A 67,888-nucleotide genomic window follows, 5' to 3' on the forward strand; every position below is an offset into this window, starting at 1 on the left:
TACAACTGAATACTGCACAGATTACTTCAGACGTGACCTCACCATGGACCTGTACAACTGAATACTGCACAGATTACCCCAAACGTGACCTCACCACTGACCTGTACAACTGAATGATGCACAGATTACTGCAGACGTGATCTCACCACGGACCTGTACAACTGAATACTGCACAGATTACTGCAGACGTGACCCCACCACTGACCTGTGCAACTGAATACTGCACAGATTACTGCAAACGTGATCTCACCACGGACCTGTACAACAGAATACTGCACAAATTACTGCAGACGTGGCCTCGCCACTGACCTGTACAACTGAATACTGCACAGATTACTGCAGACGTGACCTCGCCACTGACCTGTACAACTCAATACTGCACAAATTACTGCAGACGTGACCTCGCCACTGACCTGTACAACTGAATACTGCACAGATTACTGCAGACGTGACCTCGCCACTGACCTGTACAACTGAATACTGCACAAATTACTGCAGACGTGACCTCACCACTGACCTGTACAACTGAATACTGCGCAGATTACTGCTGATGTGACCTCACCATGGACCTGTACAACTGAATACTGCACTGATCACTGCAGACTGATCTCACCACTGACCTGTGCAACTGAATACTGCAAAGATTACGGCAAACGTGATCTCAACACTGATCTGTACAACTGAATACTGCACAGATTACTTCAGACGTGACCTCACCATGGACCTGTACAACTGAATACTGTACAGATTACTTCAGACGTGACCTCTCCACTGACCTGTACAACTGAATACTGCACAGATTACTGCAGACGTGATCTCACTACTGACCTGTACAACTGAATACTGCACAGATTACCCCAAACGTGACCTCACCACTGACCTGTACAACTGAATGATGCACAGATTACTGCAGACGTGATCTCACCACGGACCTGTACAACTGAATACTGCACAGATTACTGCAGACGTGACCCCACCACTGACCTGTGCAACTGAATACTGCAACGATTACTGCAGACGTGATCTCACCACGGACCTGTACAACTGAATACTGCACAGATTACTGCAGACGTGACCTCGCCACTGACCTGTACAACTGAATACTGCACAAATTACTGCAGACGTGACCTCGCCACTGACCTGTACAACTTAATACTGCACAGATTACTGCTGATGTGACCTCAACACTGACCTGAACAAGTGAATACTGCACAGATTACATGCAGACGTGATCTCACCACTGACCTGCACAACTGAATACTGCACAGATTACTGCAGACGTGATCTCACCACTGATCTGTACAACTGAATACTGCACAGATTACTGCAGACGTGATCTCACCACGGACCTGTATAACTGAATACTGCACAGATTACTGCAGATGTGACCTCAACACTGACCTCAACAAGTGAATACTGCAAAGATTACTGCAGACGTGACCTCAACACAGACCTGTACAACTGAATACTGCACAGATTACTGCAGATGTGTCGTCACCACTGACCTGTACAACTGAATACTGCACAGATTACTGCAGACGTGACCACACCACAGACCTGTACAACTGAATACTGCACAGATTACTGTAGATATGATCTCAGCACTGACCTGTAGAACTGAATACTGCATAGATTACTGCAGACGTGATCTCACCACTGACCTGTACAACTGAATACTGCACAGATTACTGCAGACGTGATCTCACGACAGACCTGTACAACTGAATACCGCACAGATTACTGCAGATGTGACCTCGCACTGACCTGTAGAACTGAATACTGCACAGAATACCCCAGACATGACCTCACCACGGACCTGCACAACTGAATACTGCATAGATTACTGCAGACGTGATCTCACCACTGACCTGTACAACTGAATACTGCACAGATTACTGCAGACGTGATCTCACAACAGACCTGTACAACTGAATACAGCACAGATCACTGCAGACGTGACCTCACCACGGACCTGCACAACTGAATACTGCACAGATAACTGCAGACGTGACCTCACCACGGACCTGCACAACTGAATACTGCACAGATTACTGCAGATGTGACCTCAACACTGACCTGTACAACTGAATACTGCGCAGAATACCCCAGACGTGACCTCACCACTGACCTGTAAAACTGAATACTGCACAGATTACTGCAGACGTGACCTCGCCACTGACCTGTACAACTGAATACTGTGCAGATTACTGCTGATGTGACCTCAACACTGACCTGAACAAGTGAATACTGCACAGATTACATGCAGACGTGATCTCACCACTGACCTGCACAACTGAATACTGCACAGATTACTGCAGATGTGATCTCACCACTGACCTGTACAACTGAATACTGCACAGATCACTGCAGACTGATCTCACCACTGACCTGTGCAACTGACTACTGCACAGATTACTGCAGACGTGATCTCACCACTGATCTGTACAACTGAATACTGCACAGATTACTGCAGACGTGATCTCACCACGGACCTGTATAACTGAATACTGCACAGATTACTGCAGATGTGACCTCAACACTGACCTCAACAAGTGAATACTGCACAGATTACTGCAGACGTGACCTCAACACAGACCTGTACAACTGAATACTGCACAGATTACTGCAGATGTGTCGTCACCACTGACCTGTACAACTGAATACTGCACAGATTACTGCAGACGTGACCACACCACAGACCTGTACAACTGAATACTGCACAGATTACTGCAGATGTGACCTCAACACTGACCTGAACAAGTGAATACTGCACAGATTACTGCAGACGTGATCTCACCACTGACCTGCACAACTGAATACTGCACAGATTACTGCAGACGTGATCTCACCACTGACCTGCACAACTGAATACTGCACAGATTACTGCAGACGTGATCTCACCACTGACTTGTACAACTGAATACTGCACAGATCACTGCAGACTGATCTCACCACTGACCTGTGCAACTGAATACTGCAAAGATTACGGCAAACGTGATCTCACCACTGATCTGTACAACTGAATACTGCACAGATTACCCCAGACGTGACCTCACCATGGACCTGTACAACTGAATACTGTACAGATTACTTCAGACGTGACCTCACCATGGACCTGTACAACTGAATACTGCACAGATTACTGCAGACGTGATCTCACCACTGACCTGTACAACTGAATACTGCACAGATTACCCCAAACGTGACCTCACCACTGACCTGAACAACTGAATGATGCACAGATTACTGCAGACGTGATCTCACCACTGACCTGAACAAGTGAATACTGCACAGATTACTGCAGACGTGATCTCACCACTGACCTGCACAACTGAATACTGCACAGATTACTGCAGACGTGATCTCACCACTGACCTGCACAACTGAATACTGCACAGATTACTGCAGACGTGATCTCACCACTGACTTGTACAACTGAATACTGCACAGATCACTGCAGACTGATCTCACCACTGACCTGTGCAACTGAATACTGCAAAGATTACGGCAAACGTGATCTCAACACTGATCTGTACAACTGAATACTGCACAGATTACCCCAGATGTGACCTCACCATGGACCTGTACAACTGAATACTGTACAGATTACTTCAGACGTGACCTCACCATGGACCTGTACAACTGAATACTGCACAGATTACTGCAGACGTGATCTCACCACTGACCTGTACAACTGAATACTGCACAGATTACCCCAAACGTGACCTCACCACTGACCTGAACAACTGAATGATGCACAGATTGCTGCAGACGTGATCTCACCACGGACCTGTACAACTGAATACTGCACAGATTACTGCAGACGTGACCCCACCACTGACCTGTGCAACTGAATACTGCAACGATTACTGCAAACGTGATCTCACCACGGACCTGTACAACTGAATACTGCACAGATGACTGCAGACGTGACCTCGCCACTGACCTGTACAACTGAATACTGCGCAGATTACTGCTGATGTGACCTCAACACTGACCTGAACAAGTGAATACTGCACAGATTACATGCAGACGTGATCTCACCACTGACCTGCACAACTGAATACTGCACAGATTACTGCAGATGTGATCTCACCACTGACCTGTACAACTGAATACTGCACAGATCACTGCAGACTGATCTCACCACTGACCTGTGCAACTGAATACTGCACAGATTACTTCAGATGTGACCTCACCATGGACCTGTACAACTGAATACTGTACAGATTACTTCAGACGTGATCTCACCACGGACCTGTATAACTGAATGCTGCATAGATTACCTCAGACGAGACCTAAGCACTGACCTGCACAACTGAATACTGCACAGATTACTGCAGACGTGATCTGCATATCTAACATATGAGGAATGGCTGAGGATACTGGGATTGTATTCGTTGGAGTTTAGAAGATTGAGGGGAGACTTAATAGAGACGTACAAGATAATACATGGCTTGGAAAAGGTGGACGCTTGGAAATTGTTTCCGTTAGGCGAGGAGACTAGGACCCTTGGACACAGCCTTAGAATTAGAGGGGGTCAATTCAGAACAGAAATGCGGAGACATTTCTTCAGCCAGAGAGTGGTGGGCCTGTGAAATTCGTTGCCGCAGAGTGCAGTGGAGGCCGGGACGCTAAATGTCTTCAAGGCCGAGATTGATAGATTCTTGTTGTCTCGAGGAATTAAGGGCTACGGGGAGAACGCTGGTAAGTGGAGTTCAAATGCCCATCAGACATGATTGAATGGCGGAGTGGACTCGATGGGCCGAATGGCCTTACTTCCACTCCTATGTCTTATGGTCTTATGGTCTCACCACAGACCTGCACAACTGAATACTGCACAGATTACAGCAGACATGATCTCACCACTGACCTGTACAACTGAATATTACACAGATTACTGCAGACGTGACCTCGCCACTGACCTGTACAACTGAATACTGCACAGATTACTGCAGACGTGACCTCAGCAAAGACCTCTACAACTGAATTCAGGACAGATTCCAACAGACGAGACCTCAGCACTGACCGGTGCAACTGAATACAGGACAGATTCCAACAGACGTGACCTCGCCACTGACCTGTGCAACTGAATACTACACAAATTACTGCAGACGTGACCTTAACACTGACCTATACAACTGAATACTACACATATTACTGTAGACATGACCTCAACACTGACCTGTACAACTGAATACTGCACAGATTACTGCAGAAGTGACCTCACCACTGACCTGTACAACTGAATACTGCACAGATTACTGCAGAAGTGACCTCAGCACTGGCCTGTACAACTGAATACTGCACAGATTACCCCAGAGGTGACCTCAACACAGACTTGTACAACTGAATACAGCACAGATTACTGCAGACGTGACCTCACCACTGACCTGCACAACTGAATACTGCACAGATTACTGCAGATGTGACCTCACCACAGACCTGTACAACTGAATACTGCACAGATTACTGCAGAAGTGACCTCAGCACTGGCCTGTACAACTGAATACTGCACAGATTACCCCAGAGGTGACCTCAACACAGACCTGTCCAACTGAATACAGCACAGATTACTGCAGACGTGACCTCACCACTGACCTGCACAACTGAATACTGCACAGATTACTGCAGATGTGACCTCACCACAGACCTGTACAACTGAATACTGCACAGATTACTGCAGAAGTGACCTCAGCACTGGCCTGTACAACTGAATACTGCACAGATTACTGCAGATGTGACCTCACCACAGACCTGTACAACTGAATACTGCACAAATTACTGCAGACGTGACCTTAACACTGACCTGTACAACTGAATACTACACATATTACTGCAGACGTGACCTCACCACTGACCTGTACAACTGAATACTGCACAGATTACTGCAGACGTGACCTTAACACTGACCTATACAACTGAATACTGCACAGATTACCCCAGAGGTGAACTCACCACTGACCTGTACAACTGAATACTGCACAGATTACTGCAGACGTGAACTCACCACTGACCTGTCCAACTGAATACTGCACAGATTACTGCAGATGTCACCTCAGCACTGACCTGTACAACTGAATACTGCACAGATTACTGCAGATGTCACCTCAGCACTGACCTGTAAAACTGAATACTGCACAGATTACTGCAGACGTGATCTCAGCACTGACCTGTACAGCTCAATACAGAACAGATTACAGCAGATGTGATCTCAACACTGACCTGTACAACTGAATACTGTACAGATTACTGCAGATGTGATGTCACCACTGGCCTGTACAACTAATCTGTGCAGTATTCAGTTGTACAGGTCTGTAGTGAGGCCCCGTCTGCAGTAACCAGTGCAGTGTTCAGTTGTACAGAGCATGGTGGATTTAGCTTGGTTTTGGTTTGGCGGCCGATTCGTCCTGTTTCTGGGCTGTAAACTTGCTTTGTTCTTTTGTTCTGTGTTCTATTGCGTGAAATACTTGACGTTGGTATTTATGTTCGGACAACAATTCAAATGTTGTGTTTGCACCTATCATTACCCATGGACCCAGAATGTCAAACACTGGCTACATCAGAGGTGAATTAGTGTGGCTATCAATGCGGGATGAAAAAGCTTTCTCCTATTATTCCATGAGTTCTGTCCTAAATATCTGGGCATCATCTTCTTGTAGCGGGGCAGCTCTTTGGAAATTGCCCTCAAGTGCTGACACTGCAATTATGAGCAACTTCTTCCTGGAAGCACACAAACGTCATCCAAATTGTCAAAATTAGCAGAGCACCCAACCCTGAGCTGTGGCCAGTTGACAGTGGTTCATGTGGGGAGAAATATTCTGTCTACATCTGTCTGTGGCTGCAATGATTCAAATCAAATGTTCCAACATTGGCTGAAGAGCAAATCATTCAAATTACTGGAATGCACTTTATATAAATCTCATTATGGAGCTGAATCAGCAAAAGGAGGGAACCCTGCCCGCCAGAAACTGGTGAAAAGGTATGAAGTGACCAGTAAGGAAATGAAAACTCTTCAGCACTAAAATGCAGCATGTAATTGTTTCCACCTGGATCATCGTAAGATGTGCTCGGAGGGAATGGTCAGCTGGACACAACATTGTCATTCCTTTTTGGCAGCTGCTTTTGAAAGTTGTTGCTACTTTATCTGCAACTGAATGTCTTCAGGCCAGCAGTGCGCAGTGCCATCATGCTGACCTGGAGTTCACGGGGAAGGTAAGGGTCAGACTACAAAAAGTCAACACTGTTAAAGTGTTCATTGGGCAGGGGATAAAACAGCAACAATTATGTAGCAGACACCAGTTAAACCTGCCAAAAGAAAGCCATTCATTGTCTGTTCCGGTGTAGGTACGTCTTGAAAGACCTTGAGTCATCCAACAAAGAAACAGACCCTTCGGCCCAACTTGTCCATGCCGACCTTAATCCCAAACTAAGCTACTCTCACCTGCCTGCTCCTGACCCATATTGCTCCAGACCCTTCCTATTCATGTTCTTCTCCAAATATCTTTTAAATTTTGTATCAGTGCCCATCTACCACATCCTCAGGAAGTTCGTTCCACATGTGAACCATACTCTATGGAAGCAAGTTAGCCCTCATATCCTTCTCAAATCTCTCTCCTCACACGTTAAAATTTACATCCTCTCGTCTTGAAATAGTCCACCCTAGGGAAAAGACACCCACCATTAACCCTTACCTACCTTCTCTTGATTTTGTAAACCTCTACAAGGTCACCTTTCAACCTCCTACGCTCCAGTGAAAAATGTCCCAGCCTCTCCAACCTTTGTTTATAACTCAAACCTTCCAAACCTGCAGCATCCTGGTCAATCTCTTCGGCTTAAAATACCTCTTCAGAGCTGGAAGGATTGTCTGTTGGATTTTTGAATACCACATTATCCATGACATTTTTAGAAACACTATGAGAGAGGGAGACCTTGTAGTGACAATTGAAACATATTTTCATTGGGAGGGGTAATGGGTGTGCTGAATGAACATTGAGAAGAGTTACTTTGCTTTCAGTTTAAAGGGAACACAATATTATTTTCTCTTTTGCTTAGGGGATATACTTATAGTTTAGAAAGCTTTAATTTCCACTTCATGGTCCTCCTGGTGAAAGTTTAGTGTGTAAAGTAGTTTCTCTTGAAGAAAGGGGATGGTTTTGAACTGTTAGTAAATGCTTAGCTCAGTGAAAGGGTTTAGTTTAAAAGGTCCCCAACAAAATGCTTCATTAGAAACTTGAAGGGGGTTTTGAAGCTCGGAAAGTTATAAGTTCAGTCGTATGATTGATCAAGGAAGAGTCTGACAAGTTTTCAGGTTTGGAAAGTATCACTTGGGGAGGCGATGGCCTGGAGCTGTGAATCCACACGAACCAGATTGTGTTCTGGAGCCCCAGGTTCCAATCCCATCACTGCAACTGGTGGGATTTGAATTCAATAAAAATCTGGAATTAAAAAACTAACGATGACTATGAATTGGTTGTTGGAAAAACCCCATCTGGGTCACTAATGCCCTTTCGGGAAGGAAACTGCCATCCTTACCCAGTCAGGTCTACATGTGACTCCAGACCCATAGTGATATGGTTGACTTTCAGCTGCCCTCTGGGCAATTAGGGATGGGCAATAAATGCTGGCCTGGCCAGTAACACTCACATCCCAGGAATGAATAAGAAAATGAATCTATAGATGTGAAAGAGCAGTGAACTCTCCTTGGTGTTGGAGTGCTGTAAAATGATGTTCCTTGGACAGATGGAATGTTTCAAACTCTTTCAAATTGTGCTATATATAAATAGTTTGATTTATTCTATTTAATTTGGTTTAATTTTCCTTTGCATAATAAATTTCTCATTCATTGTTAAACTAAGTCTTCACCATTAATTGTTTGCGTTTTAGTGAGACACCATCTGATTAAATAAAACAAATCTATTCAGCCGGATTTCAGCCTGGGATCTGTGTTGTCTGTTAACACCAGCTGGATCACAGCACTATCGCTCTGTATGAACTCAGAGCAGGAGTAGGTCACCTATCCCTTTGATTCTGGATCAGTGGTGCTGGAAGAGCACAGCAGTTCAGGTAGCATCTGCTCGTTGGATGCTGCCTGAACTGCTGCGCTCTTCCAGCACCACTGATCCAGAATCTGGTTTCCAGCATCTGCAGTCATTGTTTTTACCCACTTATCCCTTTGAGCCTGTTCCGGCATTTAATAAAACCACAGCTGATCTGATTGTTATCTCAAATCGAGATTCCCATGCTCCTGATAATCATCCAATCCCTTGCTTACCAAGAGTCTGTTCATCTCTGCCCAGAAAATATTCAAAGACTTTGCTTTCAGTAACTTTTCAGGAAGATTAGATTAGACTTACAGTGTGGAAACAGGCCCTTCGGCCCAACAAGTCCACACCGACCCGCCGAAGCGAAACCCACCCATACCCCTAACCTAACACTACGGGCAATTTAGCATGGCCAATTCACCTGACCCGCACATCTTTGGACTGTGGGAGGAAACCGGAGCACCCGGAGGAAACCCACGCAGACACGGGGAGAACGTGCAAACTCCACACACAGTCAGTCGCCTGAGTCGGGAATTGAACCCGGGTCTTCAGGCGCTGTGAGGCAGCAGTGCTAACCACTGTGCCACCGTGCCGCCCACGGTGGCACGGTGGCACAGACTTCCAAGGATTTGTGATACTCAGAGACATGTTTTGCTTCACTGAATCATAGAAGCCCTAGAGTATGGAAAGAGGCTATTTCGCCCATGCAGTCTGCACCAACCCTCCAAAGTGCATCCCACCCAGACTCAGACCCCATTCTATCCCTGTAATCCCACATTTCCCATGACCAATCCACCAAACCTGCACATCCCTGGACATTACAGGACAAGTTAACTGATGATCATGTTAAATACACCTGGTGGATGATGGTCTTCATGCTGGTGAATGCTGTGGAGCATTGCAAGGTTAAGCTGGGGCATTAGATGCGGTGCAGAAGTTGAGAATGTCTCCACTGGTCTCAGTCAGCGTTATAGCCTGACTGCCATCTCTATTCCTGAGATGCTGCCTGGCCTGCTGTGCTTTGACCCTCACCGCCCTCCTAACCTGCAATCCTCTTCCTGACCTCTCCGTCCCCACCCCACTCCGGCCTATCACCCTCACCTTGACCTCCTTCCACCTATCCCACCTCCATCGCCCCTCCCCCTAGTCCCTCCTCCCTACCTTTTATCTTAGCCTGCATGGCTCTCTCTCTCTCTTATTCCTGATGAAGGGCTTATGCTCGAAACGTCGAATTCTCTATTCCTGAGATGCTGCCTGGCCTGCTGTGCTTTGACCGCAGCTGTGATCTCCAGCATCTGCAGACCTCATTTTTTACTACCTGACTGCCATCACAACCTACTCTCACTGCACACCTCACAATGTCTGCAATAATGACATAAAAAACCCACCCCCTGTGTGTGTGGTGAGAATGTCCTCCTGCTAAAATGACACTCGAAGTATAAAGAAAGGAGGTATGCACCCAGATTTTGCAGCGATGGCGTTGAAACGTGTGAGAAAAGTGCAGACAACTGTAGAAGCGATGTCAAGGGGATTCTACACAAATGGGGAGAAAAAGCATCCGAGTCCACTTCAGCTGCTGCATCTGCTGTTTGACTGTGGAATGTTGTTTGCTTGAGTTTGGTTTAGGAGGTAAGTTTCAGAGAAATTAAACTGAACTCTTGAACCCATTTGTTAGTTGTGGTTGTTTATGTAACTAACATAGAAAAAGGGAGAGCAGCTGGCTACCAGGAAACAGACAAAAGACATGAATGGACCATTTCCAGTTGGCAAAATGTAATGAGTGGCGTCCCTCAGGTGCCAGTGTTATTTACAATTCATACCAGTTACTTAGATTAACAGATCATAAATTTGCAGATGACATAATGATAGGAAAGAAGGTACATTTTTGAAAAGGATGTTCAGAGTTTATAAAGAGATATAGATGGGCTAAGTGAGTTGGCAACATTTGGCAAATTGAGTATAATATTGGAAAATATGACCTTTGGCAGGAAGAATAGCAAAACAGCATCTGTTTCAATGGAAAGAGCATGCAGAACTCTGAAGTACAGAGGTATCTGGGTGTCTTATTACCTGAATCACGAGATGTTAGTGAGGAGCTGCAGCAGTGATTAGGAAGGCAAATGGAATATTGTCACTTATTGCATGGGGAATGGATTTTGCTGAGACCATCACTATTTTTTAAATGTTTTCTCCCATTTGGTTTGGACTATGAATTGCAGTTCAGAATAAAACTTCGACCAGCATCTTGTTTCAAAAACAAAGAGAGGAGAGATCAAAGACAAATATTTGCTGTTGGGAGTTGCCCTGGAAAGAGAATGCAGGTTACTTGCTGCTCTAAGAGCACTGCAGATGTTTCAACACCGAGATGTTGCTCTGCTCTGGGACTGGCAGCTGGTTAGATGTTGAATTGGTCAATCAAAGGAGAACCGATACTTTCTAGCCAACCATAGAGAAAGTCGAAAAAGAGAAAACAAGAAGTAACCTGGCTATGATCAGGTTTTTGGGCAGGATGTAGTTTTGATTTAGAAGCTTCTGGGACTAGGGTGCCATTTTGGTTTTGTTCTCTCTCATTGTTCTCCAGTTAGTGACTTGTTGAAAGTTCTGAGAAAATAAATCCAGTCTGGAAGAAATAAGTAAAAGTCTCTTGATGTCTGTGGAAACAGGATATCCAGTTCTGTGTACCTAAAATAGGAGACACCATTCAAGGATTTCATGAAGGCTTGGTATTGATCATTGAAATGGTTACTAAATTGGAAACTTACAAATTCTTTTCTTTAATAATTTATCCCTTAACTGCATCTATTTGTCTGTCAATATGTGAATGTGGTTTTATATTCAAAGAAAATTAGGCTTATGGATATTAATTAGGTCATGGATATTAATTAGATTGCCTTGTTGTTTACCTGTGTTCTGCTAAAGTTACATTCATAATTAAATAATTGTTAATTTTTGTTTAAGCTATAAAGTTGATGTTCAAGATCTGTTGTTCATAAAGTCTGTTTAGGAACAACTGAGCAATTTTGATTTGGTGGTTTGGAAGGAAACTTAGTGATGAATTTGATTTGGTAAGAAAACACTAGTAACTGAATTCAGTGAAGGAGTTGAAATGTATTTTGTATTTTATTGTTTGTGAAAATTGATGCCAAAGCCCACCGGCTGAGAAAAACTCAGATGATCTCATTGAAATGTGTGCTTATGGAGGCAGCATTGAGAATTTACTTAAAAGATGAAATCATTGCAGCCCTGGCAAACATGGCAATAGTCCACTTTGAACCTGCCAACTGTGGAATCCTGTAAATGTCTGCAGGGAAACCCTAGAAGGATTCTGATCAAAGGTATTGAGGGTGATTGGGACTCAGCCATTGTAAAGCATGGCCTCCAGTCATCTTACTGCTGCTGCAAACATCCACCCCAATTTGACATGAAAGTCAAAGCCTCATAAGACACAGGCTTTGCCAGAGGAAGGTGATTGTCTGCTGATCCATTCTGCATTATGTATATTACCTACTGCAAACTGCAGTTCTTCACTCACCCTGTCACTGTTATGGAGGACAGATCGGTGAGGAACATCAGTACATTGCTGTCCTACACTCTGGACAGATGTCAGGACACAACAGACCATGGAAGCCAGTGGGTGATTTTGGCACCTACAGGACTTTTCACCTGTCTTTGTTTTGTCTCCCCCAAGTGTAACCTTGCTTTCGCTGGTGAGCTTCAGGGGATCTGGGAACCATATTAAAGTCCAAATTGTAGGGCATAGGTTTAAAATTGTACAGAATAAGGGAACAGCTGCTTCTGCAAAAACTTGCATTTTAAAATGAGGCTGCGCATGCAAATACTAAACAGTGAGGAGCAAAAACAGGTAGAATTATCTCTGACTAATAAGGCAGGGCAATTGTGGAGCAGGATGTACCAGGCGTAGGGGAATAGGAGAAGCGGAAACAGGTAGAAATATCTAGGATTAATAGGGCAGAGTGACCGTGTAGTGGGATGTGCCAGTAACAGGAGAATAGTGTGCCAGTCTCAGGAGGGATGGGGCCAACAGATGGAATTTAGTTTGGCAGGATGATCGCACGAAGACAGCAAATGATGCCAGGATAGTCACATATAAGGAATGAGATAAATAAGAGTAAGGGGCGACAGGCTTAGAGTAATGGGAGAAGTAAACAGAGGCGGAGAGAAACTAGACAAAAACGGAGTGAAGCTAGAGCTTGTGATAGGCTACGCGCTACAGAAAAAGTAACCAATGGGGTGAAAGGGGAGGACCGAGAGACGCAGCTGAACTGGATAAATCAGAATGTAACCCTCAGATCGAGGTGCTTATGTTAGGCACCTGTTCTTGCAAGTACGTATCAATAAAATTCCCTGCTTCAGAATTTGACTCAGACTGAAATTTATTAATATGTGAGTTTTGCTTCCCACAATCTGGGGGCTCGTCCAGGATGTCCATCATCACCAGCAGGGTAGGCACCGTCTACGGCTGGGAAGACGCATCCAGTTCCTTTTAGAACGGTCCTGTATTCCTCAGCGGTGGGTTCCCCCTTCTGGTTGACTAATTGAGATCCGATGAGAGTCTAACTGAACTAGGTGAAAGGTTGTAAGTAGGCACAGGGAGCCAGGCAAGTCTGTGCATGGACCAAGGTAGGAAAATTGACTTTTAAGTACTGCCTTTGGTAGCTGGGATTGAGTTCTAGTAGTTAATAAGGGACTAACGAAGGAACTCAATATGGGCTGTGCCGAGGGTAAGGAAAAAGCCTCCGGGAAAATGGAAAAGGAGGCGGGGTCCCTGACAACATACCTGCAGAAAGTCCGTTGGGAAGGATGTTATGGAATTGGAAAATTAATACTTGCACAAGGGGAAAAGATAGGAAAAAGATGATTAAATATTGTTGCTTTGTATGGACTAAGGAATCCATTCATCGTCCCGCCGTCTCCTGACCAAAGTACGGGTCGGGCGGAGACTGTGTTTGTAAATATTTGTATTTATATGTCAAAGGAAAACAGCCTTACAGTCAGGAGGGATCAGATTATGCTTTGTGGTGGAAGGGTTCATAGCTGAAGGGCTACTGAGGGTACACTTAGTAACTAAATCATGGCCAGACATCCAGAAAAAATTCAAATGATAGAGGGGTAGAGCGAGAAGCCTCTAGAGGAGTCTTTGCAGCAAGCTCAGAAAGTATCTGTGAGATACGGTGTGTGTGTGTGTGAGAGAGAGAGAGAGAAAAGAGCTGAACAGCTAATAAAAAGTTTAACCCTTTGTGATTCGGTTTGTTAGTGATTGAATGTTTGTGCTTTGTTCCCTGGAGCTTGAGATCCGGGACTGTTTTGAATCTGATTTCTCTTATGGAAATTTAACATGAAATAAAATGTTAACTCCTGTTCCTTTAACAGGTCGTGACTGCCTTACTATCAGTTTCTAACTAATCTCTTTTATCCTTACATAAAAGCGATTTCAAATCAGCTTAATAGGTAGGAAAACAACATGATAACCTTTTTTTATGTTTCAGACTCAGTTGTTTTCACTTAATTTTAAGCCGTAGCTTTATTTAGAAAGTTCCCTCCCTCAATGACAGTTGAAGTTTCAGTTCAACATTAGATTGTAATAAATCAATCCCAGGGTTAATATCTGTGACCTTGGATTCGGCCATTATTCATGCATTAGAAGTTTTTTTTAACTTGAATAGACAAATCCTTTTAAGGCAGCTCCAGTTATTTCACGGCCTATAGCATTGTAATTGAGCAATAACTGGTCAGGGCTACTTAAGAAAACTAATTTTGGATTTAAATTAAGGGACTAAAACCGGGTAATTATAGTGGATTTCAAAGTTGGGAACTGTATGCATTTTATATTTTAAATATTAAATACTGAATAAATGAATTTATAAGATATAAAAATATATTTACAAGTAAGATTCCAAAATGTATAGTTAGGAACATGCTTTAAAGTTAGACAAGCATAAATTGATAAATTGTATTTGAGATTACAGCGAGCAGAGGCTCCTGGTATTTGAGGTTACAGGGAGCAAGAAATATCACAATATTTCTTTAAAAAGTCAAGGTCTAAACAAAGCATTGGGTGATGAGGATTGGCCATGAGGTGGCCGGAAAGCTGTGCAATTGGTTAAATCAGCTCAGCAATTGATTTGGCAACTTAACATGGGAAACAGAAACAAAAAAGGCAAAAATAATGACCGCCACGGTTGATGAGGTAATAAAGAAAAGGACAAACTTAAGAGGAGAAGGAAACTGGAATGGCGGCGGGCAGCATGGTGAAAATAAAGGGAGGAGAAGAGATCGGGGAGGAGCTGTGAAGGGGTCTGGGATCAAAGGGGAAATCCCCACAGGCAGGGTGTTACTACTGTGGAAAGACAGGGCACTTTAAGAGAGAGTGTCCAGATCTGAAAAAGGACGTAAAGGCAGTGCTGTTTATGAATCTTGATGAAAAATAGGGGTGTCAGGGGTTCCTGCCCCTGGGGACCCTCCAGGAACCCTTGATAAATTTAAAGGTGGGACCTTACAAAGAGGATGTAGTTTTCCTAGTCGATACGGGGACAACAAGGTCATCCTTAAAATTTAAGCTGAAAATGTGTTGCTGGGAGGGGGATGGGAGGGGAATGAGAGGGGGATGGGAGGGGGATGGGAGGGGGATAGGAGGGGGACAGGAGGGGGAAGGGAGGGGATGGGAGGGGGATGGGAGGGGAATGGGAGAGGGCTGGGAGGGGGATGGGAGAGGGATGGGAGGGGGATGGGAGAGGGATGGGAGAGGGATGGGGGAGGGGGATGGGAGTGGGATTGGAGGGGAATGGGAGGGGAATGGGAGAGGGTTGGGAGGGGGATGGGAGAGGGATGGGAGGGGGATGGGAGAGGGATGGGAGGGGGATGGGAGAGGGATGGGAGAGGGATGGGGGAGGGGGATGGGAGCGGGATTGGAGGGGAATGGGAGGGGAATGGGAGAGGGTTGGGAGTGGGATGGGAGGGAGATGAGAGAGGGTTGGGAGGGGAATGGGAGGGGGATGGGAGAAGGTTGGGAGAGCGTTGGGAGGGGAATGGGAGGGGGATGGGAGGGGGATGGGAGGGGGATGGGAGAGCTTAGGGAGGGGGATGGGAGAGGGTTGGGAGGGGGTGGGAGAGGAATGGGAGGGGGAATGGGAGGGGGATATGAGAGAGGGTTGGGAGGGGGATCGGAGGGGGTTGGGAGAGAGATGGGAGAGGGTTGGGAGGGGGATGGGAGCTGGTTTCCTGAGGAGCTGACCATTTCAATGTTTTTCACCTCCATCTAATCACAAGCCCACTCATTCTAACTGAAACCATTCCTCCTCTTCATTTAGCAGAGAAGTTCAGGTAAATAACTCCTTGAAGTTTGCATCATATGTAGATACGAGCTGAAAATGTGTTGCTGGAAAAGCGCAGCAGGTCAGGCAGTATCCAAGGAACAAGAAATTCGATGTTTCAGGCATAAGCCCTTCATCAGGAATGATTGATGAAGGGCTCATGCCCGAAACGTCGAATCTCCTGCTCCTTGGATGCTGCCTGACCTGCTGCACTTTTCCAGCAACACATTTTCAGCTCTGATCTCCAGCATCTGCAGACCTCACTTTCTCCTCGAAGATCATATGTAGACAGGCTGGTTAAGAAGGTGGTGAACACACTTGCCCTCATTGCTCATACCTTTGAGTGCGCAAGTTGGGAAATCATGTTGAGGTTGTATTGCATATTGGTGAGACCTATTCTGGAATATCATGTACAGTTCTGGTAATCCCTGCGATAGGAAGGATATTATTAAGCTAGGGAGGGTTCAGAAGAAATTTACCAGGATGTGGAGAATTTTCTTCCTTTCGAATGTTATTTGACTTCAGAATTCTATTGTGTAATAGAATTACTGCTTCACTCCCTTAGTAAAAAATTATCTTGTCATACCCAGTAAGCATAACTTTAAATCATGAACTGTAATGTTTGGAATCTTCCAGAAATAACTTTCTTCTAAAATGAAACCTGAATGTCTGCGAAGATTTCTGGTTAGGGTCGGGTGCAATTTCTACATAGACTCGGAATGATCTCAAATCTCCAGAAAATTCTTCATTAGTTGAGTGTGGGTGGGGCACCTTCACTCAAGAGGAACCCCAAGAATGAAAGCATCTTTGAAATTCATAGCTGTTTTTACTTGTAGACTTACTCAAAAACTGAAGTACAGAATTTATGACTCCAACTTTGAAATCCCAGATATCAGTTCATCATAAGGTGGTGTGAGTTACCTATCAATTTCCCCATTTTATTGCAATGACTCCAGATTTCTAAATCATTACAGGTGGACAATCAAAGTATTAATCAGAGTGGGTCACCTGACCAAAAGAGTCTTCAAATGTTATACTGCAAGAACCCAGGAGAAGCAAATGTTTGCAGAGTCAGCACCAAACAGGATAACAACGCACGCTCCTTTTAAAAGCAGGAGACTCTAACATCTCCAGATCTGTCAGTCTGTTCCCCTTTAGGTCCGACAGCGCAGAAACCTGTGAGACTACAAGCATTGAATTTTATGACCTGCTGAAAACCCATCTCCTGCCTGACACCACCCTTACATTCACTCCTTTCTTTACAAAACAGGAATTGGATTCCTGAAAGGGAAATCATGTTTGACAAATTTGATCAAAGTTTTTGAAAATTTTACTTGTAGCATAGACAAGGGAGAGCCAGTGGATGCAGTGTATTTGGATTATCAATAAGCTTCAGGAAATTAGTATTAAATGACTGACAAGGTAGATTGCCAATTGGTTATGTCATGAATATGTGGGTGCATTGTATCTTTAAGAGAGTTAAAAGCAACAGAACAGCACCAAAAGATATAATGTAACCTTTTGGTCCAGCAGTTAGTGTAGCTGGTTGCCTGGAGACAAAAACAGTTTCAAATTAGGCCAATCAGTTTACATTATACCCAAAGAAAAAACAAACTGCAATTAAGTTTGAATTTAATATATTGACAATCTTAAACGCCAATGACACAATCTGATGCTTTGGGGTATAAGACCAGAGAAAGTTGAACAATTGGGAGGAGAAGTGCCAAGCCAAAGACATCTGCAAACTGCTGAGAAAATAGCACTCTTAAAGGTACCTTTATCGATCAGTGACCTGTGAAGCAGAAATCCCTAAGAAGAAGAAAGGAACATTCAACATCTGGCTGGTTTTTTTGAAAAGTTGAATTTTGGTAAATCTTAGTCAGGGGTTTTATCGGACTAGTATTATAGAAAGGAAAGTAAAAGATAGGTGAGAGAAAAGAGTTGTAAATAGTTGTTAGTTAATCATTCTCTGTTATACTTGAAGAAATAAAGTTGTTACTTTTACTTTAACTAGCTCTTGGCCTTTAGAATTTTCACAGATTACTGCACAGGATAAATCTTTTCTGCGTTGCTGGGTTAAGTTAAGTAGGAGGGTTTATCCTGTGTCATAACAGTTAATACATAGGAGATACAGAGTTGGAGTAAGTGGGCCATTCTCTGGTTGGCGGGATATCACTAACGGGGTCCGCCAAAGGTCAGGCTGAGGTCCCCAACTTTTCACAATCTACAGAAATAGTTTGAATGCAGATACATATTCTCATCTTACCAAATTTGTTGGTGGCATCAAACTGGGTGGGAAAATACATTTTGAATAGGGACGAGGAAGCTTTAAGGGGATTTGGACAAGCTGAACAAATAGATAACCCCATTCTCCTGCTTTCTCCCTGTAACCTTTCATCCCCTCGACAACCAAGAACCTATCTATCTCAGTCTTAAATATACTCAATGACTTGGCCTGCACAGCTTTCTGTGGTAATGCATTCCACAGATTCACCACTCTCTGGCTGAAGAAGTCTCTCCTCATCTCTGTTCTAAAACATCTTCCTTTAGCTCTAAAGCCATCCCGTGCGTCCTTGTCTCTCCTACCAATGGAAGCATCTTCACAACAGCCAATTGATCCAGGCTGTTCTGTATTCTACAAATTTTGATTAAATTCCCTCCCATCCTTCTAAACTCAACTGAGTACTGGTCCAGAGTTCTCAAACATTCCTCATATGCTAAGCTTTCATTCCTGTGAACCTGCTCTGGATCTACTCCAGGCCAGAGATATGGGGCCCAAAACTGTTCACAATATTCTAAATGTGGTCTGGCCAGAGCCTTATATTCTCGCCCCTTCAAAACAAATGTCATTATTGTCTATGCCTTCCTAAGTACTGACTCAATCTGCAAGTTTATCTGAAGAGAATCCAGGACTGGGACTCCCAAGTTTCTTTGCACTTAACATTTCTGAATTTTCTCCCCATTTAGAAAATGCCTCTATTCTTCCTCCCAAGGCACATGACCTCACACTTTCCCACTTGGTATTCCAACCATTTGTTCTTTGCCTTATCCAGATCCTTCTGCAGCTTCCCCGCCTCCTCAATCCTACCTAACCCTCTACCTATCTTTGTATCATCTGCAAACCTAGCCAGAATGTTCTCAGTTCCTTGCTTTGATTGCTAATATATAAAGTGAGAAGTTGTGGTCCCAACACTGAGCTTTGCGGAACACCACTTGTCACTGACTGCCATCCTGAGAAGGACCCTTTTATCCCCGCTCTCTGCTTTCTGCCTGATAGCCAAGCTTTTATCCATGCTAGTACCTTCCCTCTAACACCATGGGCCCTTATCTTACTCAGCAGCCTCCTGTGGAGCACATTATCAAAGGCTTTCTGGAAGTCCAGGCAGATTACATCCATTGACTCTCACTGGTCTAACCTGCTCAAATAATTCCAGCAGATTTGTCAGGCATGACCTCCCCTGGATGAAGCCAAGCTGACTTTGTCCTATTTTATCAGGCCCTTCCAAATATTCAGAAATCTCATCCTTCACAATGGATTCCAGGATCTTGCCCACGGCTGAGCTGAGGCTGAGGTGAGGCTGAGCTGAGGCTGAGCTGAGGCTAATCGGCCTGTAATTTCCTGCTTTTTGCCTCACTCCCTTTTTAAATGGGGGGAGGATTACATAAAAAATGAGGTCTGCAGATGCTGGAGATCACAGTTGAAAATGTGTTGCTGGTTAAAGCACAGCAGGTCAGGCAGCATCCAAGGAACAGGAAATTCGACGTTTCGGGCATAAGCCCTTCATCAGGATTCCTGATGAAGGGCTTATGCCCGAAACGTCGAATTTCCTATTCCTTGGATGCTGCCTGACCTGCTGTGCTTTAACCAGCAACACATTTTCAACGGAGGATTACGTAAGCAATGTTCCAGTCCTCTGGGACTCTGCCTGACTCCAGTGATTCCTGAATGATCACCACTAACACTATCTCTTTCAGATAGCGTGTAGTCCATCTGATCCGAGTGATTTATCCATCTTCAAACCTTTCCATTTTTCTAGCACCTTCTCCTCGGTGATGGCCACCACACTCACCTCTGCCCCCCAACTGTCTTGAATTTTTGAGACGTTACTGATTTATTTTAAGGAGATTTGAATTCAGAAGGAAAACAATCATGTTGATGTTGTATAAAGCCTTGTTTACACTTCACTTGGAACACTACGTACAGTTTCTGTCTCCTTAATGAAGGACAGATGTACTTGCCACCCGATTAATCTCTGAAATAGCCAACTTGCCATACGAGGAGACACTGAAGAATCTGGGCTGGTATTCCCTTGAGTTTTGAAGACCACAAGGTGACCTCACTGAAATTTACAAATTTCTTAGAGTCCATGGTCCATGAGGGAAGGATATTTCCGTTGGCTGGTGATCCAACAACCAGGGAACATCATTTCAACATAATGGAGGAAATTTAAGACAGAGGCAGAGAGGAATATGTCTCACCTCAGAGGATGGTGAAACATTGGCATTCCCTCCCCAGCAGGCTTGTGACAATTCAATCATTGAGCATGTTCAACTCAGAAATCGATAGGATCCTCGAAACTAGTGACTGAGCAAATTTTCCTTAGTTAGAGAGACTGAAATTGTACACAGTGTTCCAAGTGAGATGTAGCCAAAGCTTTATACAACTTCCACAGGATATATTGTTAAGGAACCTGGAGATAGTGAGGAAAAGTGGTGTTCCAATAGAACAGCCATGAGCTAAATGAACGGCAGTGCAGTCTCGAAGGATAAACCAGCCCACACTTGATGCTGTGTTTCTCTGTCTCTCATTGGTTATTTTATGAAGCCCATCCCCCCTGCACACAGCATAAGACATAAGCAAATGTCCAATCTCAAAAACAAGTTATCATTTCCAAAGCAGGTTCTCCCAAATTTCAGTCTAGAAACACATGTTTTAAAATGTAAAGGTATTTCAGTTCTAGGAAACTTTTGTCCTTCTTCAGTGCTGCTTCCAATTCTACATCCTCACAGAATCCAACTCTTTCTTATTAAAGAAAAGTAACATATTCAACCTCTCATCACAACCAGGAAATCTCTCTCTAGATTTCAATCCCTAGAGCTACCTCTGGCCAGGATGGTCTGATTAAAGTGAATTGAACCTCAGGCATTTGTGGATGTTCCCTCGAGAAAAAACAGTAATAACTGACAGGATTTGTTAGGATTAATTAAAAGTAACCACTGATGTGTATTCTCAGCATTAATCCCTGCTGTAAGTGTTATTATAATTAGATATTCTGTGACACAACCTTGTAAATCATTTTCCAAGTAATGCATTTTTATAATTACATCACAGGCCCTCTCTCAGCCTTCTCTGCTCTAAAAGAAACAGCCCAAACTTATCCAGCCTCTTTTCCTGGCTAAAGCACCCCATCCCAGGAAATATCCCGATGAATCTCCTTTGTACCTTCTCCAGTGTAATCACAGCCTCCCGCTTGTTGGCAGCAAGAACTGCACACAGTACTGCAGCTGTGGCTCAGCCTAACATCTCCAACCACCTCCCTGCGCCTATAATCTATGCCGTTACCAGTAAAGGCAAGCATTCCATATACTGCCTTATCTACAGGTTAACCTGCTCTGCCATCTTCAGGGATAAGCTCCCCAAGATCTCTCTGCTCCTCTGATCTTACCATTCATTGAGTACTCCCTTGTCTTGTTCCTTTTTCCAAAGTGCATCACCTCCCTATTAGTCAGAGTTCTTGGTTGAAGTCCTTTGAAGATAACTGCTGACAATATGCGTGCCTCGCAATAGAGGTCACATGACTACAGTCAAGATTAGAGTGGTGCTGGAAAAGCACAGCAGGTCAGGCAGCATCCGAGGAGCAGGAGAGTCAATGTTTCGCGCAGGAACCCTTCATCAGGACAGCCAGAAGGACATTTGTACACCATTGCATTTGCCTCCTTTTAAAGCAAGTTCACATCAGAGGTAGAGAGAAAACACAAGCAGAGGAAATTCGAGTCAGTAACACATCCAAACCTTACATCAATAGTATCATGTCCTACTTGCTGCAGGACATTCAGAACCCAAAACAGCCTTAGCAGACACCTACACACCCAGCACAATCCTGCAAACTACTATAGCTAACAATCTTGGCCACCTCTACCTCAAAGAATCAACAAGACTGTATCAGTGTCAATTCAGGGGACTTACGCTATCTGAGAAATACAACAGCAATGTGTCAGAGGTATTTAGCAAAACCCATATCAAAGGAAGGACGTGGTGGCATTGGAAGGGGTCCAGAGAATGATTACAAGAATGTTCCCAGGGGTAAAGGACTTGTCATGTGAGGAGCAGTTGAAGACTCTGGGTCTATACTCCGTGGGGTTTAGAAGGATACGGGAGGATCTGATTGAAACTTATAGAATAATGAGAGGCCTGGAATGAGTGGACATGGAGAAGATGTTCCCATGAGTAGGAGAGGCTAGGACCTGAGGGCACTGCCTCAGAGTGAAGGCACGATCCTTTAGGACTGAGAAGAGGAGGAATTCCTTCAGCCAAAGGGTGAGGAATCTGAAAAACTCATTGCTAAGTCATTGAATGTATTTAAGACAGAGAGTTGGACAGGTTCTTAATGGGTACGGATGAAGGCAGGAGAATGGGGTTGAGAAGCACATCAGCTGTGATTGAGTGGTACAGTGGGCTCTATGAACCAACTGGTCTAATTCAGCTCCTCTACATTATCTTCTTATGCTATTAGACCTAGGGCCCCAAGGTGAGTCTAAACATTTGAACAGGAGGTTGAACATATTCTGAAATAGTTCCACATTTTATTTACTTATAAAACATCGTCATGCATAAAGCTGAGGTGTGTTGTGACACAAACCAAACAGGAGGCATCAGCAAATGAATTTCACGTCATTTAATTTTGTTTACAACATATTTGAAGAAAATGACAGGGCTCGGTTTACAATATTCTGACACTTCATTTACTCATGAACCATTTATCGTTACAAAGCCCTGCATGTAATTCAAGAATATGCAGGATGACATAATTAGATATTGAATAAAAATACTTCTGTCACATGACCATGGATGCTCTGCACATACATCAGGACTGCAGTATAAATATCAAAACATAAAATATTTAAAAATATTTTGTAAATTAAATCTGTTCTATAGAAATATAATAAATAACATGTATAAGTGACTAACATTGAACATTAGAAATAAATTACTTCAAACAGTACATCTGTTTATAATAATTGGAATTGTTCTTCAAAACAGCATTGTCTAGAATCATTAAAAAATACTTTGAGGTTTTTCTTATATTTGTTGAATATGGTTTTGAGGTTAATGCAAGTCCAGCAAATAATTGCTTTTGTTGATGTGGTAGAGGATCAGTTAAAGGCAGGGAAGATCATCTTGAATACGTCTCCCTCTAACAGCCCACCCAATGGTTGATACTGTGCACCTGAAGAACTCGCTGCTCCCTGATGTTGAACAGAAACTGAGTAGATCCATGGAAGAAATAAATATATCCTGCAAAATGGAATAGCTCTTAGTTCTATCCATACACTGAAACAAACATGAGGAATAATATAAATGGCTCTAGTCTAGAGTTCAGAATTTCAGTTCAACTCAAACCGATTGAATAAAATTCTTTCCTCTTCAGAAAGCCCATAAAATTACACAATCAAATTAACATACTCTTTGCATCATCTCAGATGGATGCGCGGCACAATCATTGGCATAAAATCCAATTTGGTCCCACTTGACAACCAACAGTCAAAAAAAACTCAAGCAAAGATGCAAATTCACACTCTCCAGCAGGGGTCACTGTACAGCAACTCACAGCTGCGGCTATACCAAAACCATTTGGCCGAATTGCAGAGCCAAATAGTATTGTGCAAACTAAGATCCCATGTCTACACAGACAGAATCAACAGGAGCTTTTCTGCTCTGTATGATTCCTGTATTTATTGGGTCAATTAAATGAACATTAAAAAACTTTGTACGGTTATTACTCTACTCAAGAAAATTGCATTTTTTCATTGCAAAGTCAGTTAAAGTTTATCTTTGCATTTAACTGAAAAACAGAGGGCAAATACTTTGACAATCTCAATAGTTTATTGATTATTTGCTTTTAACTTTACCATCTTGTGCAAATGCTGCATCCACTCTCCCGGGGATTCCTGGCCAGTCATCTGCTATCAGGCGTGGGGAATCTTCATCCATCACTCGTTTCCTTTCATCATAACTGGAAAGAGATGCACATTCTTTATGTAAACAGTGACGTGTTGGTGATAAGAAACATTGATGAATATTTCGGTTCGGAATGAACCGTTACCTCCAATACCGGTCTCCTGCAAAGAATAGAGTCTTTGATGTCTCCGCAATATGTACAGCTGCATCGATTTTCCTGACGGATTTCGGAATACCAAATCGGTAGATGTACTTTGGATAACGTGGCATGATATCATAGCCATTGATGGCCCAGTATCTGTTCCCTGTGGGATTACAGGAAATCGATTAGCATCTGCACATTAATAAACGTTGTTCATTGTTCAAACCTACAATCTTCATATGTGCACATCACATCTCAACTGAGAAACCAGAGAACCTTCCAGGTGAAGGGCTCTTACCCGAAACGTCGGTTTTCCTGCTCCTCAGATGCTGACTGACCTGCTGTGCTTTTCCAGCACCACTCTGATCTAACTCTGATCTCCAGCATCTCCTGAGAAACTTGACACCTAATCCTCTTCTGATAATGCGCTCACATTAATTTCTTTTTGTAAGACATACAATTTGAGGAAAGTGCTTCTATTGACTGACGAAGCTCAGCCCCCTGCATATGGTATGATACATTGCCACAGACCCAATCCTCAAGGAGATTATCATTTCAAAATCAGGTTCTCCTGGATTCTAATCTCAAAACATGTACGCTAAAGATATAGAACGTAGAAAAATACAGCGCAGTACAGGCCCTTTGGCCCTTGATGTTGCGCCGATCCAAGCCTACCTAACCTACACTAGCCCACTTTCCTCCATATGCCTATCCAATGCCCGTTTAAATGCCCATAAAGGGGAGAGTCCACCACTGCTACTGGCAGGGCATTCCATGAACTCACGACTCGCTGAGTAAAGAATCTACCACTAACGTCTGTCCTATATCTATCACCCCTTAATTTAAAGCTATGCCCCCTCATAATATCTGACTCCATACATGGAAAAAGGTTCTCATGGTCAACCCTATCTAAACCCCTAATCATCTTGTACACCTCTATCAAGTCACCCCTAAACCTTCTTTTCTCCAATGAAAACAGCCCCAAGTGCCTCAGCCTTTCCTCATACGATCTTCCTACCATGCCAGGCAGCATCCTGGTAAACCACCTCTGCACTCGTTCCAGTGCCTCCACGTCCTTCCTATAGTATGGCGACCAAAACTGCACACAATACTCCAGATGCGGCCGCACCAGAGTCTTATACAACTGCAACATGATATGACATGAATTCAAGCTTCAGCCTCTGGCATTATATCCTCACAGAATCCTATTCCTATGTTCTTTAGCAAAGAAAAGTAACAGTATCCAACCTTTAATAACAACCAGGAAGTCCCTCTCCTGGTTTTCATAGGCTGCATCGATCCGTGCAGGTAACTTGGGCCAGAATGACCGAATTAAAGTCAATTCAACCTCAGGCAGTTGTACATTTCTTCTCCAGAAAAACCTAATAAATAATAAGGATTTATTCGAATATTTCAAAAATTAGACAACAATGAGAGAAATTCTCTGCATTTAACATGACCTTTGTCCCATTTGTTTTCTTTTGTTTATGGTGAGGTCACCTCCACGCCTGAGAACATCACCCATTTCCCACCAAACAACACAAACACAGCTGGCACAGGAGGGAGGGTGAGGTCCTTCCTCAGCCTGGGCATGGGTGACCTGGGTTGTCAGAAGCTGGGGGCCCCTCAGATACAATCATCTTCTGAGTCCAAACCGATTTCTTGGTGGGATTCAGGAGTGTGAAATCTTCATGTGAAGTGTGGTGTTATTGAAAAACAAGGGCAAGGGAGGGTATGAGGTTCCAGACCTCACCCTGCCTCTCCCCAACTGCCTCCAGACTCTGACAAGTGACAGCCCCCAGCAATTCACTGCATTGATTGCCATGGTTATCCAGTTTGGAAACGAGCCAGCCTTTTGAGGAAAGAAAGACAATTTGAGGAGGTGACAAATCGAGGCCTTTAAATGATAATGAATCAATCACTTGTTTTATCCAACGATGTATTTTGATTTGAATTGTCATAATTTCTCTAGATCTCAACAGAGCAGAAACCTAAGGTTTGCAAAACCATACTGAAGACTGAGGTCAAAAGACAGGAATGATCACCAAATAATTTGCAAATACCTTTGGTAAAACATTTCCAACAAGAAAAATCAATATTATATCAATATAAACATCAATAAAAATATTGTGGTATATTCAAAACCTTGTAATACCTGTCTTTGAAAAACATCATTTCTCCCCGAAGCCCAGCAACTGCATCAAAGGATAGGTTTGGATTACATTTCTCTGGTGTCTGTGGTGGTGGTGGTCTGGGTTTTGGATTGACTTTGTTTGATTTACCTAATTTAAAGTAACCACACATATTACTAAACAATGCAACACAAGTATTCAAGGCAGTGTTAGCAATTACACACTAAAGCAGATTAATACTCACATTGAATTCTCATTAAATGACAACTCTACTGTATATGGTTTACAACAATGTAATGATTGGAGGTTACAGATAATATCAGTCTAGAGTGGAATTTATCCTGGAGAGAAAAGCCAGCGTACTAAACAGGTAGGAAGAAGAAAACTTCTTCAAAATTATTTGTAAGGCGTCAGGAAAACTGCAGTATGTGGGGCAAAAGGAGGAATTAAATTTATATCATTTCTCTTGAGTTTCCAAATGTTGTCCACTGAACATTTCATAGATGATTGCCAAATGACCTATCTTTCATAGTGTTATGGTCTAGCTCATTGTGAATAAATTACTGTTATAAAAATAATTCATTTTTACAATGCAATAATATCTTAAGATGTTATCGCAGTGATAGAGGATCAGCTCCTTAATAATCCATATTATTTCGGAAACAATATTTCTGTGTATATTTGAGACGTGAACCTACCATACAGAGCCTGGATTCCCTTGACATCATCCCAAGAAAGGCGAAACTCATCCATATTTGTATAAGTGTAGGTCGGGTACATTAATGCACCTGGATCCCGAGAGTGAGCCAGTCCGAGTGCATGGCCAAATTCATGGGCAGCCACAAGGAACAAGTTATAACCTAAATGAAACAATCACAAAGCAGCCTGTTTAAAATCAATTCCAACACATTTATCTCTGCTGCTCTTTAACAATACCATAAATAAACAGCTGAATGTTATTTGAATGGAAAATGACCAGAATATTAATTTAAATCCTGAAATCCATGTAAGCATCCTACACTTCCGCTTACATAGGAGTGGTTCAGATGTCCCAATACTTTAAAGCATTTATAACACTTGTAGAAAATTTAATATTAGCAATTGTAACTGGACAAATATTTAGAAATAGATATCAGTCAAACTGAAAAGCTTTAGTAAATTTCTAATCGAATAACATTTCTTGGTGACAAAAAATTAAGGTTGCATGTATATGGGCATAAGTTAAAGCAAGGGGAAAATACTCCTAACATTAATATCACCAGCTACCAACTTATATAAATGGCTCTTCAAATAGAAACATCCAATTAATTTTTTCACATTTTCTCTACTGAATCACTTTAATAACTCTGGTCAGTTTATGTACCATTTGACCCCATTGTCCAGGTCTCATCTTCATCGAAGTGTGTGTCACCTCCAATGCCTGCTGCAGGGGGGAAAGCATGGGCCAATAATCCATCAGCTCCATCAAAGGGATAACTATCACCGTGTTCTGGAAATAATGGAACAAAGAATCATCAGAGTTAATCCCGAGCCTGTGACTAGCTGGTAACATGCCAATTACAATATATTTTAAGATAAATAAACTTGAAATGCCAACATTTCAATGTTCTTCAGTTTTCTCTTCACACACCTATCAGGTGAACAATTTGTGAACTTCATGACCCACGCTGTAGGAGAATGCCAATCCATTTATCTACTTTCAGGATACCTGCCTCTGTGTGAATGCCCCATTGCACCTCACTGGCCACAATGCAACCTTCCGAACCTAGGCACTGCAACTGGTTAGTCCTCCCCTTCAGAATGTTCCACAAAGCGTAGACTAATCTGCAAGCTAATTCCACATGTCAGTATCATGGAGTCATAGAGATGTACAGCACGGAAACAGACCCTTGGTCCAACAAGTCCATGCCTACCAGATATCCCAACCTAATGTAGATCCACCTCCCAGCACCCAGCCCATGTTCATATACCTATCCAGAAACCTTTTAAATGTTATAATTGTACCAGCCTCCACCACATCCTCTGGCAGTTCATTCCATACACGTACCACCCTCTGCATGAAAACATTGCCTCTTAGGTCTCTTTTATATATCTTTTCCCTCTCACCCTAAACCAATGTCTTCTAGTTCTGGACTTCCCCACCCCAGGGAAAAGACTTTGTCTATTTATCCTATCCTTGCCTCTCATGATTTTATAAATCTCTAGAAGGTCACCCCTCATTCTCCAACACTCCAGGGTAAACAGCCCTAGTCTATTCAACAGTCAGTATGCCTACATACCCATAATACAATTGCTGTAATTTGGATATTACGGGAGGGTATAACAGTCTCATAGTCGAGAGTGGGGTGCTGGAAAAGCACAGCAGGTCAGGCAGCATCCGAGGAGCAGGAGAATCGATGTTTCAGGTGCTAGCCCTTCATCGGGGACTTTTCCTGATAAAGCACTTATCCCCGAAACATCGATTTTCCTGCTGCTCGGATGCTGCCTGACCTGCTGTGCTTTTCCAGCACTATCCTCTATGATCACCAGTATCTGCAGTCCTCACTTTCTCCTATAACAATCTCATATTCCATCTCACCTTGCTTGAAGCATGATCCTCTGTTGGAACCTAAGAGCTTACTGTCATCCCTGAGCAGTGTAATGTTTTCGCATTATTCTCAGGTGTGATCAATTTCTCTTCGATTCTTCAGTAGCCTGACATTCACACCCAGTTTCTTATGAGAGACTACATAACCATCACTGCATCAGGTGCAGTGCATTCTGCTGGAGGTAAACTCACTAACTCATTGCAAGTTTCCCTCATCTCTAGATTTATACTTTGTTTTCTCCATGTTGCTGCTCCTATAAGATGCATACAACATTTCAACACTTTCCTGATTATTAATTCAGCCCATAAAGTCTCCATTATCTGCTTATCTTTTACTATATCCTGACTTACCATTGAGACAACTTCTTTCACACTATTCCTGCCCAGCTACAATGTCCCCTAACTTTCTTAGAGATGTGTCAATTCATTCATTTAATTCCCAGTCTTGCCACCCTTGCAGCCATTTAGTAGTGATTGCTATTACATTATAATTCCCCGCACTGATTATTAAATCATTACTGTTCATTTTGATGTCTATCTAAAACACACTAACTTGGCCTATGCCCCAAATTTGCCCATTTGTTTCACTCACGTACATTTCTTAAATCTCTCTCCTGCGTTAATTATTCACACCTAATAACACCCCATGTATGTGCTGGGCACAGTACAATTTCTGACTGTAACTCCCACTCTCTTCACTTTTCCCCATTTTCAGCCTCTTATTTATGTGACCTTTTATACTGGAGTCCTTCCTCCACTTCAAGTTCTCTTGTAACCGTTCTATTTATCCTTTCCTCTCCGACTTACTGGCAGCTTGCTTCCAGACTGGGCCAGGTAGGGCTAGTCCCAAAGATACAAAGATTTTTCATTTTAACATAAGTGCCAGTGTCTCAAGAAACAGAATCCCCTTTCCCACATCTCTCTGCCAGTCAGATATTTACACGCATAAAGTGCTTCTCCATTTGTATTTTTAATGCATGCATTTATTCACAGAAATTTAAATCATGGTAAGTGTGTGTCTTATTTGTCTTGAGTTATACAAAATAATTGAGGTCTTTATTTCCAAACTTAACCAAAAGTAAATTAATCTTTTGATACCTTGAGCTCCGAAAGCGATCATAATATCAGCTTCTCCTTCGTAAATTTTTGTGAAATTTAAAGGTGTGACATCACTCCAAATCTTAAATGCATTCTTAATTGCTTTATCCACATCCACGGATGAAATGTCTGGAGTATAGTTTAGGATTCTGTATTGAAAAGAATAGGAAGTGATATATTGTGTTTAATATTCTGAAGTAAAGCCTGATACAGCAAGGCATTGTAAAGTATATAATCAGATAGACACGCCCTGCTTTAACTCAAAACGATCATGTGTTGTTGAAAATGATAACGTCACGCCAATGGCAGTGAGAGCCTGGTACACCAGTGAACAGCCAGGACCAACTTCCTCTTTCACCCATAGGGCTTAGAACTGAGAAAGGATGAGAGGAACAATGGAAGACATAGAGTCGAACCAGGTACAGAAAAGGCCAATAAAGAAATGGAAAGATTGGACCAAGCAGGTAAGGGGAAAGATACAAAATGGAATCATAAGAGTTTTAAGAAATAGAATCAAACTTAGCAATTCTTTGATAAGAAGAATTTACTGCATGAATGAATGAGCCTGAACAGATGTAATTGTTCCTGTCAATTAACACTGAAATTGAGCAGTAATTCCTTAACATTATCCCAGAATTATTGGGATACTTATGAATTATCAGCTTTAATTTTTGACAGTGAGTTTGATCAATACATCACATACAAATCCAGAAAATTCTTTAAAAAACAATAATGCTATTTCCATAAAACAGATGATAATGTAGCACGATCTGAGCATCCACAATTAACCTGTCAATGTATTTGTCCATTACAAATAATGTATGTTAATAATGCTGTTTACACTCTCATTTTTTTTGAGCAAGTTCTGACCCAATCACTCACAGAAATAATGCCATGAAATATTATAAAAACTGTTACCTGTATGTGATATTGTTTTTCTTCCATTTAATCTTTCTTGGAAAGAGATTGTATTCAGCAACATCGGGGACTCCACATCGAGGCTTTTCCATGACTTCCATTGTTGCCGAATCCAGATTCCCAGTTACCTGAAGACCAAAGAATTCTTGCATTTTCTTAATCTTATCTGATAGGGACCTCTTTGATACATAGTTCTCCAGCTTTCTTGCAAACTTTGGTGAACTGTCTTCAAGCTTGTAAAATCTGTTCAAATATGTCTTCAAGAAAAATAAATATTCACATTATTAAACTTGATATTAGCTGTGAAGGAAGAAAATGTTTAGACTTAAAGGGATCACAAATTTTATTTTGCTAATTGCACTCCACGCCATACCTCTGCAAATTGCCAGTCCTGCTCATTTTTCTCCACTTCTGAAAGTAGTGGAATAGTGGAGGAAAATTTAACATAAAGTACAATAAATAAAACTGAAAACCAAAGGCAATTCATCATTCTGTTCTCAACTGAAGATTGAGAGAGGAAACTGTATCTCTGGCTTTCTCCCTGTGGCTTTTATAGTGTTTTATCACCGATGGTCTGTTAATTGCAGGATGATTCAGATGTGACTAACAGCTAAAACCACAATCGTCTCATAATTGGTTAAGCGTAGCCAGGAAGTCCATTAAAGGATATTCTTTCCTCCCCTCACCCAGTCAGTTATGCTGAAAACTATATACTTACTTTGCAGCAATTTCAAACAATGTTGAAATTATCCATTATTGATAAATCACTGCAAAGTGCCATGCTATCACCACACAATGATAAGCTTCTAGACTCTGCATTATTTTCTAACTACACTGGAAATAGAATGTTTTTTCTTTCCTGAATTATTACACTGGGGTGGACTGGGATACAACCAAATCTCTTCTCCTCATTTTCCCAATAATGATGAAGCGCTCTGGCCCGAAATGTCGAATTTCCTGTTCCTTGGATGCTGCCTGACCTGCTGCGCTTTAACCAGCAACACATTTTCAGCTCTGATCTCCAGCATCTGCAGACCTCACTTTCTGCTCCAGGACACAATGGTGTCCAACAGAAAAATATCAAGGCTATTTTCACCCTTTCAAGTCAAAGACAGATAATCTATCCAGTTCCTGTCAGTGTCCTGGTGAAGCTGGTTAATAACAGGTTGCATTTTGTCATATTATTTACTCACCCATGAAGTATTTGAACTAATTTATGAAAAGGATTGTTAAAAAAAAGTCGGTCAAACTCCTTACCCCAAAAGCTGTAAGTGAAAATGATTTTACAATGAAACATGATTTTACTAAAGCCGTTCCACACAGATTATACAAAGTTGCTGAAGAACTCAGCAAGGCCTTGCAACTATGTAATTCATATAATAAGCGAGAATAAAATAGAACAGGAGAAAACTGGGCCCAGGTAATTTCTGATTTGTCTTTGGTCTTCGTTTATTCATAATGTTCAGAATCAGACAAGGATACAAGGTGGGAGAAGGCAACTGCATTCTGTGGAAAGGCTGCAGACACTGAAGGTGTTTCTGCTGGACACGTGAGGGTTGGGGTGACCATAAGGAACTATTCACCAAGCGTTCCTCATCAGGTTCCAAAAGTGTGGCACAAAAAGCACAGCAGGTCAGGCAGCTTCCAAGCAGCAGAAGCCACGACGTTTCAAGCATAAGCTCTTCTTTTGAGCTAAAACCTGAAACATTGACTCTCCTCCTCCCCAGATTCTCCCTGACCCGCTGTGACCCTCCTGCTCCCTGGATTCTCCCTGACCCGCTGTGACTCTCCTCCTCCCCAGATTCTCCCTGACCCGCTGTGACCCTCCTGCTCCCCGGATTCTCCCTGACCCACTGTGACCCTCCTGCTCCCCGGATTCTCCCTGACCCGCTGTGACCCTCCTGCTCCCCGGATTCTCCCTGACCCGCTGTGACCCTCCTGCTCCCCGGATTCTCCCTGACCCGCTGTGACCCTCCTGCTCCCCGGATTCTCCCTGACCCGCTGTGACCCTCCTGCTCCCCGGATTCTCCCTGACCCGCTGTGACCCTCCTGCTCCCCGGATTCTCCCTGACCCGCTGTGACTCTCCTCCTCCCCGGATTCTCCCTGACCCGCTGTGACCCTCCTGCTCCCCGGAATCTCCCTGACCCGCTGTGACCCTCCTGCTCCCCGGATTCTCCCTGACCCGCTGTGACTCTCCTCCTCCCCGGATTCTCCCTGACCCGCTGTGACCCTCCTGCTCCCCGGATTCTCCCTGACCCGCTGTGACCCTCCTGCTCCCCGGATTCTCCCTGACCCGCTGTGACTCTCCTCCTCCCCGGATTCTCCCTGACCCGCTGTGACTCTCCTCCTCCCCGGATTCTCCCTGACCCGCTGTGACCCTCCTGCTCCCCGGATTCTCCCTGACCCGCTGTGACCCTCCTGCTCCCCGGATTCTCCCTGACCCGCTGTGACCCTCCTGCTCCCCGGATTCTCCCTGACCCGCTGTGACCCTCCTGCTCCCCAGATTCTCCCTGACCCGCTGTGACCCTCCTGCTCCCCGGATTCTCCCTGACCCGCTGTGACCCTCCTGCTCCCCGGAATCTCCCTGACCCGCTGTGACCCTCCTGCTCCCCGGATTCTCCCTGACCCGCTGTGACTCTCCTCCTCCCCGGATTCTCCCTGACCCGCTGTGACCCTCCTGCTCCCCGGATTCTCCCTGACCCGCTGTGACCCTCCTGCTCCCCGGATTCTCCCTGACCCGCTGTGACCCTCCTGCTCCCCGGATTCTCCCTGACCCGCTGTGACCCTCCTGCTCCCCGGATTCTCCCTGACCCGCTGTGACCCTCCTGCTCCCCGGATTCTCCCTGACCCGGTGACCCTCCTGCTCCCCGGATTCTCCCTGACCCGCTGTGACCCTCCTGCTCCCCGGAATCTCCCTGACCCGCTGTGACCCTCCTGCTCCCCGGATTCTCCCTGACCCGCTGTGACTCTCCTCCTCCCCGGATTCTCCCTGACCCGCTGTGACCCTCCTGCTCCCCGGATTCTCCCTGACCCGCTGTGACCCTCCTGCTCCCCGGATTCTCCCTGACCCGCTGTGACTCTCCTCCTCCCCGGATTCTCCCTGACCCGCTGTGACTCTCCTCCTCCCCGGATTCTCCCTGACCCGCTGTGACCCTCCTGCTCCCCGGATTCTCCCTGACCTGCTGGGCTTTTCCAGTGCCGCACTTTTTGACTCTGATCTCCATCATCTGCCATCCTCACTTTCTCCTCACATTCCCGATTCAAATCACCCTGGGTACGTGAATAATGCTGTGCACCCAGTAGAGGAAACATACGCTGAAATCTTCTGTCTGGTTCTATCCGTCACAACTTGATCACATTAGACCAAGGAAACAATAAACTAAAAGAAAATAAATTACTTTTAATGGTTTCGAGGTGATCAAAATCCACAGAGGACATAAATCCACAAATGTATTATGTGCTCTTTTGTTTCACAAAGTTTTCAACTTAATTAATGAATAAAATATGTAATTGTTAAGATGTTTGTTGGACTGTTCTGAGGGTGAAAAGTTCCAATTCCCTCCATTCAAATTTCCACAATGACTGTTGTCTCATTAGTGCTTTTACCTATCCTGGGTTTAAGCTACACTGTGAAGGAGGTAATGATGAGGTGGATCGATGATGGCAGTGCAGTGGGTGCTGTCTTTTAGTAAGGGACAGTCCCACATGGCAGACTGCTCAATAAAGTCAAAGCCCATGGCATCCAGGGCAATGTGTCCAACCGGATCCTGAGTGACTCAGCAACAGGAAACAAAGGGGAGTGATCGATGGCTGCTGTTGTGAATAGAAAGCTGTGTTAAGTGATGTTCCACAGGGCTCAGTGTTGGGATCCCTGCTCTCTGTTTTATACATCAATGATTTGGACCTGAATGTGAGGAGGCAACAATTGGGAAGTTTGTAGATGACATTAAAACTGGCTGCGTAGTGTATAGCAGAGCTGTAAGCTCCACCATGATATAGATGGGTTGGAGTGGGCAGGTTAGTGGTAGATGGAGTTCAACTCTGATAAGTGTGAGGTCATGCATTTAGGGAGGTTAAACAGTGAAAGGGAATAACCAATAAATTGGCAGAAACTGAGAGGGGGAGATGAAGTGAGAGATCTTGGTGTGCATGTAGAGAGGTCCCTGAATGCAGTAGGACGGGTGGATAAGGTTTTACAGAAGGCATTTGGAAAGCTGTCCTTCATTAACAGAGGCATACAATACAAAAGGACCTAATGATGAAACTGTGTAAGACACTGGTGAGGCCCCAACTGGAGGATTGTATACAGGGCTGGTCACCACATTACGGGAAAGATGGAATTGCTTTGGAGAGAGAGCGGAGAGGATTTACCAGAATGTTGCCAGGGCTGGCAAATTGTAGTTCTGAGAAGAGATTGGAGAGGTTGGAACAGAGAAGGCTGAGAGGTGACAGGATTGAGGGATACAACACTGTGGGGGGGGGGGGGGGGGGGGGGGGGCAGAGACAGACAGGAGGAACCTGTTTCCCTTGGCAGAGAGTTCAAAAACCAGGGGCCAGAGCTTCAAGCTAAGTGGCAGAAGGATTAGTGAGGAAAATGATACATGGAGGGTGTTTGGAATTCACTGCCTGATTTTCACTCTCCTACCCTTGATAGCTTTCCTAAAGTGAGTCTCTGTGCTCTCTCACCTCTTGGTTTTGCTCTTTATGCTGCTCCACTCCTGCCTTTGGTCTCTCCCAAATTCACTCTCAACTCTGTGTTCTCTGACCAGTCACCTCCTTCTCACCTTTACCTTCTTCCCCACTCTCTCGCCCTTTCCCTCTCAACAGGTACAGGGAAACAAGTTAAGCTCTCATGTATTAGAAAATATATAATGCCCTGGAACGGGATGGGTGACTGAAGAATGTCAGTTTTTTCTCTGTCATCTTGTTGAATAACATGGTGGTATAGTAGCAATGCCTCTACATTAGTCATCCAGCAACTCCTGGCTAATGCTATGGGGCACATGTGTTAAGGCAGCTGTAGAAAATTAAATTTAATTCATAAAATCTGGAACTGAAAGCTTGCTTATAAAAATACCATTGCATTATTTGTAAGACTATTGCTGGTTCATTAATTTTTTGATTTGCTTTGATTTATTATTGTCACATGTACCTCAGTAGTCAGTGAAAAATTTTGGTTTGTGTGTAATTTAGGCAGACCACACCATACAAAGGACATTGGAGTAATAGAACAGAGCAAAGAATGCAATGTTACAGCTACAGAGACTGTGCACAGACATCAAGATCAACATTAAAAATAAAATTTGAGAGGTCCATTCAACATCTGATGACAGCGGGGGAGAAGCTGTTCTTGAATCTGTTGGCGTGTGTTTAAGCTTTCATATCTTTGGCCTGACAGAAGGGGTTATAAGAGATTGTAACCAGGGTGGGAGGGGTCTTTGATGATGTTGGCTGCCTTCCTGAGGCAGTGGGAAGTGTAGATGGAGTCAATGGATGGAAGGTTGGCTTGTGTGATGTACTAGGAGAAAATGAGGACTCCAGATGCTGGAGATCAGAGTCAAAGACCACACACATCATCTATTGCATCCGCTGCACCCGATGTGGCCTCCTCCATATTGGTGAGACAGGCCGCTTACTTGCGGAACGCTTCAGAGAACACCTCCGGGCCGCCCGAACCAACCAACCCAATCACCCCGTGGCTCAACACTTTAACTCTCCCTCCCACTCCACCGAGGACATGCAGGTCCTTGGACTCCTCCACCGCCAGAACATAACAACATGACGGCTGGAGGAGGAGCGCCTCATCTTCCGCCTGGGAACCCTCCAACCACAAGGTATGAATTCAGATTTCTCCAGTTTCCTCATTTCCCCTCCCCCCACCTTGTCTCAGTCGGTTCCCTCAACTCAGCACCGCCCTCCTAACCTGCAATCTTCTTCCTGACCTCTCCGCCCCCACCCCACTCCGGCCTATCACCCTCACCTTGACCTCCTTCCACCTATCACATCTCCATCGCCCCTCCCCCTAGTCCCTCCTCCCTACCTTTTATCTTAGCCTGCTTGGCTGCTCTCTCTTATTTCTGATGAAGGGCTTATGCTCGAAACGTCGAATTCTCTATTCCTGAGATGCTGCCTGGCCTGCTGTGCTTTGACCAGCAACACATTTGCAGCTGTGATCTCCAGCATCTGCAGACCTCATTTTTTACTTAGCTGTTAAAACCCATCTCACTCCTCTGAAATAACCAGCAATACTCTCAATACAAAGGGCATTGAGCCAAGCACAAATTCTAGCCTTGCCTCTGATGCCTGTTTCCCATAGATGGAATAAACCAACTGAACAACACCTTACCACATGTAAGCAGTGTTACAAAGATGCTTCATTTCTAGTTGTGACATATAAATAAATGCAGGGATCTAGTGGTGTGCTGTAGTAACATTGAACCCCAGCAGCATTAAAAGACCAGATCATAGAGTCATAGAGTCATACAGGGCCCTTGACGAAGAGAATCATTATGTTATAAGTTTCAATTAGCATCCAAATCACAGAGTGCAGGCACTTTCCACATGTGTCTCCGACTCATAATTTTCCGTATTCAAACTCCATCTGTTGATATAAACGATGAATAATCTTTTACAGGGTGACTCTTCCTCCACACAATATGAACAAACTTGCTTTCCTTGCATCACACAGCAAGTCATTAGCTGGGGATTTCCAAAGAGGGGTTTCTCAGTCGGAGATGTTATCAGTCCCCCTCAGGGCTATGCTGGCACCCAGCCAGAAGGATCAGCCTCCAAGGGAACATGATAGTAGCAAAACACTGAGGATGCTGGAAATGGTAAAAATACTCAGCAGACAGTCAATCAATATTTACATTTCAATTCGATTACCTTTTCTCAGAGTGGATTTTACACCTTTTTGGGCACCTTTTGGTGTTGACAGTTTGTCCTCTGGTCCTTAGCCTGACTGATAAACTTGGCTCAGGGTTAGCACTGGGGGACATCTGGAGTAGGCGCAGAAACCAGATGGCCTTAGGAAAACCTGAATAACAGGCTAACGCAAAACCTCAGAAACTCACAGACAATTACAGCACAGGCAGGGGTCATGAGGCTGGCATGTTGGCACTAGTCAATGAAGAGTCAAGAGTGTGGTGCTGGAAAAGCACAGCAGGTCAGGCAGTATCCAAGGAGCAGGAGAGACAATGTTTCAGGCATAAGCCCATCATCAGGCCGTTCCTGTTGAAGGGCTTATGCCCGAAACGTCGACTCTCCTGCTCCTCGGATGCTGCCTGACCTGTTGTGCTTTTCCAGCACCACACTCTTGATTCTGATCTCCAGCATCTGCAGTCCTCACTTTCTATTAGTCAATGAAGATCTGATTACACTAATCCCATTTTCCAGTTCTTGGCCTATAGCCCCATAAGAAGTGAAAATCCATTTCATGCCTAAGCATTCTGATTTAATCACACTTTCAGCCAGTGAGTTCTAAACTCCCAAAACCTCTCGAGTAAAAATATTTCTCCTCAGCTCTTAGCATCAAGTACACAAGCCAGGGAAGGCTGAAGTTGTTCTGTCATAGGTGACAATCAATCCATCAGGACACCTTTAACAGACGAACCATATAAGAGAAATAGAAATTACTGGAGCAATCAGGAGGAATAGCACCATCTATGGAGAGGAAACAGATGTAACATTTCAAAAGCAACATGGCTCTTCTTCCGAAGAATTTTCAACATTTTCTCTTTTTATTTCCAATGTCCACAGACTTTTGCTTTTAATCACAGCGTTGTCACTGTGACATGTGACATGTGATCTGATACTCCGTCTTACAGGAAATCATTTGAAGCATGACACCAGAATGGGAACATACTCCTCTCCTGTGGTTTATTACGTTAATAATAGGGATCTGGGAAATATAATGTCTGTACAATAACAGTTAACTGTATTATAAATCTGTTGCATACTCCAATACCACAATATCTACACCCACTTTCTTATGTTATGAGTAAGAAAGAGAAGCAGAGGTTGAGGCAATAAAAGATTTGTTTTACCTGATTGTCATCATGCCTCAGGTAAGGTTGAGATGACAGAAACTTGTTGGTAACATCATCTCACACAGTAACCGAACGTACACTTTATACATCACTCACCAACTGTGCTAACCACTACGTTACAATGCAGAAACCAACCTCGATCAGCTCAGCAACTGAACCCGTGATTTCTTACTGATGGATAATTCTGAAAGATGTTCTACTGGAATCAATGATCAATGCAAAGGAGGCCTTATCTTAAAGTACTAGTATCTGAGCATTCATACTAACCTGGGGGATAGCATGGTGGCTCAGTGGTTAGCACTGCTGCCTCACAGCACCAGGGACCTGGATTCAATTCCTGCCTTGGGCATCTGTCTGTGTGGAGTTTGCACATTCTCCCCCTGTCTGCATGGGTTTCCTCCCACAGTCTAAAGAGGTGCAGGTTAGGTGAATTGGCCATGCTAAATTGCCCCTAGTGTTAGGTGCATCAGTCAAGTGTAAATACAGGATTGGGGAACAAGTGTGGGTGGGTTACTCTTCGGAGGGTTGGTGTGGACTTCTTGGGCTGAAGGGCCTGTTTAGATTAGGGAATCTAATCTAAACCAAGCAAGATGTCTTCTCCTCAAAGCTAAGGGGCCAAAAGGGTACATTGCTTTCAAAGCTGTAAGTTGACTTTTTCAAATAGCTCTGATGTTTTAGTGGGATATGTAAATAATGTAGCAAAGGCTTAAATCTAAAACAAAAACTGAAAAAGCTTGAATTGTTGGTCAGGCAAAATTGTATTGATAAAGGGAAAAGATTTATAATAACACGTCTGCCTCAGTTTGCTACAGCATAAAACCCATGATATTTCAAGCCCTCTTCAAATCTGAAGAGTCATGTCGGACTTGAAATACCAAATATGCTTTCTCTCCACAGATGCTGCCAGATCTACTGAGTTTCTCCAACATTCTCATTTTTTTTTGTTTCAGCATCCCATCATCCAAAGTATATTGCTTTTTAAAAAATGGTGCGTTTTTGTTGTGCACACAATCATGAATGTGAACATTAAAAGTGAACAATCTCGGCAAGTTTGAAAATAAAAAAAGGGCCAGTTTAAAACCACAAATAGTGTAACTGTAAAGTAAAATATTGCAGTGATCCTAAATTTGAAACGAAAGAAACAGAAAATGGGTGGGCGTACTCAGCTGGGCAGGAGAAACAGAGTGAACAATTCAGGTGAGCGTACTTTTCTGAATGTCTCAATGAGCTGGAATGTTAACTCTGTTTCTCTGCACTAATGTTGCTGACTGAATCAATCGACAGTATCCACTCCTCAAGGCTATCAACAGCGTAATGTATTGTAAAACTTTCGAATCATATAATAATAATTTTTTGCTCTGAGGTAATGGAAAAACTAGAAGGGAATGTCTAAGTCGTCAAGATGGCGAAGAGAGAGGCAAGGCCTATGTAACATCTGTGATTGAAAGGTGTGAGCGATGAGTCACAATGATGATCAACCTATTCTACAGACTGCAGTGATTCAGTAAACTGCTGTGGATTGTTTTGGGAGTCTTTTGTTTGCTCACTGTTCAGACTTTTAGTCTACTCACCTTTCTTTCAGCTCTGGGAGAGGAACTACATCTTATAAAGAAAGATCACCATTCTTTTCTATACAAACAGCTAAGGAATTTCCCAGTCTCTGAAAGCTTCTCAGTTCCAGTTTTATCTCAAAGCAAAGGGTTATTTCCTGAATATTTAATCAGGACCTTTGTCATGAGCATGTCATGGTCATAGGATGATGATGAGATTCGATTCGGAGTGACAGTTTATTGACCTCATGTGGGATTATATTGTTTATAGTTAGCATGCTGTAAATAAACAAACCTTTTTGAAAAAGTCCTATAAATAAAACATTGAGTAAAAATGAGTGCAAACATATCTTAGAGTAAAGCAGCCTAACAAATCCTAGAACTCCATCCAAAAGTGACAGATCTCTCTCTCTGTCTCCACTATCTGTTTCAGGATTAGACCCAAAATTCTGAGATTCACTCTTTCTCTTCCTCTTTTCCTACCTCTGATCCATCAAACATTCCTGTTGGGAGCTATGGCTGTGAAAAGAATCCCACAGCACAGCCACCCAACTGTGAAAAGTCTGAATCCATTGTTTTCATTCTGGGACATGAGCACATTAACAGATAAACCCCAGTGAGGTTTGCCGTGATAGACATGTCTGGTCTTACCAAACAACAATATCCCGAGGTATGTCAGCTCCAGTGATAACCTACTGTGCTGCAATGTGACATTGCCATGCCCATCTCCTTATTCTGCAGGCAGCAAACAACTGCTCATGTCTGTATTTTAAAGAATGGTTTGGTGGTGTGTTCAACTAAAGTTTGTTTATCTCACATTCACTTTAGATATTATTGCATTAGAAAGATAGTATTCACTGTTTGTTTTAAATTGTAGATAGTATCCTTTAATGTGTTTGTTTAAAACTATGGAATCAGATATTTTATTGTCCTCGTAAGTAATAGAGCTGTTATGTCGCAGCTGTACAGGATGCTGGTGAGGCCACACCTGGAGTACTGGGTACAGCTTTGGTCTCCTTACTTGAGAAAGGATGTACTGGCTCTGGAGGGGGTGCAGAGGGGGTTCACTGGGTTGATTCTGGAGTTGAGGGGGTTGGCTAATGAGGAGAGACTGAAGCAACTGGGTATTCTTATTGGAATTTTGAAGAATAATGGGGGACCTTACGATACATATAAAATTATGAAGGGATTAGTTTAAAAAGAAAGCAGAAAGATTGTTTCCATTGATGGATAAAACTAGAACTAGGGGGCATAGCCTCAAAATAAGGGGGAGCAGATTTCGGACTGAGTTGAGGGTGATCTTCTTCACCCAGAGGGTTGTGGACCTGTGGAATTCTCTGCCCAGTGAAGCAGTTGAGGCTTCCTCGTTGAATGTTTTTAAGGCAAAGACAGATAGATTTTTGAACAGTAAAGGAATTTAAGGGTTATGGTGGGAGGGTGGGTAAGTGGAGCTGAGGCCATGAAAAGATCAGCCATGATCTTATTGAATGGCGGAGCAGGCTGGAAGGGCCAGGAGGCCGACTCCTGCTCCTGCTTCTATGTTCTTGTGTAACAGCGATTTCAAATTAAGTGATCCCTAAGTAGGAAGACCATGGTTAACTGAATTCTTTATTTGCGTGCTTGATTTTCCAACTAAAATGTATTTTGGAACTCAATTTGAGAATTTGTTGTCTGAAATTTGAAAGTGAAAGGGAGGTAGGAGTGTCACCTCCATAAGGGGAATACTTTTTCCAGCACTTTTTGTGGGTCAGGAGCAGGAGTTCCTGATTTGTGTTCCTCAAGAAAGTTTTTGAGCCCCACTCAATGTCTCCCTTTCCCATTCACCTCTCAGTCACTTATTTATCGATGCCACCCATTCCCAAGGTTCGATTCTCCTCCCATCGCTATTTCCAACCTTGCAAACCAGTGGAAGATCATCCCTCACTCCACTCCACCCAACAACAAATCCTCTCCTCTCCCTCCAGCCCTGATATCTGATATCGCTGCCTGCAGATGTTCTCTGTGAATGAATTAGCACCAAGGAGTAATCAGCCTTTTCCCAAGTGCCAGAATCTGTTCTCAAGCATCGTGGCTACGACCTCACCTCACAAGGTTACTTTTCCACTGAGCCAACACGGGGGAATAGATGCTGAGAATGGGAATCAGGTCCTGCCTTTTGGTAAAATCTCCATGTCCAAAGTGTTTCCTATCCTTCAGCTATTTTGATCTTCTGATCTATCATTCCCCACAGTCTCTTAAAACCAGGGTCACTTCAACTTAACTTCAAAATGATTCACTTTCCCTCTTATATTTAGATTCTAACTTCTGATCCAAAGTTGGGCACAAGTGGTTATGCAGATTCTGATTCTTTTGCAACCTAACCATTCAGTTCATGAAAACGAACTGTTACTGTTCACGACCACCCTGGAATCTGACAACTCGAATCTAACTCAGTCAGAAATGTTACCCATGTTTCTCTCTCCATCTAAGGTGCCAGGCCTGCTGAATATTAACAGCATGTTCCACTTTTACATCAAATCTAACATCTATCGGTTGTATTTGAGGTTCTTCGCAGATGCAAACGTCTCAATCACAATAATTCAACTTCACTTTATTCATCAATAAGGCAAGTTCTTTGTTATGGAGAATGACCTTCAGAAACCCAGCAATCATAATCCATTATCGTCCTCAAACTTCAATTATTCTCCATGATCAAATTTTTTAGCCAGAATCTTACCTTTGGACCCTTGTCATCACAATCACCTTCCTATTTGTTTTTTTGCTCTGACACCAGGTCAGTTTTATGTGTCTTCATTAGTTCTGAAAGAAGGGCAGGGATGTGTCATGTTAACGGTTTCTCTTTCCACAGTTGCTGCCTCACATTCTGAGTGTTTCCAAATGTGATAGGTAGATGAAGGTGGGGGATGATGGTGATAGGTCGGAGGGGAGGGTGGAGTTGGGTAGGAAGATGGACAGGTAGGACAGGTCAAGAGGGCGGCAACGAGTTAGAAGATTGGGACTGGGATAAGGTGCGGGCAGGGGAAATTAGGAACCCGGTGAAAACCATATTGATCCCGTGTGGTTGGAGGGTCCCAAAGTGGAAGTGTTCCCTCAAGGCGTTGAGTGGTAAAGGTTTGGCGGTGGAGGAGGCCCAGGACCTGCATGTCCTTGACGGAGTGGGAGGGGGATTTGAAGTGTTCAGCCAGGGGGCAGTGGGGTTGGTGGGTGCAGGTGTTCCAGAGATGTTCTCTGAAATGATCCGCAAGAAGACGTCCTGTCTCCCCGATGTAGAGGAGACCACATCGCGTGCAACGGATACAGTAGGTGATTGTGTGGAAGTGCAGGTAAATTTCTGTCCTATGTGGAAGGATCCTTTTGGGTCTTGGATGGAAATGAGGGAGGAGGTATGGGAGCAGGTTTTGCAATTCCTACAATGGCAGCGGAAGGTGCCGGAAGGGGAGGATGGATTAGTGGGGGGGTGTGGACCTGACAAGAGAGTCACAGAGGCAATGGTCTTCACAGAAAGTGGATAGAGGAGGAGAGGGAAATATATCTGTGGTGGGGGTCTGTTTGTAGGTAGTGGAAATGGCGGAGGATGATGTGATGTATCCAGAGGTTGGTGGGGTGGAAGGTGAGGACTGGGGTTTTGGGGGTGGACGTTTTGTTCTTGTTGTGATTTCAGGGATGTGGAGTAAGGGGGTAGCTACGGTAAAAAGAAAATGATGAAGAATAATTGAATTTGCTGTATTCATGTACAAGATGTTTGAAATGTCTATGCGTTATTGGCCTACATTCGGGTAGCTCTTCGAAGGAAACCCTGATCACCAACTGAATCTCTAATTACGAATAATATATTCCTGGAAGAACATGAAAGCCATCCAGATGTCCAGAATTGTAGCCAGCTGACAATGCATCATGTACAGTAAAATATTCCATCTCTACTTCCTTGTGGTAGTTAGTGCTGACTCCAACATTTCATGATTGCTTTCCTCAGAAAAATGATGCTTGTCAGCTTCCTGCACTGATGGAGAGAGAAGAAAGATGGAAAAATCTGATTGTCTCCTTCTACTGTCACTTCCCTGAGAACACTGTGTTTCTGTGTTGGTTGGTGCTCTACGTACCACACTGTAATTGTGAGACCATGACAGGCTTCCAAATTGCACCCTCCTCCCTACTGCTACAATTATTTTCACAAAGCAAAATACTGCAATTAAAACAGAAAATACTGTAAACTCTTAGCAGGGCTGGGAGTATCCAGGAAGAGATGGGAAAGGCTAAAAGGCAGAATTTCCTGCCAGTGTGAGAGTGGGACAGTTCTGGAAAATGACTTGGAGTTGGAATCCTAATGAGATTCTATTCTCTCCCAGCTTTCCCTAGAGCAATATTCCAGTCCCTGGGGTGTTGTATATCCTGGAAGGGGATTACCATCTGCTTGGATTAGAGAGGAGCTCAGACAGCTCCCCCAGCTCCAGCTCTGGACCCAGGGCAGAGCTCAGACTCGTGCACCATCACAAACCTCTTCCTTAGCAGCAAAGACAATGCCATAATTGGCTACATTCTGCTTGGCTGCATGGCTGTCCAGAAGGCAAAGGGGTGAGATACTGAGATCCAACTGGAAAGAGGCAAGCTCTCAATACAAACCCCTTCAGCACTTCAGCCTCCTTTCACTACCAAGGACTGCTCCACTTACAGCCTCCTAGAATGAGACCTCCATCCTCATCCAACAGTTGGACATGCGGTACCAATGATGACATGGTGTGTGTCACTGGAGGGCCTTCACCCCAGACTCGGTCCTCTCAAAATGTTTTGTGTTGTCTTCTCATGTAGAAAGACAAAGCAGAGAGGTGTGACTGTTTGAAACGATGTGCATGTGTGGAAAAGAGGGAAGGGTATTTGTGCAGGGTGACTGTGAGACATGGCGCTGACTATTGGCTTCTCAGTTAGAGACATGGAGGTTCCTGCACACACAGGAATAAGTGGAGACCTGAGGTATGTTCACTTGAGGCATCAGGTACAGGAGAATGTTAGAGTCTGAGGCCTCTCTCCTGGATATCTTCTGCCTGTCACATCTTCCGGACTTCTGGATCCTGTTGGTGCACTGTCTCCAGACTCCAAAATCCACACGTTCTGCTGATTTCCTCAGGTATGTCTATGGCCAGCTTTTGGTTGGAGAGGTTCCCATCTTCCTCCCAGTCTCGAGAGAGCTCGGCCCCAAACAGCCCCTCAAGGTCCATACCAAGACCTCGAGTTACAGTGAAAATCCCAAGGGGAATCCTTCTCGGCTTGAAAGGCATTTCTTAACAAGTGTCATAGACTCCTAGAGACATACAGCCTGGAAACAGAGTCTTCAATCCAACAAGTCCATGCTGATCATGTTCCCAAACATTCCTGTATGTGGCTCCTATCCCTCTAAACCTTTCCTACATTTAACCAAATGTCTTTTAAATGTTGGAAATGTACCTGCATCTACCACTTCCTCTGTCAGTTCATTCCACACGTGAACCATTCTCTGTGTAACAAAGTTGTCCCTCGGGTCCCTTTTAAATCCTTTTTCCTCCCACTTTAAACATATTCCCCCCTAATTTTGAACTCCCCCACCTCAGGGAAAAGATCTTTGCTATTCACATTATCTATGACCCTCTTGATTTTATAAAGTTCTGTAAGGTTACTCTCCATCTGCTATGCTCCAGTGAAAAATGCCCCAGCCGATCCCATCTCTCCTCATAACTCAAACCCTGTAGACCCAGAAGCATCCTGGTAAATTTCTTCTGAACCCTCCCCAGTTTGATAATATCCTTCCTCTAACAGGGTGACCCAGAACTGGACACAGTTCTCCAGAAGAGGCCACAACAATGTCCTGTACAGCCTCAACATGACGTCCCAGCTCCTGTACTCAAATGTCTGACTAATGAAGACGAGCGTACTAAATGCCTTCTTAACCACCCTGTCTACCTCTGATGCAACTTTCAAAGAATTATGCACCGGGACCATTGCATCTCTCTGTTCTACAATATTACCCAGGGTCCTACCATTAATTGTAGTTGAAAGGTGACCTTATAGAGGTTTATACAATCATGAGGCAGAGATAAGGCAAATAGCAAAGGTCCCTAGGCTGGGGCCTTTGGATGTTTTACCAAAATGCAATACCTTGCATTTATCCAAATTAAACTTCGTCTGCTCCTCCTCAGCCCATTGACCCAATTGAGCAAGATCTTGTTGCAATCTTAGGTAGCCTTCTTCATTGTCCATTATACCATCAACTTTGGCGTCATTCACAAATTTATTAACCATGCCTCCTAAATTCTCATCCAAATCATTTATATAAATGACAAACAAAAGTGTCCCCAATTCCTGTGCAACACCGCTAGTCACAGGTCTCTAGCCCAAAATGAAACCTCCACTATCACCCTCTATCTCCGACCATCAAGCCAATTTCATATCTAATCGACAAGCTCACCATGAATCCCATGTCATCTAAATTTACTAATTGGTCTACCATGTGGAACATGTCAAAGACTTTACTAAGGTCCATGTAGACGATGTCTACCACTCTGTTGTCATCAATCGTTTTGATTATGTCCTCAAAAAACTCAAGTTTGTGAGACACCGTTTCCCGCGCACAGACCCACACTGACTATCCCTTCTCAGTCCTTGCTTCTCCCAATGCCTGTAACTCCTATCTCTCAGAATGCCCTCCACTATTTGGGTGGCACGGTGGCTCAGTAGTGAGCACTGCTGCCTCACAGCACCAGGGAACTGGATTCAATTCCAGCCTCAGGTGACTGTGTGGAGTTTGCACATTCTCCCCGAGTCTGCGTGGGTTTCCTCCGGGTGCTCCGGTTTCCTTCTGCAACTCAAGATGTGCAAGTTAAGTGAATTGGCCGTGCAAAATCGTTCAGGGAGGTGTAGGTTAGATGGGTTAGTTAGGGGAAACGTAGAGTAATAGGGAATGGACCTGGGTGGGATATTGTTTGGAGGGTTGGTATGGACTTGTTGGGCCGAAGGGCCTGTTTCCACATTGTAAGGATTCCATAACTTACCAGCCACTGCTACCAGACTCACCGGTCTGTAGTTCCCAGGCTTCTCTTTACAGCTTTTCTTAAATAAACCACCGTTCATTAACCACCGTCCAGTCAGCTGCGGTTATAAATGATACAAATATCTCTGTCAGGACCCTGCAATTTCTTCCCTAACTTCACACAATGTCCTGGAATAAGCTTGATCAGGTCCTGGAGATTTTTGCAACTTTATGCTTTTTAAGACCTCCAACACTTCCTCTTTCATAGTTACAAATCACACAACACCAGGTTATAGTCCAACAGGTTTAATTGTGGACTCTTTTCAAGACAGTACTATTAATTTCCCCAAATTCTCTAGTCTCTGTGTCTTTCTGCAAAATGAAAACCAACACAAAGTATTTGCTTAGTATCTCTCCTATCTCCTGTAGTTCCACAGAAAGATGGCCTTGTTGATCTTTAAGGGGTCCCAAGCCTGCTTTAGATGCTCATTTGCTGTTAATGTACCTGTAGAATCTCTTTGGGTTATCCTTAGCCTTATCTGCCAAGGCTATTTATATCCCATCTTTGCCCTCCTGATTTCCCTCTTAACAGGTCCCTTGTTATACTCTTCAAGAGATTCACTCGACCCAAGTGTCTTTACCCAACCACGCCTCCTTCTTGTTCTTGACCAGATCCTCAATATCTTTACTCATCCATTGTTCTCTAATCTTACCAGCTTGACCTTTCACTCTAACAGGAACGTAATGTCTCTGGACTCTCATTATCTCACTTTTGAAAGTCTTCCACTTGCCAGTCGTCCCTTTACCTGCAAAATATCTATTCCAATCAACTTTTGAAAGCTCCTGCTTCATCCCGTCAAAATTGGCCTTACTCCAATTAAGAACTTTAACTTTTGTACAAGGCCTTTTCTATCACTATTTTAAAACTAATAGATTTAATCATCTCTGATCCCAAAGTGCTCCCCCATTGACACCTCAGTCATTTGCCTTATTTCCCAATAGAAGGTCAAGTGTTACTCCTTCTCTAGGACATATTGGTAAAGATAATTTTCTTGAACACGTTTACGAAATTCCCCACCATCCAAGCCCTTAGCACTAGGTGTTTGTAAAGTAATGTCTGCCCCAGGACACACATGTGGAAACAAGTTAACATTAAAGTAAAAAGCAAAATCAGTAATTATTCAGCCTAAATCCAATCATCTGCTTTCACCCCACCCATGCATTGCTCCACTTCCCTCCAGTAATGTACAGCAAATCTCACACTAGATCCTGGAAGCAACACTAGTCAATGATCAAAAAAGTACTCACTGAGATGAAACAGCCAGCATAGTCCCAGGGAGGAAACCCCACCTAACAGCTTGGTCACAAACAGAGCTGGGAAACCTCACCACAGAGAGGTGACTCAGAGTCAGGACTTCACAACGGAAAGATAGGAACTGCTGTCTGACCCTCCGATGGATTTTTCTCATCTGTTGGATTTAGAAAGGCCGAACATGAAAATTAATCCATTAAGACATAACAACACATATGTGACAGAATGTGGGCAGCTCTCAACACACCCTGAGATACCCTATTGGTAATAACATTTCAATCTCATACAGTGTGGAAAGCTACATTTCCTATCTACAATGAACCCAAGACTTGCTTGCTTCATCTTTCCAGGTTCGATTCCAGCCTTAGGCGACTGTCTGTGTGGAGTTTGTACATTCTCCCCGTGTCTGCATGGGTTTTCTCCAGGTGCTCTGGTTTCCTCTCACAATCTAAACATGTGCAGGTCAGGTGGATTGGCCATGGGAAATTACCCATTGTGTTCAGGGATGTGCAGGCTAGGTGGATTGGCCATGGGAAGTTACCCATTGTGTTCAAGGATGTGCAGGCTAGGTGGAGTAACCATTAGAAATGCAGCATTACAGGAATGGGGGTAGGGAGGTGGGATGGTTGGTGTGAACTTGTTGGGTCAAATGGCCTGTTTTCACACTGTAGGGATTCTGTGATAAAATGACATTCCAGGTTGCTAGAAAGTTGTGCCCCGTGTGTCCCAGAATTAGAGGGCACCTCCATCAGAGGCAGGTCCGCTCTGGTGGCAGTGAAAGTGCCACAGAATACCTCTGCCCAGCTTCCTTCCCATTGCTTTGTCTGCCAGACATTGTCTCTGAAGTACTGTTATTGTTCCTTCGTTTCCTATCGAATGATTTTGTACTGCATCATGAGAAGGTTTTCAATCAGTAGAGGCCAGCTGGGTTTCTCCAGGTTCAGAATGCCTGTAGAATATGCCCACAACAGCGTCCATAGCCCTTTCAAGATTTCAACCAAACTGTGTGATGAGGTAAATCTAAGTGAATGCTCCACTACCAGGATGCTGCCTTCATTTATCTGCAATTAGACAGTCACAACGGCACCAGTACTCCGAGGAAATGGACAGTTTGAATGGTTGGTTGTTGAGTAAGTCTCCCTCCATGTTAGTGGTTAATGGTAACAGTTCTGATCCTGAGCAGAGCTGAGACATTATCCTCCTCATGGTGGACTTGCTTTGTCACTGAACATGGCCAGACAGACTTTGCAGGTAGGCTTCTTTGGTTTTGCTTTGGTACATTTGCATTGGCAACAAAGTTCGGGCCAAAAACGCACGACACCATTTCACTGAGTACATCATCAAGGAGTCCTAGCAATGTCACCAGGGATCAGGGTGAGATCTCTGCACTGCCAAGCATGACAGAAAATGCTGGTGGTCTTTGGAGAACAATTATCTCAGTCTCAAGACATTGTTGCAGGGTTCTGGAGGCTTGTGCCCTCCAGCCAACCATTTCAATTTCTCATCAATCACCTCCCTCCAAAGGAAGATCAAAAGCTAGATGTTGCTGATAATTGTACGGAGTTCAGAACTATCCACAACTCCCTCAGATATTGAATCAGTCCATGTGTGATAACCTCAAATAGCTCAGAGGGAATCACTAATTAATCTCCTTGTGGAGCTCATTGAGTACGGGTTTCTTTGGTAACAGGCAATGGCCAGTTGGAACTCATCACCTGAGCCCATTAGAGAGCAGACCCTAGTTCTGTACCAGAAAGTCTGAGTTCAAGCCCCACTACCCCACTGGTGTGCAATAACACCTCTGAACAGGTGGACTAGAAAAATAGGGTAATCTAAAAAAAAGAGCTGGGGATGGGCTCTGATTATAAATAGTAAAAAATGAGGTCTGCAGATGCTGGAGATCACAGCTGCAAATGTGTTGCTGGTCAAAGCACAGCAGGTCAGGCAGCATCTCAGGAATAGAGAATTCGACGTTTCGAGCATAAGCCCTTCATCAGGAATGAGAGAGAGTAGCCAAGCAGGCTAAGATAAAAGGTAGGGAGGAGGGACTTGGGGGAGGGGCGATGGAGGTGGGATAGGTGGAAGGAAGTCAAGGTGAGGGTGATAGGCCGGAGTGGGGTGGGGGCGGAGAGGTCAGGAAGAAGATTGCAGGTTAGGAGGGCGGTGCTGAGTTGAGGGAACCGACTGAGACAAGGTGGGGGGAGGGGAAATGAGGAAACTGGAGAAATCTGAATTCATACCTTGTGGTTGGAGGGTTCCCAGGCGGAAGATGAGGCGCTCCTCCTCCAGCCATCGTGTTGTTATGTTCTGCCGGTGGAGGAGTCCAAGGACCTGCATGTTCTCGGTGGAGTGGGAGGGAGAGTTAAAGTGTTGAGCCACGGGGTGGTTGGGTTGGTTGGTCCGGGCGTCCCTGAGGTGTTCTCTGAAGCGTTCCGCAAGTAAGCGGCCTGTCTCACCAATATAGAGGAGGCCACATCGGGTGCAGCGGATGCAATAGATGATGTGTGTGGAGGTACAGGTGAACTTGTGGCGGATATGGAAGGATCCCTTGGGGCCTTGGAGGGAAGTGAGTGTGGAGGTGTGGGCGCAAGTTTTACATTTCCTGCGGTTGCAGGGGAAGGTGCCGGGGGTGGAGGTTGGGTTGGTGGGGGGTGTGGATCTGACGAGGGAGTCACGAAGGGAGTGGTCCTTGCAGAACGCTGATAGGGGAGGGGAGGGAAATATATCCTTGGTGGTGGGGTCCGTTTGGAGGTGGCGGAAATGACGGCGGATGATACGTTGTATGCGGAGGTTGGTGGGGTGGTAGGTGAGAACCAGTGGGGTTCTGTCTTGGTGGCGGTTGGAGGAGCGGGGCTCAAGGGCGGAGGAGCGGGAAGTGGAGGAGATGCGGTGGAGGGCATCGTCGATCACGTCTGGGGGGAATCTGCAGTCCTTGAAGAAGGAGGCCATCTGGGCTGTGCGGTGTTGGAATTGGTCCTCCTGGGAGCAGATGCGGCGGAGACGAAGGAATTGGGAATATGGGATGGCGTTTTTGCAGGGGGCAGGGTGGGAGGAGGTGTAGTCCAGGTAGCTGTGGGAGTCAGTCGGTTTATAATAGATGTCTGTGTTGAGTCGGTCGCCCGAGATAGAGATGGAAAGGTCTAGGAAGGGGAGGGAGGAGTCTGAGACAGTCCAGGTGAATTTCAGGTCGGGATGGAAGGTGTTAGTAAAGTTGATGAACTGTTCAACCTCCTCGTGGGAGCACGAGGCAGTGCCGATACAGTCATCGATGTAGCGGAGGAAAAGGTGGGGGGTGGTGCCAGTGTAGTTGCGGAAGATGGACTGTTCCACATATCCTACGAAGAGGCAGGCATAGCTGGGGCCCATGCGGGTGCCCATGGCAACTCCTTTAGTTTGGAGGAAGTGGGAGGATTGAAAATAGAAGTTATTCAGGGTGAGGACCAGTTCAGTCAGTCGAAGGAGGGTGTCAGTGGAAGGGTACTGGTTAGTGCGGCGGGAAAGGAAGAAGCGGAGGGCTTTGAGTCCTTCGTGATGGGGGATGGAGGTGTACAGGGACTGGATGTCCATAGTGAAAATAAGGCGTTGGGGACCGGGGAAGCGAAAATCCTGGAGGAGGTGGAGGGCGTGGGTGGTGTCCCGAACGTAGGTGGGGAGTTCTTGGACTAAAGGGGACAGGACCGTGTCGAGGTATTGGGAGATGAGTTCGGTGGGGCAGGAGCAGGCTGAGACAATGGGTCGGCCGGGGCAGGCAGGCTTGTGGATTTTGGGCAGGAGGTAGAAACGGGCGGTGCGGGGTTGTGGGACTATGAGGTTGGAGGCGGTGGATGGGAGATCCCCTGAGGTGATGAGGTCATGGATGGTCTGGGAGATGATGGTTTGGTGGTGGGAGGTGGGGTCGTGGTCAAGGGGGCGATAAGAGGAGGCGTCTGCGAGCAGGCGTTTGGCTTCAGCTGTATAAAGGTCTGTGCGCCAAACTACCATCGCGCCTCCCTTGCGCCAAACTACCACCGCGCCTCCCTTGTAAATACTCAGTTGGATGCTTGCGTGCCTTTACTGGTGACAAAAAAAAGCCAATCAGCCATAACGATGATGCTGGGTGGTGTGAAGGTGCTCTGTTGTGTGTGGTAGCATTTCTGAGGAAAATCATAAGAAAATGAAAATAAAGCAGTTTCAGGGATAAATCTGCAGAGCTGCCTGCCATGGGGCTAGGACCTGAGCTGTGTACATCGTGAGCCATGATTCTCTTCTGGCGTTCAACAATAAACAATGGTCATTTCCAATCAGGCTTCCTGAGCTATAACACCTTGGACAGCATTTAAGATTAGGATGAAACTTAATGGTAATATTCATGCCACAGCAACGCCAGGCAATGTCCAGTTAGAACAAGAGAAATTCTAACCACCTCCTTTAACACTGAGCAGCATCAATACCTGGGGAGTCACAATCGATCAGGAACTGAACTGGAACAATCGCAAAAGTACTACAGAACAGATCAGAGGTTGGGAATTCTGTGGTGAATAACTCTTTCCTCCTTCATCCACAAGTCAGGAGTTTGTTGGGGAACACTCTATTTAACAGGTTGAGACCAATGCCAACAATTCAAGAAGTTTGAAGCCATCTGACATGACCCACATACTCACAACGGCCTGTTTGTGGTTTACTACAGACAATACCTCATACCACACACCATGAAACCTGGGTTATTTTGATTCAATAACTTGAAGATTATTACAGCACGAGCTATTTACTAGGCTACAGTAATGCAGAGACATACACATAGCCTGGGTTCCAGGCTTACTGCTATAACTGGACATTGCACAGGCTTTACCTAAGTCTTACATTTTTATGGCGAAGTCCGAATTACAGTGAGTTATTTGGAAGGGTTTTCGCCACAAATCTAGTGAGTTTTTTCACTGTAACTTACCAAATCCATCTTATGTATTACCAACCTTAGTCCACTGGCATTCTTCCAGTTCCAACATACCTCCTGCTGTTTGTGGAACAATGCTAATGAGTAGATGTTGCCAAAAAGTCAATATCTCTTTGTGCTGTCTTCAAAAGGCCGCTGTCTACTCAGGTGAACTGTGGTATTCCAAAATTGCCGTGCTCTCTCAAGTACAGACAGCTAAGGTATCAGAAAAGAGGAAAATAGAACTTTTCCCTCTGCTACCTCACACTCAATCTATCTCTGTCACTGCTCCATCCTCTCCCCAAGGCTCACGCTGACACCACTGCCAGCAACATCTACTCTCACTCATGCTCAACACCCTTCCCATGCCAACCTCGTGAACCACCTGCATGACCTCTTCACAGTTTCCTCAGTAACTCAGGACCTCAATCCCTCCTTACCTCTCATTCCATGAGACGACAGCCCCTATCAGAGCAGAAGGAGCCAGAATGGGTGGCGGGGTAACCAACATCAGGTGCCTCAGCCACTCTGCAGAGACAACCCTGGCCCTGAGAGGGAAGGCCAGAACCATTCCTGTAAGAATGCTCGTGCCCCATCAACTGAGTAAATCCCATCCTTCATTCTACTGCAACTCCTCCATTAACCCTTCCACTAGGCTCATTCATTGAATACCATGTCTAACCACTGGCCATGATCTTCTCTCTTGTATCTTACAGGCATCAGGAGCATCTCCAATACCTCCTCAAAGAAATGTCAGACTGTCCGCAGAGTCACAAGAAGGAACGGTTCGAGTAAGCAGCCAGCTGAACCCACCAGGTAACTGCTTCAGTTTCTGTGTTAGGTTTTCTCAAAGTCAAAGTTATTAGTGCTTTTGGTAACAATAGAAAGCTGAGTATTAATGAGGACCATTGGGCTGTCAACAATACATTCAACCAACAATAAGTCCCCCTTAATTAGCAACCCACTGTGACCAAGTGAGATTCTCACTACACTGCTTGTGAAAAGCATGAAAGATTGTGCAAATTGCTGCTGATGTTGAGGTCGATCTCACTTGATTAATCATCCACTTCTGCTACAAATAGCCTTTGTTGCTCAGATCCCTAAAATGTTCAACCCATAGAGAGGGTGGGAAGGGCCCTTTCTATCAAAACATTACATATTGTGATGCCCTGTAACCACCTTCTAGGTACAGTGATGTGCTGGGTGTAAGTTAGCTCGCTGAGCTGGAAGGTTTGTTTTCAGATGTTTGATCACCATACTAGGTAACAGCATCAGTGAGCTGCCAGTGAAGCACTGGTGTTAGTGACGCACTTTCTATTTATCGGTTTAGGTTCCCTGGAATCATTTCCTGTGTTGATGTCATTTCCTGTTCTTTTTCTCAGAGGGTGGTAAATGGGGTTCAAGTCAATGTGTTTGTTGATAGAGTTCTGGTTGGAATGCCATGCTTCTAGGAATTCTTGTGCGTGTCTCTGTTTGGCTTGTCCTAGGATGGATGTGTTGTCCCAGTCCAAGTGGTGTCCTTCCTCATCTGTGTGTAAGGATACTAGTGAGAGTGGGTCATGTCTTTTTGTGGCTAGTTGGTGCTCATGTATCCTGGTGGCTAGTTTTCTGCCTGTTTATCCAATGTAGTGTTTGTTACAGTTCTCGCATGCTATTTTGTAAATGACATTAGTTTTGTTTGTTGTCTGTTTGACAAGCAATAATCCTCCTCATTGATAATTCACCTCAGGATAGGCCTTGCTGGACTCTGCCACAATTCTAGCGCATTGTCAAACATTTTGTTAATGATGCAAATCACCTCATTAATATTCAGCTTCTTCTTTTACTAAATGTGTCGAGAGAACCCGACAGGGGAATCAGAGCAGTGTTACAGTGATCACTGTTGTTACAGCCGGGAACGCTGTGGATCGAAGATGTACCATGGCGCATGTCAAATGCCAATGGCCAAGGACATGGGTTTCATGGGGCTAGACCCATGGACAATGTCCTGAGTCAAACACAGAGGCCCTTCTGATCAAGCAGTGAGCTGAATATTATTTTATTCACTCATGGGATGTGGTTGTCTCTGGCTGGGTCAGCATTTATTGTTTCGTTCAGGCTCTTTGTTGCCACAGCCTGTCAAATACGGCCTTGATGTCAAGGGCTGTGACTGTCAGCTCATCTCACCTGCTCTGATTCCCCTGTCGGGTTCTCTCGATTGTTTGGCACATTTAGTAAAAGAAGAAGCTGAATATTAATGAGGTGAGTTGTATCATTAACAAAATGTTTGACAAGCAATAATCCTCCTCATTGGTAATTCACTTCAGGATAGGCCTTGCTGGACTCTGCCACAATTCTAGCCCATTCCAGTCAGACCCCTGTAAGATTCTGTACATTGTCTCAATGTGTTTTGGTAATATTTTGGTGAACACATGACATGTCCTTACTCCATTTCTATGACTTGACAGTTTGACTTCTCGCTGTAGTGAGCTATCCACCATCATGAATAAATGTGTATTCTTGTCATAAGTACATGGTTGCTGTCTGACATGAATTCTCTAGCCTCTGCATCAGCAGCACCCTGTGTGACTTGTGGTTGATGACACGTCTTCCAATGCTTCACAGGACTTGGCTATTTGTCATTACCACCCCTATTGACCAAGGCTGGACTCAACAACGTTGTGTATTTTCATACTGCCTTTGACAGTAACATTCTTGAAGAGTCTTTGTTTATCTCTAAATGTCCAGAAGGAATGTATTTGTTCAGGTTTAATGTGTTGAAGCCACCCCTGATGATAGTCTTTGTGAGTGTGTTAAATGTCAGCTGTGGTCAAGATGGAAAAGACGGATGTTGCAATCTGGAAGCTTTGCTATTGCAGCTAAAGGATTTGTCACCTGGTATATTGTAAGAGTATGTAGACAGAGCATGCTGCTAAACTGATGGTCCACTCATAGACTCATCGACGTTTACAGCACAGAAGATGGAGTTTTGGCCCATCATATTCATGCCGGCCAACAAAGATCTGTCTGCACTGATTCCATTTTCCAGCTTTTTGCCCATAACCTTCAAGAATATGACAACACTAGTGAATATCTAAATACTGCCTAAATGCTATGAGAGTTTCTAACTCAACCACCCTTTCAGATAATGAGTGCCAGACTCCACCCTTCACTTGCACTTTCTCTCTCTCTTTATGTTAATTTCTTCTATTATTTCACAGTCAATCTGATGTCTCTCCTTGGGTTGTCCTTTTCCATTGTGCCTGAATACTCAATAACCAGGAATGTTGAGTTGCCAATTCTGCCAGTCTTACGCAAAGACCGTTCCCTCCATGACTACCCGGTCAGGTCTGCGCCCCACAACAACCCACCCTCCCGTCCTGGCTCCTTCCCCTGCCACCGCAGGAATTGCAAAACCTGCACCCACACCTCCTCCCTCACCTCCACCTAAAGGAGCCTTCCACATCCTAAATTTTACCTGCACATACACCAATATTATTTATTGTATCCGTTGCTCTCGATGTGGTCTCCTCTACATTGGGGAGACTGGACGCCTCCTGGCAGACCACTTTACAGAACATCTCCGGGGCACCCGCACCAATCAACCACACTGCCCTGTGGCCCAACATTTCAACTCCCCCTCCCACTCTGCCGAGGACATGGAGGTCCTGGGCCTCCTTCACCGCCGCTCCCTCACCACCAGATGCCTGGAGGAAGAATGCCTCATCTTCCGCCTCAGAACACTTCAACCCCAGGACATCAATGTGGACTTCAACAGTTTCCTCATTTCCCCTTCCCCCACCTCACCCCAGTTCCAAACTTCCAGCTCAGCACTGTCCCCATGACTTGTCCTACCTGCCTATCTTCTTTTCTACATATCCACTCCACCCTCCCCCACCCCCCCTCGACCTATCACCTTCATCCCCTCCCCCACTCACCTATTGTACTCTATGTTACTTTCTCCCCACCCCCACCCTCCTCTCACTTATCTCTCCGCCCTTCAGGCACTCTGCCTGTATTCCTGATGAAGGGCTTTTGCCCGAAACATCGATTTTACTGCTCCTCGGATGCTGCCTGAACTGCTGTGCTTTTCCAGCACCACTCATCCAGAATGTCAGTCTTTCAGCCAAATCTCATTGAAAGCAGATATCATACTGCCACATACCTATCTCTGCCCTCAGCTTGTCTATCTTAGTCCTCAGGCTCCTTGCATTAAACTAGGTTCCATTTGGCCTTGCTAAATTCACTTCCTTCTTATCTAATTTAAGGATTGTCTACCTTTCAGATTCACTTACTCACTTTCCAACTTCTAATTGCCTCTCTGTTAGTATCCTCTCGGGGTACAGCTGCTAGCCCAGAACCTATCCCTGCCAACCAAGTTTAAATCCAGTCTCATAGCCTTTGCAAACCTTTCCATGGGGATGCTGGGTTGACTCCTGTTCAGATGTTACCTGTCCAACTTGTCTAGGTCCCACTCCCCTCAGAGACTGACCTGATATTGTAGGAATCTAAACGTGTCCTTTTCTGGATCAAACCTGCAGCCACACTTCCGTCTGCTCTTCTTCCTGACCCCACACCGATTTCCGTATGACACATTTAGATTAGATTTAGATTATTTACAGTGTGGAAACAGGCCCTTCGGCCCAACAAGTCCACACCGACCCGCCGAAGCGCAACCCACCCATACCCCTACATATACCCCTGACCTAACACTACGGGCGATTTAGCATGGCCAATTCACCTGACCCGCACATCTTTGGACTGTGGGAGGAAACCGGAGCACCCGGAGGAAACCCACGCAGACACGGGGAGAACGTGCAAACTCCACACAGTCAGTTGCCTGAGGCGGGAATTGAACCCGGGTCCCTGGCGCTGTGAGGCAGCAGTGCTAACCACTGTGCCACCGTGCCGCCCAAATGTGGCAGTCTGGAATTTATTAGCAGCTTGCTTTTCAATGTCCTACCTAACTCCGTAACATCTGCTCCTTTCTCTTCCGTCTGAGCCACTAGTCCAAGCATAGACCATGACTCCAACTGCTCAGCCTCCCATTGGCCAGCATCCTGGAACCTGGCAGCCAGAAGACAGCACACCACCCTGGAGTCAGGACAACTGTTGTACAGTCAATGTGAGGTCCTTCTGTTTCAAATGACGCAGACGGTTTCTGCTGTTCACCCTGAAGAGCCTCATTGGCATTTGAGGGCAATAATGCAAGTGTATGGGATATCAGTCCCATTGTAACTCTGAACGGGCAGGGAATCGAGTGATATGGACCATGTGCAGACAGATCGGATTAGTTTAGAATGGCATCATAGTTGGCACAGACATAGTGGTACAAAGGACCTGTTCCTCTGCTGGACTGTTCTACGTTTACAAGATCTGGATATATCTAAGTCATTCGAATGGACCTAAAGCTCAGTTTTTCTAAGGACATCCCAATACTATATGGATGTTAGTACATTCACTGCCTGACCAATGTCTGTCAGCTGTAATGTTGTGGTTACCTCTTGGACTTTGTTGCCATTGACAAAACTCTGTGACGAGCGATAGCATTGTACCTTGGATGACAGCTCTTCACAGACTATATTACATCACATTTTGTGGCTCACCAGACAATTGGATTTTGATACATTTTAGTCCAATGTCCTCTTGTAGAACGTAGATTGCACATGTCTTACAATGATGGACAAGGATGAAACCAGCCACATCTCATGGAAAAGGTGAATACTGCACTGAACCTGTTGCTGCTGCAGTGTTTGTCCTAGATATAGAGATTGCTGAACTGCCTCAATCGTGTCCAACTTGATTTGTATTTCAAGCAGATCATCAACAGGATATTCTTTCGGATTTTCCAGAAATATGATTTGGAAAGATTCAATAGGTCCACATGGAACAATTACTTCTGAAAAGTCTCTCAGTTAACTTGTCTTCCGTGAAATCACATTCCATACCCCCACGTTGTCAGCTGCCTGTGATTTAATTGATCTGTCCACTTGGCTCTTTTCGATATCAAATGAGTTCAAGCCTGTGTATCCTGAAATTGACTTGAATTTTCGGTCATTCTTCCAAAGTCTGAAACCTGTTATTACCATCTTTGTGGTCATTGTCAGAGATACCAGAGGAGTCAAGTCTTCTTAGCCCTTCAATGCCCAAGTCAAGGAGAGAGTTGGCTGCCTGTTATTGTCACTTTTCTGCTGATCCATAAACTAAACACTGATTTCTTTAAGTAACCGAAGTTCTGACAATATGTTACCGGAATGCTCATCCATGATTATATCATTGCTTTCCAACTTTGTGCTCTTTAACATAGCAGAGTAAGATTCCATTTTGCATTGTAGTGTTTACCTGTGTTTTTAATGCCTTTTTTACTGTATATTGCAGTTCCTTTAAAATTGCAGATGGGTTTTTGCCTGCAGGAGTGATGTTGTCACATGACCTTTTCGTTAATTTCTCCCAAATGGACAAAAAGAAAGTGGTGCATTTGACCAAATTCCAGACAGAGGTAAGACTTGTTAGTTTATGAAGTGTTTATCTTTCCCTTTTTGTTTCCTTTCTTTCTTCTCAAAGATTCTGTAGCAAGCATAGAAATGTGATTCAAACAGAGAAATTGCTGGAAAAGTTGAGAGGTCTGACAGCCTCTGTGGAGAGAAATCAGAGATTTCAGATTCTGCTATTACACACTATCCATTGTTAGCCATTAACAGTCTCCAGTAACAGCTAATCACCCTTGGCCTATTCAAGTGTCCTCCTGTCTCTTTGAGCTCTATCCCCAGCCATTGTTTCCTCCCTAGCCCCTCTCTCCACCATATCTCCCACACAGAAACATTTTCCCAAATGTCATCAGTTCTGGGGAAGGGTCACTCAACTTGAAATCTTAACTCTGATTTCTCTCCACAGATGCTGCCAATCCTGCTGAGTTTTTCCTGCAATTTCTGGGTTTTTTTTGTTTCTGATTTACAGCATCCACAGTCATTTTGGTTTTTATGGAAATGTGATTGTTCTTGAACTTCAACAGAGAAGCAATTAGGTGATCACATTTTTTTTCTTAATCTCCCATTTGCTTTTGATTAATTTAGATCACTGGGTCAAAATTGGAAGTCCCTCGTTAACATCAAGCTTCAATATAGCTCAGCACCACCCTTTGGAAGGGCAACAGGAATAGGCAATAAATGTTGGTCCAGCCCGTGACACCCACATCCCATGAATAATTTGTTTTAATGGTTAGCAGATTATGTGCCTCTATACGCTAAATAAATCTGTAGTAATCTGTATAAATCATATTATCACTTGAACTCCATTTCCAGTAGAATTAACTAATTTGTTGCCCAACAATTTGTTTAAACTGTTCCCTAAACCCTTTCAGGCTGTTCCCTTGCAAACTGCAATCCTGGCTGTTGTCACTCAGTATTGCTGAATCCCAAACAATAGCAAACCTACTCAGCTGGTGGTTTCTGCCACAACTTCCATTTCCAATCTTTTATCTGCATCACTTACCATCGCTAAATCAACAGATTTACTATTGCAACACATCAGCTCAACTGAACCAACCTTTGACCTTGATTTTAACAAGTAGCAAGTAAGGGCAAGGGCAAGTGCGAGGGAGCTGAGAAGTGCCCGTGGTATGTGTGTGAATGTTGAGCTTGTTTAATTCCCAGGTCTCAATACCATACTCCAGCACAGAGCTGAATACACTTGGATCACACAATTAAATGCCAAGTGGACGTGAGATTTCCCAAGACTGCAGACTACTGATGACACCCAAGGGAATAGTCATCGGCCAAAATGACTTGAAGAAGATGGGAATCCAGAAATGATTAGGGTTAAATGGTAAGCAAGCTTAAGATCAGAAACCACAAATGAACCTTAAGGCAATGTTCAATGATTGGGCCTGTGCTGGAGCTTATTCTGTATCCCACTATATTTCACCAGGGGGTTTACAACTCAGAGTCCCTGTAGTGAACAGCTTGGATCATCCGGCACAACATTCCAACAAGGGGAGCGTGCAGCTCCCCAACATTCCAACATTCCAACAAGGGGAGCGTGCAGCTCCCCAACATTCCAACATTCCAACATGGGGAGTGTGCAGCTCCCCATGGCTTGTGTTCATAACAAGAAAATGACAGCTGGCTCCTTCTCTATTCTTCACCGGGTTACTGGACCTACTCGTCATGGATAATGTCAGCAATCTCCATGGGGCCCGGATGGTACCTGGAGCCCAGGACAAGGTTTCCGTACATGAAATGTTCCTGAAAGAGTCTGGTGATATTTCCTGAACCTCTGCAGAAGTTTGCAACAACAACTGCACCCAGAAACATAGAAACAGAGAAAACAGGTGCAGGAGTAGGCCATTCTCAGCAAGAGGCCCAACAATCACTTCGCTAGCTTCCCACAGGGTTCTGGGGTACACCTGATTAGATCCTGGGGATTTATCCACTTTTATGCATTTTAAGACATCCAGCACCACCTCTTCGGTCATATGGGCATTTTTCACGATAACCGACACCACCAATATCGAGTTGGAAGTGAGATAATGATTATTAGCAGTGGATGAAAGGAAAGGCATCAGACTCTTTGTACATCATTAAATGAAAGTGACTTTGGCAGCTGCTTGAATATTTCTGGAGAAGGAAGATTTATCCCTGACTGATTTACAAAGTAAGTAAGTCTCGGTTCTTTGAATTGCTGGATAAATTGAACTGAGATTTAAAACAAGGGCTAAATATTAGAATTGCAATTGGGATAGTCACACAGTGTTTCACTATGGGAGAGAGGAAAGGCAGTACAGTTGGAAAGGTGAAGCTGAGGCCTGCAGGTGCTGGAGATCAGAGTCTAGATTAGAGTGGTGCTGGAAAAGCACAGCAGGTCAGGCAGCATCCGAGGAGCAGGGAAACCGGCATTTTGGGCAAAAGCCCTTCATCAGGAAAGAATTCGAAGCTCTATCCGGATGAAGGGCTCCTGCCCGAATACAGTTAAGAATTCAATTGAATTACTGCACCTTCTGTGACAGATAAGGCAGTTTGAACATAGAATTATCGAGTCATAGAGATGTATAGATGGGAAACAGACCCTTCGGTCCAATTTGTCCATGCCTACCAGATATCCTAAACTGATCTAGTCCCATTTGCCAGCACCCAGCCCGTATTCCTGATGAAGGGCTTTTGCCCAAAACGTCGATTTTCCTGCTCCTCGGATGCTGCCTGATCTGCTGTGCTTTTCCAGCACCACTCTAATCTTGACTCTATCTCCAGCATCTGCAGTCCTCACTTTCTCCAATACTTAATTCTCTGACCAATAAAGGCAAGCACACCAGATGCTTTCTTCACTATCCTGCCTACGTGGGACTCTACTTTCAAGGAACTGTGAACCTGTGCTCCAAGGGCTTTTTGTTCAGTAACACTCCCCAGGACCTTACCATTACATGTATAAGTCCTGCCCTGATTTGCCTTTCCAAAATACAGCACCTCACATTTATCTAAATTAAACTCCATCTGCCACTTCTCAGCCCATTGGCCCATCTGGTCAAGATCCTGTTGTAATCTGAGATAACCCTCTTCGCTATCCTCTACACCTCCAATTTTGGTGTCATCTGCAAACTTACTAACTGTACTTATTATGCTCACATCCAAAGCATTTATGTAAATGACAAAAAGTAGAGGACCCAGCACCGATCCTTGTGGCACTCCACTGGTCACAGGCCTCCAGTCTGAAAAACAACCCTCCACCACCACCCTCTGTCTTCTACCTTCGAACCAACTGTGTAGCCAAATGGTTAGTTCTCCCTGTGTTCCATGAGATCTAATCAGTCTCCTATGAGGAACCCTGTCAAATGTTTTACTGAAGTCCATATAGCTCAACAAAATGAAATGATCAAAAACTTGAACAGGAAAGAAAACAGAGATGAAAAACCTGGAAATTGAAAGAGAAATATTTCAGGGAGAAGGGATGAAGAGATAGATCTATGATGGTTTAACAAGAAAAAGAAGAAATTTAGGCAAATCTCAGACATCTTTGTAAGTCTCAATTGCTGGTGTGATTACTTAACATGAACATGATGAAGACTTATTCCTGAAACATCAATTCTCCTGCTCTTCGGATGCTGCCCGACCTGCTGTGCTTTTCCAGCACCACACTCTCAACTCTGATCTCCAGCACCTACAGTCCTCATTTCACCAAATCACGATAATGACTAGCTCAGTGTGACTAGTATAAGTGGTTTTAATCATTCCTGGGATGTGGGTATTGAAGGTTAGGCCAGAATTTATTGCCCATCCCTAATTGCCCAGAGGGCAGTTAAGCGTCTATTGCTGTGGGTCTGGAGTCACATGTAGGCCAGATCAGGTAAGGATGGCAGTTTCCTTCCATGAAGGGCATGTTCTCTAAACACCATTAACGAAGCAGATGTGCTCTCATGGCACTCCATAGACACCTTTAGGCTAACTTTTAAATTCCACCGTTTTACTGAATACAAGATTCACCATCTGTCATTGGTGGGTTTTGAAGCCATTTCCCCAGAACACAAGCCTGGGACTCCAGTTAACCAGCTCAGTGTCATTAACATGGAGCTATTACATCACCTGGTAATTATAGAGTCATAGAGATATACAGCACAGAAACAGACCCTTTGGTCCAACTTGTCATCTAGCTTGTTGTACTTACTATAATGTAATGTGATATAGTATTTTATGGATCATTAACCAAATTCAAATTAATCAGGAGGGGAATCCAGGATTGTGGGGAAAATGCATGAAATTGGAGATGAGGATGATCAGATCCACCATGGTCTCACTGAATGTCAGACCAGACCTGATGGGCCCAATGGCTTATTTCTACGCTGCTGTCTTATGGTCTCTGTGATATATATAATAAAACTAATTAGAGTTAGCTGTCTTATGATTGTAGCCTTTAGAAAGGCTGAAAACTATTTTGAAATATTTCTTGAGTTTCCCTGCAGCTGCATCAAGGAAATTAAATGACAGAGCACAAAAACCTTTCTGTTGGTGTTTTGTAAGGAACTGTGAGCCGAGGAAATGCTGGGAGAGTGGGCAGGTTGTTGCATGCTGCTCTGTGGTACCTCTGCCTTTCCCCTCACAAAGGGAGTAGCACACAGCACACTCGTCATGAAATCATCACCAGGTTCCATGTTGTGTACATCTGCTACAGAGCCCGGGAATGTGTGCCAACTCATGTTGTACAGAACTCAGGAAAGGCAGACTTCTCAACAGTATCATCTGTCCAGAGATTAACTCAAGACTCCATGCCATAACATGTTTAATTTCCATTTGTGATCCTTCCTCCTCATTCTCCAAACAGAGCCTTTATATACGTGTGCATGCATATTCCAGTCATGCACCAAACCAGTCTGCAAGATATAATTAACACCAAAGTGAAGTACTGAAAATCTGAGGTAAAGACAGGAAATTGCTGGAGAAACTCAACAGGTCTGGCAATGTGTGTGGAGAAGGAAAGAAAGTTAATGGTTGGAGTTCCATGTGATCGTCAGGATCTTTTTTTTATTCATTCGTGGGACAAGGGTGTTACTGGCTGGGCCAGCAATTATTGCCCATCCCTAATTGCCCAGAGGGCAGTTAAGAACCAACCCCATTGCTGCAAGTTTGGAGTCACAGGTAGGGCAGAGAAGGGAAGGATAGCAGTTTCCTTCCCTAAAGGAATCAGAGAGCCATGAGAACTGATTCATGGTCATTACTACTCTCTTAGTTCAGTATTTTTAATAATGAATTCAAATTCCACCATCTGCCTGTGGCAGGGTTTGAACCCAGGTCCCCAGAACAAATGTGGGTCTCTGGATTAATAGTCTAGTGATGGTACCACCAAGCCATCACCTCCCCTTGAGATGTTGTCCCCTGTCCCCATCTTGCCCAGCTTCAGGACCAGGTGAGTGGATGGAGGACCTGACAGGATTTAAAGGCATTAATTGGGTCAGACTGGGACTTCTGCCCAGAGAAATGGTGGAAGGAGTACCTCCAAGAGCTTCAGCAGAGCACGCGAGCTCAGTGCTGGCACAGCAGCTAGACCCCGGCCATGGTCATCACTGACATTAGAGACAATGGTGAATGGGTTAAGGGAACGGCTCTCATTGGGCTAGTCAGGCAGGCCTGGGTGGGAATGCTGAAGGGCCACAATGAGGACAGATGCTGTGGGTAAGAACAGGCAGGGGTAGCATTTTTCAAGGAGAGCATCGCACACACATGCTGTACAGCAGAGCTTTCTCTGTTCCAGCGCTGAGATGAAGGGGACAGCATCTCATTGCTCCTATCCTGTCTGCCTGCCAGGCCACTGCTAATGGAGGGGAAAACCAAAGTGAGAACCCTTCAGAGCTCCAACATCGCAGCTTCAGAGACTGACGGAGAACATCACTTGATTCTTGTTATTTCTGATCTAACTGCATGCTGAGAAGAATGCAACTTTTATGACATTATGAGTCTGTTGTGTTTGAGGGCCTGAGGTTTGATTATAGTCATTCCCTGGATGGGTCTGTCTGACGGTCCCGAACTGCTCTTGAATGCTGGGCCTATTTCCTGGAACAGCTGTAGACCCTGGAGTCAGCAGTGCCGTAAAGGATGCAAATTCCAGGATTTTCACTCAGTAATAATGAAGGAGCAGCAATATATTTCGAAGTTTGGTTGGTGAATGTTTGGAGGGGAACAGTGAGTGGTGGTATTCCCCGATATCTGTGAGCATTTCATGACATTTGTGTAAATAAGTATTGATTCTTTCTTTTCACTTTAAAATTACCAGAAAGCCTGTTCTACATCTGTTATTTAAAACCACAGCATTTGTCCTAAACCAGATATATCTTGTTGTAATTAGTGGTGGCAGCAAACGGGAAAATGTTAAACTAATCCCCTCTCTTGGTCCATACCATCCAATATCTATGTTCAGGCTTTCTTTTGATTAGATTAGATTCCCTACAGCGTGGAAACAGGCCCTTCAGCCCTACTAGTCCACACCAACCCTCTGGAGAGTAACCCACCCAGACCCATTTCCCTCTGACTAATGCGCCTAACACTACAGGCAATTTAGCATGGCCAATTCACCTGACCTGCACATTTTTTGGACTGTGGGAGGAAACCCACGCAGACATGGGGAGAATGTGCAAACTCCACACAGAGAGTCGCCCGAGGCTGGAATCGAACCTGGGTCCCTGGTGCTGTGAGGCAGCAGTGCTAACCACTGAGCCACCATGCTGCCCCAAAGTTCCCTCAGTTCTCTCTTTATTCATACAATAAGCTCCATGCATCTGTGAGATGGGATGAGCGGAGTGAATGTTTTTAGATGGTCTCCACAATAAGAATGAAAGTTTCACCAGGATATGAACCTTCTTCACCTCTTCTGGCAGAAGAAGGATGACATGCCCCTATCTTCATCATGGGCCTGAGATGGAGATGGTCAAGAGCATCACATTCCTGGGAGTAAATATCACCAACGGTCTGTCCTGGTCTACCCACGGTGATGTGACAATCAAGCAAACATAACAACACCTTTCCTTTCTCAGGAGGCTAAGGAAATTCAGCATGTCCACAAAGACTCTTACCAATTTTTATAGATTCTCTCTAGAAAGCATTCTATCCAGATCCATCACAGCTTTGTACGGCAACTGATCTGCCCAGGACCATAAAAAACTATAGGGAGTTGTGATCACCGCC

At 44.4% G+C, this 67,888-nt stretch overlaps 1 protein-coding gene across 1 annotated transcript; it reads right to left on the minus strand.

Annotated features, from left to right (window-relative positions):
• Positions 1–23,311: 23,311 nt before the first annotated feature.
• On the minus strand, positions 23,312–31,928 carry LOC132816338 (collagenase 3-like). The gene is made up of 10 exons (XM_060825780.1): positions 31,805–31,928; positions 31,432–31,688; positions 30,514–30,662; positions 28,192–28,317; positions 27,527–27,688; positions 26,852–26,978; positions 25,945–26,078; positions 24,700–24,859; positions 24,506–24,609; positions 23,312–23,891 (listed from the first exon to the last, which is right to left on the minus strand). Exons 1-10 carry the CDS (start codon positions 31,919–31,921, stop codon positions 23,791–23,793), a joined length of 1,437 nt encoding a protein of 478 aa, XP_060681763.1. The 5' UTR covers positions 31,922–31,928; the 3' UTR covers positions 23,312–23,790.
• Between the last annotated feature and the right edge of the window lie 35,960 nt (positions 31,929–67,888).

The sequence above is a fragment of the Hemiscyllium ocellatum genome, chromosome 6 (genome assembly GCF_020745735.1).
Source record: "Hemiscyllium ocellatum isolate sHemOce1 chromosome 6, sHemOce1.pat.X.cur, whole genome shotgun sequence".
NCBI classification, from domain to species: Eukaryota; Metazoa; Chordata; class Chondrichthyes; order Orectolobiformes; family Hemiscylliidae; genus Hemiscyllium; species Hemiscyllium ocellatum.

What these genes read in the sequence shown, in the direction of transcription:
- LOC132816338 (XM_060825780.1), bottom strand. Translation starts at nt 31,921, where the DNA reads ATGATGAATTGCCTTTGGTTTTCAGTTTTATTTATTGTACTTTATGTT. An exon ending in CTGGACAATGGGGTCAAATG is followed by an intron (nt 27,689 to 28,191) that starts GTACATAAACTG and finishes TGTTTCATTTAG; the next exon opens with GTTATAACTTGTTCCTTGTG. An exon ending in ATGATGTTTTTCAAAGACAG is followed by an intron (nt 26,079 to 26,851) that starts GTATTACAAGGT and finishes ATTATTTATTAG; the next exon opens with GTTTTTCTGGAGAAGAAATG.